Here is a 68,398-nt window from a genome sequence, read left to right as displayed (position 1 = left end):
AGGTAAGTGGTTCCTACCTTTCCCACTCCTTAGGTGTGGTAGGGGTGCATTCATTCTCTGCATGTGCCCCTGAGCTGCAGCTGATGAAGCAGCAGCCGGAGCAATGAAGCTATCACTCAGCAGGACTGGGAACACTAGGGGCTTGGGAAGGACCCCAGCCCTCTTGCTTCTTTGTTCCTTCAGAATAGGATCACCTTCACCTTCAGAAAATGAAGGTCATTCCTATTTAAATTGGTGCACAATTGGCCATGCTCATTAGGAAGGGAGGGGGCCTGAGAAGCATCTTTCCCGACAGCAGCAAGGAAAATAGTAGACTGGAGGAGGAAGTGGAAAGAGGGTAGAACATGTTTAAGGATTACATCTTGGCGTGCACAGCATGCAATTTCACAATTCATGTCACACTGGCTTGTGGTAAACCAGAAGCTATTAATCCCATGGGAAACAAAGGAAACCCGAGGGACTACCTCCCGCAAGCATTCTGTGAGAACACAGCAGGCAGCAGTGACGAGAGCGCAGATCTCTGCGGGCACGATCATACCTGGCTTGGAAAACACATGAAGATTTTCAAGTGCATGAATCGCAAAAGAAAAAAAAAAAATTTGCTCAATTAGCCTTAAGGGATCCAAGCTTTTTTTTTCAGCTCTGCATCTTTTGGGACTTCTTAAAGCAAAGAGCTCTGCTTTGTTGCCTATTTTATAGATGGATGGCTCTAGGAACACGTGTTTAGAGGAATTAATTGTAACTTTGTTCACTAGGAAGTTTCTTTCTACCAGCCAGCAAGAAACCCCTTGTTTTCATGACAACTAAAAGAAAAGCAAGTGACCATGCATTAGAGTGAAAAGAATCCGGTTTAGAATGTGAATAGGGATACAAATTACCAAGCATAAACACATACCCAAGTAACTGGCTGTTTGCAAACTAATTGGTTTTTCTAACTGTGGTTATACACAGGCAAAAAAGGAAAAAAAGAACAGAAGTGGGGAAAGGGGGAGCCCTGACTGTTTATTTCTCTTCAGCATAAATAGATCATCTGAGTTGTCTTAATAAAAGGTGCATTGTCTTCTTGAGCTGACTGTCAGTTTTATAGTTTCAACTCCACTTTCCTCTTTTTGTCCAATATGAAACTGCTCAGCAAAGGAGTTTTGAAGGATTTAGAGAATTGCCTGGTGGTACTGAGCCCATGACAGAGAGGACAAACTTGTCATCATTGGGCAACCTTTCCCTGGAGCCCCAAAGGTATCACTTGTAAAAAATGCAGCCTTGCAGGTACTGAAAAAGCATTCTATGCTCACATGTCTGTGTAGACTATATATAAACAAATTCAGAAACAGCAGAAGACTATGTTTAACATAAGCATTTGCAGTGTCATTTTCAAAAAGCTTGCAGAATTATTTTTGTGTATTGCCAGGCAACATCAGCAATAGACCAGGTACTTTTTGTACTCTCCCTTAGGATTCAGAATACTTTCAGTAGCGGGGAACTTCAGAATTGGTTTAGAAATGCAGGAGGAAATATCAACCCACCTACAGAATATGTGTAAAATGCAGAGTACCTAATGTTACTCAAAACGTTTTTTAGGAAATGCATACGGGTATGGCAAAACTAGCACCTCTGGATCCAGTTGTAGTAGCAACAGGTTTAACACTATGTACTCTAATCACAATACTTTGCATAAAGATGGGGAAAAACAAAAAGGTAAAACCACGCAAAGCATTTAAAAAGAAAAATCTCTCTTTCTTTTCTTTGTGGGGTTCAAAACATTCAGGTATTTCCGTATTCGAGTTGTTATTGAGAACATTGTCAAAGTTATTAATTACATACCCAAATTAAATAACTATATTAAGAATATTTTCAAAACACAAAATTACCAGAAGACTAAGCATTTAAACATTTTTAAAGGTAATGCTTTACAGATTTATTTTTTAATACAAGCCCATTTGTTAAAAATAAGGTCATTTAGAAGTGTCTCCCAATACCTGTTACTGCTTTCATGTAAATCATGGCTGCACGTTATAGTGAGGAAGGTGACAGGAATTCAGTGACAAAAGGCCTCATTACTGGTTTCAGTGCTAATTGCAGGCACAGGTAGAGGGACTGGTGAAGCTCTCTGTGCCAGCTTCTCCTGTGGGCTGCAGGGCCAAGGGCCGCAATCCAGCCAACAGCTCCTGTCAGAGTGAGGTACACTGCTCCAGCCATGGTGTTCAAACCAACTCGCTTCCAAGGCCCATTTCCGTGTAGTTTGACAAACTGCAAAGGCAGAACGAAGCCTGCCCTGCCGTGCTGGGAGGGCAGGGCAGACATCTGCCGCTGCAGGCACACTCACCCCAAAGCAAGAGCATTCCTCCTGCTAAAGGGGTGGCATTGACTGCAGGTAATAGCTGTTAAACATGACACAGGTGTTTGGGCTATTCTAACCTGCTTGTACCTCAATTTAAAAGCAAAGGTATTAAATTACTTTGAACTAGAAACTTTTCCAACCTAGTCTACTCTGTGAGGCTGTGGTTTTGCGGGGTGCAGCCTGCCAGGGCAGAGCTGCCATGCATTGCTGCCACCTTAGCGTCATCTGTCCTGTGGCTGCGATGCCACATCCACCGCAGCTTGTCAGGGCTGCCCACGTGTGGTGGGCGGCTTAGCAAGGCCCAGCTGTCACACCCAGAAAATGCCGGCATTTCCCTGGGCCGTGAAGGGGGCCATGGCAAGCAGCTCGCCTGTGAGCAGCAAAGTGGGGTGAGATGAATTCAGCCCACTTGCCAGCATTTTTCCCAGGCAGATGTAAACCTCACCTCAGCAACCTCTGTAAGAGGGTAAAAACCACCTCCAAGGCAGTTCTCAGTGGATGGGCCTTTGCAGCCACAGGGGCCTGTATCTGGCCACGCAAGCTCTGCACCCTGCGCTGGGCACCCACCACCAGTCTCCACACCTGCCGCTGCCCGGGCGGCGACCAAGGTATCCCCCACAAGCAGCGCCCCAGCGATGGAGGGTTGGGTTGGCAGTGCAGGCAGTGCAGTGCACAAGCACCTTTACCCCACTCAGCTGGTATGCTGGGGTGCTGAGGCAGCCAGGCCCAGGGGTCCTGTGGTGCAGGGCATCACAAGGCATGGTGTGGCATGGCATGAGGCTTGTAAGTAATCCCACCAAGTACTGGTGTGCTCCGGTACACCTCTGAGGTGCCAAGGATGCCAGCCAAAGCGGTGGGCATTTATTTATTCCCGGTATTGCCCCTCTTCACACAAAACTCAAATCCTCACAGCTATTTACCTAAATTGAGTCCTTTCCCTTCACGTTTTTGTTTATACCAACAGGAAGGCATGTCTAGATATGTGTTTGTGTACACATTCGTATGGGGGGTTGTTTTAGGTTTGGTTTGGTTTTGGTTTTTTGAGGTTGGTTGGTTGGTGGTTTTTTCTGTGGTTGGTTTTTTTTGGTGGTGTTTTTTTTTTTTTTTTTTTTTGCTAAGCCCTCATTAACTCCACTCACGCTGTCTTACTCTGTTTGCCAGTGCTTAAGCAGTGCTTTTTTAAAAAAGCAACCAATTAGCACCTCATCAGCTCCAATTAGAGGAGACAAAAGCAGTGTAAAGATAACTCAATGAGAGGGGGTGGCACAACATCATGTAATCACTTAAGACAGGGGTGAGCATTCACTGTGCTGGCTGTGCCGGGCCTATTCACCTTTTTTCCTTCTCTCTGGATGCATTTAAGACTTTTTTTTTTTTTTTCCTGGGAAGCCGGGCCTCCCAGGAGTCTCAGAGTCTCTCATTCAGGGCTACCTGTTTACAGCTCACCGAACAGAAGGACCTAAACAATCCTATATTGTACGCCTAGTGCTTCCTTAAACTTAGGCCTCCACAATGGCATGTTTTCAGAAGCTGGGCAGAATAAGTTAAAGGCTGGCTTTATACTCATTAAGTGTTCTGCTTGTACTGTCTTCTAATTACATGGCAGGGCAACAATGTATTTTTTTTTTCAATGGAGTTCTTTGGAGCAGTTAATTTGGTGCCTGTACTAAATGCCCCAAAACATTAATTAGTGTGGAAGGAACCCTAATTTCCTCGGCGGCTTTCCTCTCCATTTACTTCCCTTGTTTTCACATAGGCTTGGATGAGCCTCTATAATGAAATTACCTCATTAATGCCTTTATTCTTACAGAGTAACTCATTCAAGATCTACCATTTAGTTTTAATTTAATGCTGTCAAAAGCAAAAGGTGCATTCATGTCTTTGATTAGTGCATTTTTTTCTCTCTAAAGAGTGGACAGATTTAAATTATTAAGATGGCAAGTAGTGAGTTATAATTGGATACAAGCAGCACTTCAGTGAATATTAAATGCTTTCAAAGCCTGGCCTATGTGTTCTGCTGACTATTAACTGTGTCCAGTGAGTTATTCTGTGGGTTTTGAATTAACGGCACCTTAGCTACTGTGAAGCAAATTAAGTTTAATTTTGTTTATAAAAACCAGTGAAGTTGCATTTATCAACATGACATTTAGTTGTAGCAGAGTTCAGTTTTCCCCATTACCCTATACTGACCTCATTGCTTGGTTAGTATTGTTAACAAAGGGTCTTATCCTGTACTTCACAGTCATGCAAAGTCTAGCTGGAGACTTGCCTATGTATGGCCAGTAGGATAAGGCCTTTCATTTGCAAGAACTACCAAGTTCTAAATATTGTCAAACAGAAACCACTTTAGCCACGTGTGACCACACTGATTATTTGCTTGCAGAGTACAGTGGCACAAAGTATGTCTACTATTAATGGTGAATGCACAGTTACAAACTGTTTTGATGCCAGCAACTGAGCAGGCAGGATTTAACATCTGATCCTTGATTTTTCATTCTCTCTCTTCTCCCTCCTTTCATTTACAACTCATGTCACAAAATATCTGAGATGCATTGGAGAAACATGTACGTCAGAAGACTTAAGCAACCTCTAGTCTGCTTGGCATGTGCCTATTATAGTTTATTGTGTGGCTACAGTGCTACCAGAGGTCAAAAATCAGAGTCACATACATGGGGACAGGACCTCTGGAGGGCTCTAGTGTAACCCCTCTGCTCAAAGCAGGCAGTCACATCAGCTTGCTCACAGCCTTGTCCAGTTGTCCAGGGCCTTTAAGTTTTGAGCATCTCCAAGGATGGAGATCCCTCAACTTCTCTGGGCCCCGGTTCCAGTGTTTACCCACCTCAATAGTGACATTTTCCTTACATAATTATAAGGAAATTATTATATTTTCAATGCAAGCATTAAATATGATAACTTGTTATGACAATGTTTTATAAATAACATAAACTATAACTTTATTATAATGTATTACACATTATAGTTATTATATTTGATATATTTATTGCATATTATATGATAGTTGTACAATATTTATACAATTATCACGATTATTATATTATTTAAATAATAAAATATATTATATAAATTTATTATGAGAGTATGCAGGTTACCTTTCTCAGGTTACCTTTCCCTATAGAGTACATATATTCAGGTCTCACCTTGCATGGAGTGAGGACATGGCTGGGATGGCTGTTCATGGCTGAGGAAAGACAGAAGGGAGGTGACAAGTGTGACCCCTGCACTGCCATGCAAAAAATCCCTTCTGCTGCCACCCTTTGCAGCACTTTGGGACCAGCTTGTTTGGCCTTTTGGATCAGATGGTGCATCAGCTACATCTGTACTCCAAACGAAACAGTGCCAGGAACTGCTTTCTGCCACGAGTCCATGCAGTGCAGACCGGACATATCCCCATTATCTGACTCCTAACTCTGGGTTTCCACTGGGTTTCATGTGAGGACCATCTGGCCCTAAGACATGGAAGACATGGGGTTTTTTTTTGCATGTGTGCTTTTCCAGTTCAGAGTGCCTGAGACAGAGCAAGCGCTGTAAGCTTGAAAAGTGTGCATTGCCTGCTGCGCAGTGTGGTGTTAGGGTGTACAATGTGGTTTGAAGCATAAAACCTGCAGAAGGCAGCTGCAAAGGGAACCACTGTTCTGATACAGTCTCATCTGTCCTGTCCATTGTCAATGATCCCCAGCGTAGATCATTGACATGCTCTGTGGTGCACCAAAGCCCTCTCATAAATTAGCAGGGGCCAAAACTGTGCTAGCACCTGTGCTAGCAGTTATGCAGTGTGAGTGACTGGGGTCCAAAAGCTGAGCTAGCTGTCTGGCTTTGGCTTATTTTGCAGTGAGAACATGCCATAAAGTCTTGTTTCTGTTCTAGGTCAGCTAAGAACAGCGCGGGTGGCTTATGAAGAGCTAGCTTAAGTCCAATCATTATCCAGATACTAAGTGTTTCTCTATGTCACATGAAGGCCCTGGTCTAGGGAGTTTTCTCAGTGTAATGTATGCTGTCAAACCTGGGCTTCTCCTAATATCCAACAGCATTCTCTCCCAGGTCCCTATTAGTCCCATGACTGAAGCATATGCTCAAGAAGCGAGATAGCCAGTTCAATTCTCTCCTCATCTCCAAGAAGTATGCACATTTCAAATCATCACATCATGTCTTTCTAGGAGAAAGGGGAAGGAATGGTTCTTGCTATCCACTTCTTTCCCTCTGAAACATGGCATTATGCAGAAAAAGAGTCAGAGAGAGCAGACAAGACCCTCGGGATGGGAGCTAGAGCTGCTTTTGATCTCTGCTCCAAGAACTGTCCCCGTATTTTATGCTTGTATGATTATTTAATAAAATAATATAGTACTAGGAACAGAGACAAGGAACCTCTGTCCAAGGTGAGTGTCCTTGCTGCAGGATACCATGATCATAGGAGTCACCTAAAGAGCTTAGCTTCTGCTCCTTCTACTCTGGCAAGTATCATATATGGAGAGCAGCTAGGGAGCCTGTTCACCAAAAGAGCAAGTTGTACATGGTGAACCCAGGGGTAAAACTGAGTGGCTGCAGATAGCAGCTCAGTGAAAAACTGGGCTTAGTCTGAGTGCTGATCCCAAGCCTTATCTGCCACAGCCCGAAGACACTGCAGGACACACAGATGTAACCTCTGATGGGTGCCTGCACCTATGCTCAGGCAGAAGGCTTAGGCAGATGAAAGGAAGCACTAAGTATGAGCAGCAAGAATCACAACCAAAAAAACACCAGGATCAACTGAAGTGACAGTTCAAACACATTTTCGTTCCTCAGTGAGTGTGGAACAAAAAGAAACAGCAGAATCTGGGTATATGGGGCAGACATAAGGAGAGAAACGAGGGAAAGGTGTACGTAGGGTAAAAGGCCAGCAGAGCTCTCAGGCAATGGGCTGAGCACAGGGGTCTCAGGGAAAGCTTGTGCTGCCCAAGAGACATGAAAGCCCAGCAGGGTCGATCTGGGTCTGTCCTTGGTGGGCCACAGCACACGCTTTGAGGGAAGAGTGCAGGCAGTGCTTCACTGTGCAGACGTGCCGTGTTTGGCAGCAGTGGCGCACTCCTTGACAGCTGCCATTTGCTCCCACCTTTGTGGCATTAAACTGATTGTGGGACCAGGCAATGAGTTAGGTTAAAAATAGCGCCCCCCACTCTGCGCCTGGTTGACAGGTTAATTTTAAGTTCTCTGTTGAAGTTCATTGCACTGTCCCCCCCATCCATCTACTGGCACTGCTGGGCAGGACGAAGCAGAAAGAGCAGCAGAGAAGGATGAGACAGGCTGAACATGGCTTAGCCGTTGATGGAAATGCTAGTCTCTCCTTGAGTAGGAGACAGTTTAAAGCAACTTTAAGGAAGGACACACACCTGAGGAGCACATCTTTGCCATCCATTTATCAAGAAGGATTCTTAACATAGGCAGTCAGTTGCCTGCCAGAGAATTAACCATTAGCAGGCAGTTAAACCAGAGAATTAACTACCTGCTGATGAACGATTACCTGTCAGAGCTCTTATACTCCAGACTCAGTATTTGTTAAACTAACATGGCCTATACAGATCAGACCGCAGTGCGAGAGTGCCCCCTTTTGATATAATGAGACTCTGAGAGCTGTAAGGGAATCATACACAGAAGAAAGGCTTCACAGCATTGGAAGGTGACTTTTACAGTGGGAAAAGTGGCATGTAACAGGGGAGGCTGAAGAAGCCAGGAGGATGAGTTACAAAGCACTGATACGGGAAGAACAGCACAAGGAGAATCAAGAGACACGTACAACCATAGGGCAGAAGGGTGAGCAGGCAGAATCTCTTTCTGCATTACTCTGGCCAGCAAAACGGCCAAAGTATAATATCAGCAGGCTCTAGGGTAATGCATTGCTCAGGCATAGCAAAGAATCTGAGAAGAGATGAAAGATCTCTGTTGCATAGCATAAGAACACAAGAAATACCACCGGGTCTGATGAAGCTAGGCACTCTGTCTGATGGGACAACTGGCAGTTCTGCCTGTGGAAGCATATAGGTCTAGCTGCTCTCTACAGCCTGATCCCCTGTCCTCCCCATCTTCCCCATCCTCTAGATTAAGGTGTCAGGGAGTGGAGAGGGCTGGCTGCTCCCTGTGGAAAGGGAGCAAGGAGCTGTGAGGACAGTGAAGTGTAGGACAGTGAGGATTCCATCACCAAGATATCCCATCACTGAGGTGGCTAATGGGAGTTAAATACAACACCAAATTTCTCTACAGTCCTCAGGAAAGAGGACAAAAATCAAACATTCAGAATGAATGAGTAATGTGTCTGTGTGCAGTCTGCACTTCACTCTCTGGATCACAAGAATCATCTTATTTGGATACAGTGTTGTGGTTTAACCTCAGCTGGCAACTGAGCACCACACAGCCACTCGCTCACTCTCCCCCCCCCACACCCCCAGTGAGATGGGGGAGAGAATTGGAACAGTAAAAGTGAGAAAACTCATGGGTTGGGATAAGAACAGTTTAATAATGGAAATAAAATAACAACAACAACAACAACAATAATAATAATAATAAAAGAATATACAAAGCAAGTGATGCATGATGCAATTGCTTACCACCCACCAACCCATGCCTGGCCAGTCCCCGAGCAGCGGCCCCCTTGGCCAGCTTCCCCCAGTTTCTGTACTGAGCATGACGTCCCATGGTATGGAATGTCCCTTTGGCCAGTTTGGGTCAGCTGTCCTGGCTGTGCCCCCTCCCAGCTTCTTGTGCACCTCCAGCCTGCTCAGTCGGTAGAGCATGGGAAGCCGAAAAGTCCTTGACTAGTGTAAGCGCTACTTAGCAACAACTAAAACATCAGTGTGTCATCAACATTATTCTCATACTAAATCCAAAACACAACACTGTACCAGCTACTAAGAAGAAAATTAACTCTATCCCAGACGAAACCAGGACATACACTTATCTACCTGTCTCTGCCTTCCACTTAGATGATGCCCTTAAAGGCTTCTAAAGACAGATCAAGTCATGCCCTGGCAGAATCTTTCCTTCTGTCTGCTGGAACCCTGGACATGATCTACGCTGCATACTCCATGTGGTCCCTGCACTGGTGAATTCCTTTGTATGACCTGGGGCTATGCAGAATACCTGGTCAAGTCTTTTATTCAGTTTGATCAAAGGAGCCCTGACACAGCCAAGCATTTAGCTGAAGGAGCATTTCACTATGAATAGCACAAATATTTGAATTCAAGTATATGTCAACAGCAATCGACTGAAAACTTCATAATGAAGGCCTGTGGGAACTAAAGATAGATGAAAGAAGAGGGAAAGATTCTTTGTAGGGCTAAGTTAGGGTATTAAGACAACCCTGCTTCTTGTAAGCAGGTCAGCTGTGTTCTGCAGAGTCAGCAATGTGCAGACACTAGTATTCTGCTTAGCCCCCACACGACAATAACAGTAAGGTGGTTATGGTGAAAGCAGGCTGAAAATTCACATCACCTACTGGTAAAAGAATGTGGTCTAACTGCCCAGAACCAGTGGGCTGAGTGACTGCAGGAGAAGAAAGCTAGTGATTAATGCAATGCTTTGGTGGAAAGGGTTTACGTTCCACTCAGGTCTGTGGTTATGTATTTGCATGTGAAATACAAGGGGGTTAATAGAAACAGCAAGTAAAATCAGTCGTTTTCCTAAGAGACAGCAGCAGTGACACTAGGGGAAACTGGCAAGCTATAGGGTGATAGTTCCTGTTTTGAAAATACTCAATGCATATGTTTTTGAAGATCTTCATCAGGGAGCCAGAGCAACACCAATAAAGAAAAGAAAATGAGCAGAGAAAAGCTACCTGATTAAGCTGTCACATGGGCTTATCACTTTGTGGTAAAAGAACTAAGTGACTTAAAGGAACAGGGAATAAACAGTGTCAGAAAGGATCTTAACTGTAAAAGTAAAAAAGGTAAATATATATGTAGGAAAGACACCTCTCCCTCACACATGCATAAGTTAGGCTTCAGTGGTGGAAGAAGGCACATTTTTAAAAAATTGTCTGCATAAATGTATCTCTCACTTAAGATGCTGTTAGACAGCTGTCTGTTGGTGGTAGGAGAGGAAGTGTCTGTTGCACTTTTGTTCCTGATACTGTTATTTTAAACACTGAGAGACAGTGAAAAGAGCAAGATACAAGATCTAACTAATTTACAGCAGTTGCAGCCACCAAAGTTGTATTCAGCACTTTAACAGGAGGGTGGCCTTTGTGCCCCAGAGCACTGTGTTAAAGCAAAGCACAGTCAGCTATCCCTAACAGGGTAATGGACCCCCTCAACCAAAACCTATGGGCAAAGACCATTCAGAAATAGCAAGCGCTTATCTGCACATTTGGAAACCTAACCGTGTTCACATCTCTGTCCCTCGGGGACCAGGCCTACATTTCTGATTCCCAGCAATACTGACATCTTAGGACTGTAGCAAACACCCACAAGCATATATTTAAGTGGTTTAGCCAGCACAACCACCTCAAATTTCCTCTGCTCCTCTGGTCATTTAGCTTGGAAACACCACACATAAGTTTCCACCTGCCTGCTTTCACCAGCACAACATTGGGCAAAAAGTCTCTGGGCAAAATGATAATCCCAATGAGGTTAGTGCCTTTTGTGGCTTGAGGACTGTGGCCAGCAGCACAAATCTCTTTCCTGGTTAAAGGCCTGGCAGCCCTTTCTACCCCAGGCTATGGGGTGGGGTGCAAATGGCAAACCTTCTGGAGGGAGTCACAAACACCTAGGTTAATTCCCTGGTGTCAGGGAGCTGCTGAACTGCTGCAGCTCCATGCCTCTGGGTCCAGCTAGTAGTGGGGCTGGCCATGTGTTCCCAGGCACAAGCAAACACACAAATGCAACGTACATATGCCAGCCACACAGATCAACATGTGCAGCGACATTCAGCACTCATAAAAATGCAAGTAGCACTAATGGCCTCATCTTGTTCCCCTCCCTGGCTGATCAGGATGAAGGCCCTGATCAGGACCTTTCCCCCAGTTAGCGGGAAATATATAGCATACGTAGAAGGTGAGTCCCTCCAGTAGCTGGGCTTAGACACTCAGTCTGCCCTGTAGCTCGAGCCTGGGTCTCCGGTCCCCCCCTCATTCACACACACAAACACACTCTGTCAATCTGCCAGCAGCTGGCCTTAGACACAGTTTATCCAGTAGCTGGTCCCCAGATCCCAGGTCTCCCCAGCTGCTGGCACCTGGGCACATGAGCCCCTGAAGCTCACAGTCCCACTCCAGTTGCTGACACAGGTCTCCCTCTCACTGTGGATCCCTCAAGCAACAGTGCTTAGACACACAGTCTATCCAGCAGCTGGCACTGGATTCTTGCTCTCCCCGCTTTCTTCCTGCACAGAGATGCAAACCCATGCAAACAAGTGTCCTGGTCCCAGTGATAGCCAGCTCCTCCAGGTGCCTCACCCTTTTAGACATACATATGTACCTGGCTCCCAAGCCACTCGACCTACTCACTGGCTAATCTGGCTTGGTATTTGCTAGTGACCACACACTGACATACACACCCTCACTTGCTCCAGTTGTTGCCACCAGCTGGCAAAGGTCCTTATGACCTTATGGCTCTGACTGTAGTTGCTGGCACTTGATTTCCCTTATTTGGGTCTCTCCAGCTGCTGGCACCACAGACACGTGGGCCCCTATAACCTGTAATATGACTTAAGTTGCAGGCACTCAAACCTACACACACACACGCACACAAAAACAGAGAACCTTTCACTCACGAAAATACCTAGAGATGGAGCTTAATGAGAAGACAGGACAGACTATGCTGATCAGGCGCAGGGCACAGCCAGACAATCCTACTGACCAGCAACCTATTTGGATGCCACCAGCCCTTTTTATCCCCTTGTCCCTCTATTTTCCCATGCTTGTTCCTCCGCAAACTACTCTGATACTTCCCCTTCCCCACCTTTGGTTCCTCGAGTAAACATAACATAGTACATCCTGTGCAGTCCCCAAATGCTCTTCCCTTGCATCCCATAACAGGTCCCATATGCTTAGGCAGTAACCTTCCTCAGTCTGTATGGTGATCCAGAAAGCATCTCCCAGCTACTCATCATGGTGAGTGTCACCCCATACCACGGGGCTGATGGCTCTACAGGGACAGCTCTGGGAGGAGCCAGGACAGGAGGGGGCTCTGTTTCTCTGGCTGAGTCACTGGGGTGCCTTACCTGGCATAGTACCTGTGTGACTTTGAGTTTATGGAGACAAGCTTTTTATCACATAACCTAGCAGGGACCCACAGTTAAAGCTTTGGAAAAATGCTCTAAAACTAGAATTGTCCAATGACCTTAGTAGTTTGATTCATTTGTAGGATAATCCTCTCAGAGCCGTCAGCTTGAAGAGCAGCTGCTTGACCCATTTTGTTAATTTCAGTCATGTTGTTTTAAGGAAGAATGTACAGAAAGGGCCAAGGAGGTGTAACAACAAGAAAGGAAAGAGCAAGTAAGGTTTGAGAGGTGGGAAAAACCTAAGTGCTATGAGTGACTGAAGTTGCTAAGGGCTAAGAGATTTTTGGGTTAGGTATGCACATATGAAGGTCTGCGTGGGAATAGCACACAAACAATAGTAAAATACAATAATGGAACCCAAGATTACTCCCCATTCTGGGCCTGTGCATGCGCCCTTGCTCTTGCAGATGCAGATACTCTGGAGCTGCGGGGAGGCAGGCACACAAGTCTGCCTGGAAGCAGGCTTTGGGCACAGGGTCCCTAGGCTGAGTTGGTGCAAGTTAGTGGCAGGACAACCCTGTGTGTTGGGCAGGTGAGGGGTGAGTGAGGCCAGAGCGTGGCAAGGGCTGGTCTGGGCTGTCTGGTCTGGGGCAAGCATGGACAGAGGCAATAGCAAGGAGGATCTGAAGGAATATAGGTGGTGAGCTCTTAATTCCCAACAAGGTCACTGAGGCTGCCTCTTCCAGGGTCCCTGAAGGGGGCAACCACATACAGTACCCAAGATACTGGTGAAGGGCTGGGGCCAGCACAAGCGGTTCTGAGAGGGAGTTTCCATACGGTCTGGTGCTGGCTGCAGGCCACTTCCCATCAGCCACACTGCATGGCATGCTGCACAGCCCCTTTGGTGCGCACCAATTTGTATTTGGCTGTGCCCTGGAGCCCTCTGAACTTCTGAATTCATATTTTAGGTTCCCCCCAAGTCTTTCTGTGTGCCCCAAGGCCCCGTGTTTGTCATACAGTATGCCACAATACTTCTTGTTTAGCTTTTCTCCCATCCCAGAGTTTTCCCGGTGCTTTTTTGGTGGTCATCCATCTTCCTTTCTGTGTGGCCCAGGGCCCTCCCCTTTACCTTTCTGCAGCCCCAGAGTCCTATGTTTTCCTCCCCCCGCACCATTGCACTCCGGAGTTTTCCGTTTGTTCTCATCCCCTTTTCCCTTCCTGTGCAACCCAGGACTCTCCCTTTAGCTTTTGGGAAGCTGCCCTCAGGAGCTGGGGCACACCTCTGCTGTCCCAGCAGCCACAGCTGTCCCCAGTGGGGCTGATGGCAATAGCCCATGTTCTCTGTGGGATGCAGCTGTGGACCAAGGGGCTGGGGATGACAAGCCTCTGGGGCGGCCAGCAAGGCTGATGGCGATGATGCCTGTGTCCCATGGGCTGCAGCTGTGGGCTGGGGTCTGCTGAGCTACTGCCGTTAAGTGTGGCGTTCACATCACCGCATCAGGGTAGGTCCAGGACAACAAAGCCAGTGCTGAGCCTTACATTCTGGGACCAGGACTGAGGCTGCAACCGCAGAACAGGTGAATGGGGCTGGGGGGGGGTCTGTGTGACCCGGAACATCCCAGGGAAGATGACACAAAGGGGGAGGGGGGGCTGGGGCACACAGCGACCGGGTCCAGGAAGACCTGCACTAAGGCCAAGGAGGGGAGGGTGTGGCACTGGGGTCGTGGGTGGCCCAAAACCCAAGGGGATGGGGGAAAGCTGGTGCACCGGGACAGTGGGGAGGCCGCACATAGACATGCGGGGCTGCCTAAGCGCTGGGGTTCACCGTGGGGTAGGAGTAGTGCTGGGGAAGCACCTGGGTCAGGTCGGGACCCTGCAAAAGGGCGATCCCGAGCAAAGTCCCGACGAGGGTCCCGGGGTGTGTGTGTGAGGGGGTGGCTAGAGCGCTTCCAGGTCGTGCGGAGGAGCGGGCGGTGCCGGAGAGGTGGGGGGCAGCTGGGGAAGCATCGGACCTGAACCGGACCTGGTGGTGGTGCTGGGAATCCCGGCCCTGCGAGCCGGCCTCCACAGGACCAGCTGGGTCTCGCGGGTGCTGGTGGGGGGAGGGCGTACGGGACGCTGTCCCCGCAGTTTCTGTTAAGCCCCACAGAAAGCAGCAGCCCGCAGCATGCGGGCAGGTATAGTCTTCAGGTACCCAGTTTCTGGTCGGCCACGGTAGTCCGCAGGGCATGCCGGGAGATGTAGTCTTTCGACACAGAGCAGCCAGTTGGCCATGTCGGTCTGTGCAGCATGCCGGGATGCGTAGTCTCCTCATACTGGCCTCACGTACACGCTGGGACCTGTAGTTACCTGCCAGCGGGGAATAAGCCTGGCCACATCGCGCGGTGGGGCGCGCGACCGTGCTCACTGCTGCCGTCCGCCGATAACGGCGATGCGATGCTGCGGTGCCTGCGAGGCGATGCCGCCGCGTTCGTTGCTGCGGCGTTAAGGAAACGCCGCTGCTGCCCCACGTGCGCGGTGTCGGCGGGCGCTCGGCGCGCAAAGCGCGGGACTGCAGCACCGGTGCCGCCCGTGGGCACGCGCCGCCCGGCGGGTGCTCGCTGCTGCTGCCGCCTGCTGGCCGAAGCGCAGTACTGCGCAGCAGCGCCGCCGCTGCCTTCCCCCCTGCCGCCTCGTGGCCGATGCGTGGTACTGCAGCCCGGCGCTCGCGCGCCGGCTCTGACCCCTCCGGCGCGCCGTCGCTGACTGGCGCATGCGCGTTGCCCGGGAGCAGCATGGCGGCGCGCTGGACGCGGTTCCTGCCGCCGGCGGCGGGTAAGGGCCGGGGCCGCCGGTGAGGCGAGCGAGCCCCTTCGGCGGGTGCGGGGGTGTCTCCTGCCCGCTGGCCGCCCGGCGGTGGCGGGACGGGTAGCTTCAAGCCGCTCGCTGCGGTAGGCTCTCGGTCCGCTGCAGGTGAGCCGGGTCCGGGCAGCCCCAGGGACTTAACCGAGAGCTGATAGAAGGGAAGACGGGAAGGAGGCGGACACTCCCCCAGATGTAGATGCTGGGCACCTCCCCAACTCACCAGAGCTCCCCCTGAGCCTCCCCCGGCTCCGCTCGCCCTGTGAAGCTGCCCCCAGCTCCAGCACTTCCCCTGAAGCCTGTCCCGTAGCCCCAGACCTCCCCCAAGCCCTGTAGTGAAGGCTGCAAGCTGGCCCTCGAATGTGCTTGATTCTCCCTTAGCATGGGTGCTGTTAGCAGCAGCGCGGGAAAGAACAGCATCTCCAGAAGCCCCTGCAGAAGCAGGGGGTCTGGCCAGAGGCGATTTACAGTAATAATGGTTGCTGCTTCTTCTTTCCCTCTCACAGAGGCTGCGCTGAGGATGCAGTTTTCCATTCCTCCCGTGGGGATGCCATTGACTGCACCTGCCTCAGGCTTGCGTGGGTTGTCTCTGCCTGGCCTCACTGTCCTCGCAGTGTGGGGGTGAAAAGGGACAGGCGGAGCGCTTACTGGCTGTGGACAGGAGCTGCCGCGGCTGAAGCTGGAGAGGCCAGAGAAAGGTAAAGAAGAAGAAATCGAAGGCCATCCGGCTGGCAACTGCTTCCCGCTGCAGGCAAGAGAGAGTCTGCCTCTCTGGGTGAGGAAGGATCCTTCTTTGTAGTCCGCAGCAGGTCACGGCGCCAACATGCACCACAGGGTCTGTATGCGTAACCCAAAGCGCGGTACGGCTGTGTAGTGCGCGAGCAAACGAGGCTAAGTGTTTAGGAAGCCTCATCTTGTAAGAGCTATAAGACACCCATGTATTCTCTTAGGTGGAGGACAGCCAAGCGACTGTAGTTACAGAAGTGGAAGGGAGGAGAGAAGGGAAAAGAAGCGTCTGAACTGGCAAAGGCTCCTGCAGTGCAGAGAGCGAGAGCTGCGGTGAGTTCCAGGCCCTCGGGGCCCTGTCGCTCCTCTTGTGCATCCCAGGCCCTCCCTGCCTCTCTCCTGGCCCCCTCTCTTTCGCACCCTGCTGTGATTTTTTTTTTTTTTAACTTCCCTGTACCTCTCCTTTTCTCTCTATTCTTCTGTCCTGCTCCCTTTCTCTCTTTTTTTTTCATCTGTCTCTGTCCTGCACCCATTGCTGTTTTTTCCTTTTCCATCTCTTTGCCCTGATCTGCATTCGTCTCTTTTTCCCCACAATTTCTCTGGCCTGTTTCCTGGCGTTCTTTTCCTCTCTGCACCTGTATGTGCCTTCCTATCTCTCCCCTTCCTTCCTTCCTTCCTTCTCTTTCTCTCTCTAACCCTCTGTCTTGCTCACTGTCACTGTTTTTTTTCATTCTGTATCTCACTGTCCCCGTCCTTCTTCCTGTTCATCTCTTACTCTCTCTGACCCTTTGTGCTGCTCCCTGCCCCTTTTTTTTTTTCATTCTCCATTTCTCTGCAGGGCTCCTAATACCTCTCTTTCTTTCTCCAACCCCCTGTGCTTCTCACGGTCTCTGTCTTTCTCTCTCTCTCATCATTACTCTTGTCTGTCACTCTGTCTTGCTTCCTGTTCCATTGTTTCTCACTATACCCCTTTGTCCTGCTCCCTGCCCGTACTCGTATTCCTCTCTGTCCTGTTGACCATCCCAGGTTTTTTTCTCCATCTTCATCCTGCTGCTGCCCTGATTTTAATTTCTCTGCCCTGCTCTCTGTCACTCTTTGTCTCTTTTCCTCTGTCCCTGCTGCTTTTTTCCCCATCTCTGTCCAGATCCCTCTCCCTTTTTTTTCCTCTTGCTGTCCCTCTGCCCTGCTTCCTCTCGCTGTCTTTTCTATCTTTCTCTCTCTGTCCCATTCCTTCTCCCATCCTTTCTAACTGCATCCCCCTGTCCAGCTGACTGTCCCTTCTTTTCTTTCTCTCTTCCTCAGTATTTTTTCTTTCCCCATCTCTCTCTCTCTCCCACTGCCCATCACAGTTGGGTTCTTTCCTCCAATGCTGTCCTGCTCTCCATCCCTTTTTTCTGTTTCTGTCATTCTGTCCTGCTCCCCGTGTCTATTTTTTAATTCCTCCATCTCTGTCCTGGAGCCCATCACTATTTCTTTCCTCTTCCGTCCCTTTGTCCTGCTCCCTGTCCTTGTCTCTCTTTCCCTTCTTTCTGCCTCCCGTCCTTTTTTCCTTTCTTGCTCCATCTCTCTGTCCTGTTCCCTATCCCCCCCACCCCTCTCTTGTTTCCTCCATCCTTCTCCTTCCCTTCCCCCCATTTCTCTGCCCTCTTTGGGTTTTTTGTTCTCTGTCACTCTGTCCTGCTCCCTGTCACTGTTTTTTCTCACTCCCATCTTTGTCCTGCAGCCCAATGCTGGTTTTTTCCTTCTCCATCTATCTCTCCTGCCCATTCTAGGCTTTTTCCCCTCCATCTCTGTCCTGCTCCCTGTCTCTTATTTTTGCCTGGTTTTCACTTTGTCCTGCCTCCTGTCCCTTTTTTCTTTCTCTGTATCATGTTGTCTTGCTCCCTTGTCTCTCTCTGACAATGTGTCCTGTTCCTTGTCCTTCTTTTTCCCCCTCTCTATCATCCCCCATCCTTCTTCCTGTCTTTCTTTTTTCTCTTTCTATCCTTCTGCCCCAATGCTTCTTCCTCCAGCTCTGTCCTGCTCCCTGCCCCTTGTTTCCTCTCACTGTCCCTCTGTCCTGCTTCCTGTCCCCATTTTTTCTGTCTTTATTTCTCTGTCCCGCTGCCTGTCCAGTCGTTTCTTGCTATACCTCCCCATCCAGCCATCTCTCCCTTTTTTCCTTTCTCTCCTTCTCTGTCCTGCTCCCTGGCCCTTTTTTCTCTTCCTCTGTCTCTGTCCTCTGGCCCATTGCTGTTTCTTTTTTCCTTCTTGGTCTCTTTGTACAGATCTGACCTTTTCTTTCTTTCTCAATCCCTTTGTCCTGTTCCCTGTCCTTTTTCTCTCTCTGTGTCCTGCACCCTGTCACCATCTTTGTCCCTCTTTTCTTCTTCCTCTCCTTTCCCCCCATCTTTCTGTCCCTCTGTCCTGCTCAGTGACGCTACATTTTCTTGCTCCATCTCTCTGCAGGACTCCTCATCCCTATTTTTCTTTATTTCCCTACCTCTCTGACATTTTTATTGACCTTTCTTTCTCTCTCTGCTCCTCAGTCTTTTCCCCTGTCTTTATTTTTCTCTTTCTAGTCCTCTGTCCTGCTCCCCATCACTGTATTCTTTCTCCATGTCTCTGCCCCACTCTCCATCCCTCTCTTTCTTTCTCCATACCTCTGTGCTGCTCCCTGTTCCTCCTTCCCTCTCCCTCCCGCCCTCTCTCCCGTTATCCTTGCATCTCTCATTGTCTCTCTACCCCTCTGTCCTGCTCCCCATCCCTAATTTTCCTTTTCCATTTCTCTGTCCTACTTTCAGTCCCCGTTTTTCCTCTGGCTCTGTCTCCCTGTCATTCTCCCTGTTGCTCTCGCTCTCTATCCCAGTGTCCTGTTCCCCATCCCTCTCTTTTTCTTCGGATCCCATTTTCTTGCTCCATGTCCCTCGCTTGTTTTCTGTATCACTCTCTCCTTCCTCCTGTCCTTCCTTCCCCCTGCCTCTGGCCTGATGCTTGTCACTGGTTTTTCTTTCTCCCGCTCTCTGTACGTGTTCTGTCACCTCTTTCTCTCTCTGTCCTTCCTCCAACCTGTATTTCCCTCTCCCCGCCACTCTGTCCCTAATGCTTCTTCCTCCATCTCTTGGTCCTGCTCCCTGCCTCTTTTTTGGTCTCGCTGTCCATCTGTCCCCCTTCCTCTCCCTGGTTATTCTGCCTTTATCCCTCTGTCCCACTGCCTGTCTCATTGTTTCTAGTTATATCCCCCTGTCCAGCCAGCTGTCCCTTTTTTCCTTTCTCTCTTCCCTACTCTGGCCCTACCTTTTCTTCCTCCGTCTCTGTCCAGCAGCCTGTCATTGGTTTTTTCCGTTCTCCTCCTCTTTGTCTTAATATGCATCTGGTTCTGCGCTTCCCCCCCGCCCCAGTCCCTCTCTTCTGTTCCTTGTCCTGCTTTTTGTCTCTCCACGTCCCATGCTCTATCCCCGTCTTTCTCTCTCTCTCCATCCTTCCGTTTCCCTCCTTGTTTTCACCTGCATCCCTTTGTCCTGTTGCTCATCAGTATTTTTTCGACCCATTCCTCTGTCCTGCTCCCCGTCCCTTCTCTGTCAATCCCTCTGTCCTGTTACCTATCATTGTTTTTGCTGTCTGCATCCCACTGCCCTGCTTCCCATTCATCTCTTTCGGCTCTATGCTTCTGTCCTGCTCCCCAGCAGTACTTTTTCTTTCTCCAGCTCTCTCGCCTGCTCCCCGCCCCTCTCTTTTTCCCTCTGTCATTCTTTCCACTTCCCTGTACCTCTCTCTCGGCAATCTTGTGTCCCGCGCTCCCTGTCCCTCCCTGTTTATATCCCACTGGCCTGGTCCCCGTCCCTCTCTTTGCCTCTCTATCTCTCTGTCCCTGTCCTTGTCCCTGTTATTTCTTCCTCCATCTCTCTGTCCTGCTGCCATCTCTGTCCAGGTCCCTTTCTGGTTTTCTCGCTCTCTTGGTTACTCTGCTTTTCTTCCTGTACCTATTATTTTCCTCTCTTCATCCCTCTGTCCTGCTCTGTGTCCCCTCCCTCTCACTCCCCCAGTGTCCTGGTAACACACAGTCCTGCAGTGTGTTACCCATCCTTCTCCCTGTTGATTTTTTCCTCTTGCTCTATCCCTCTGTCCTGCTCCCCAGAACGAATTTTTTTAATTCTCTGTATTTCTGTTCTTCTGTCCATCACTGTTTTTTCATTCTCCATCTCTCTGTCCTGCTCCCCATGCTCCCCTTTCTTTCTCTCTCTGTCTTTCCTCTTCCCTGTACCTCTGTTTTTCTGTATCCTTGCCTCCCACTGCCTGCCTCCCTCCCTCTCACACTGTCTTGCTCCCCATCCCTCTCTTTTTCTTTCTACCCTTCTGATGTGTGTCCCCCCACCTCCCCCTTTTACGTGTCCTGGTCTTTCTCTCTACATCCCTCTGTCATTCTCCTTCTCTTGCTCTTCATGCTCTTTTTTTCTCTCTTTTCCTCTATCCTGCTGCCCATCACTATTTCTTCCTTCTCCTTCCCTTTGTCCTGCTCCCTGTCCTTGTCAATCTTTCCCTTTGCTCTGCCTCCAGTCTTTCTTTGTTTTCTCTATCCCTGTCCTTGTCAATCTTTCCCTTTGCTCTGCCTCCAGTCTTTCTTTGTTTTCTCTATCCCTGTCCTTTTCCCTGTACCTTTTCCTCTCTGCTCCTCAGTCCTTTTCCCTTGTCTTCTTTTTCTCTTTCTGCCATCCCTCTCTTTTCCTCTGTGACCCTCTGTGCTGTTCCCTTTCCTTTCTTTCTCCAATTCTCTGTTGTCTTACCTGTCCCTCTCTCTCTGTCTCTCTTCCTGTGTCCTGCTCCCTGGCCCTGTTATTTATTGCTTCACTTCTCTGTCCTGCTCTCTGTCCCTGTTTTCTCTCGTGCTCCACCTCTCTGTCATTCTCTCTGTTGCTCTCATTGGCTCTCTATCTCAGCATCCTGCTCCCTGTCCCTCTCTCTTTCGCAGTATCCCACTTTCTGACTCCCTGTCCCTCACCTGTTTTCTATATCGCTCTGTCCTTCCTCCTGTCTATCCTTGTCCCTCTGGCCTGCTACCCATTACTGTTTTTTTCTTTTTCTGTCCTGTCACTCTCTTCCTTCCTCTGTCTCTGATGTTTCTTTCTCCATCTCTGCCCCGCTCCCTGTGCCTTTTCCCTTATTCTCTCTGTCCTCCATCCTCCCTCTAACTTTTTGTCTGTATATCTCCATACCACTGCCTGTCCCATCGTTTCTTGCTATATCCCCCTGCCCGGCTTCACTGTCCCATTATTCCCCTCTGTCCTGCTCCCTGGCTTTTTTTCTCATCCTGCAGCCCAGCACTGGTTTTTCTTTCTCCATCTCTTTGTCCTGATCTGTCTGTCTCTCTTTTTTCCTCAATTCCTCTGGCTTGTTCCCTATTGTTTTCTCTCCCTCCCGCTTCTTTATTCCTCTCATTCAATTTCTCTCCCTATCCGTCTGTTCTGCTCCCTGCTCATTATTTTCTCTCTCTTTCTCCCTGTCCTACGTGTAGTGTGTAAGGCTACGTGTCTAGGAAGCTTCATCTCATAAGAGCTGTAAGATACCCACGTATTCTCTTAGGTGGAGGACAGCCAAGCGACCGGAGTTACAGAAGAGGAAGGGATGAGAGCAGGAGAAAGAAGCATCTGAACTGGCAAATTCTCCTGGCAGCGCCCAGAGCGAGAGCTGCGGTGAGTCCTGGGCCCTCAGGGCCCTGTCGCCCCTCTTCTGCATCCCGGTCCTTCCCTGCCCATCCCCTGGCCCCCTCTCTTTCCCACACTGCTGCGATTTTTTTTTTTTTTTTTTTGCTCCCCTGTACCTCCTTTCTCCATCTCGCTCTGAGCAGCTCCCTGTCCCCATGTTTTAGGTCCTCCCTCTCTCTCTGCCCTGTAGCCCATGGCTATTTTTTCCTTCTCAGTCTCTCTCTGTTCAGCTCCCGGCCACAATTTTTGCATTACTCCCTCTCTGTCCTGTAGCCCATCGGTATTTCTGCTGTCTCTGTCTCTCTCCGTCTGGCTCCTTTTCCCTGTTGTTCAAGGTCTTCCTTCTCAGCCCTGTAGCACATCGCGAGTCTATTTCTTTCTCCATCTCTTTTTATCCTGCTCCCTGCCCCTCATTTTGAATTCCTCCCTCTGTCCTGTCGCCCATCGCTATTTTGTCCTTTCTCCATGTCACTCTGTCTTGTTCCCTGTCCCGGTTTTCCTAAGTCTTCCCTGTGTGCCCCCTAGCCCGTTGCTATAGTAGTCTTTCCCTGTCTCGGTTTGTCTGGCTCCCTGTCCCACTTTCTTCATTCCTCCCTCTCTGCCATGTTGCCCATAGCGTCTTTCCTTTCTCCCTCCCTCTCCATCCATCTCACTGCTCCCATTTTTTAACTCTTCCTCTCCGCCCTGTACCCTGCCGCTATTTTTGCAATTCTCCATCTCTCTCTGTCCACCTCCCTGTCCCCAGTTTTTCATTCCTCCCTCTGCCCCCTGTAGCCTGTCTGGACTTTTCCCTTGGTCTCTCTGTCTGGCTCCTGCTCTCCATGTTTTAATTCCACGTTCTCTGTCCCATAGCCCCACGCTATTTGTTTGTCTTTCTCCATCTCTCTTTGTCCGTCTCCCTGCTGCTATTTTTTATTTCTCCCCTATCCATCTTGTAGTCCATCGCTGGTTTTTTTTTTTTTCTTTCTCCATGTCTCTCTGTCCAGCTCCCAGTCCATGTTCTTTAATTCCTCCCTCTTCCCTGTAGCCCACCATTATTTTTTTCTGTTCTCCATCGTGATTGTGCTCTGTCTGGTCCCCTGTCCCTATTTATCAATTCCTCCCTCTCTGCCCTGTGGCCCATCTCTTTTTCCCATTTTATTTCTGCCTCTGTCTCTGTCCGGCTCCCTGTCCCTGGTTTTCTAATTCCTCCCTCTCTGCCCTGTCGCCCGTGCGATCTTTTGCCTTTCTCTGTCTCTCTCTGGCCAGCTCTCTGTCCCTATTCGTTAATTCCTCCCTGTCCGCCCTGTAGCCTGTCGCTTTTGTCCTTTCTCCATCTCGCTGTCTCTGGCTCCCCCATGACCCTATTTTAGAATTCCCCTCTTCTTTCTGTACACATTGTTATTCCTTTTGCTCTCCAGCTCTCTTTTTTCCGGCTCCCTGTCTCTGTTTCTTAATTCTTCCCTCTCTGCCCTGTAGCGTGTAGCCATGTGGTTTGTTTTGTGTTGTTCCCCTCGCCCTACCCCTTCCCTCCGTCGTTCGCTGTCCTGGCTCCCTGCCCCTGTTCTTTTTTCCTCCTTCTCTGTCATGCTGCCCATCCCCATTTTTTTCTGCATCTCCATCCTGCTCCCCACCCTTCTTTATCGGTCTCTGTCCTGCTCCTTCTCCCTCTTTCTGCTGCCTCCCTTCCTCTCTCCCTGTTGCTTCTTTCTCCATCTCTGTCGGGCTCCTTGTCCCCATCTTTCTCTCACTGTCCCGTTCCCTGCCTCATGCTTTCTCGCTACACCCCCTCTGTCCAACAGGCTGCCACTTTTCTCTTCTAGTGTCCTGCGCCCTGCTCCTCATTTTTGGCGACTTCCACCTCTGCCCAGCAGCCTATCACTCCAGGAGGTGACCGACCGCCTGTCCATTCCCCGCTGGACTGACGAGCGTGGCTCCGGGAACAACTGCTGAGGTGTCCCCGGGCAGGGGGAGTGTCGGAGGCTCCAAGCCCTGGAGCAGACTCGCTCCCGGGACTTGTTATGTGTGTGACTGAATAAACATTCCTCGTCTTCTTTGCCCGCACGGCTGCGTTTGCACTTCCTTTGCACCGGGTGAGGGGCTGTGATGGAGCCCATGGGAGGAGGTGGCGCACTGTGGGGTTCGGGCGACGGCCCCCTGTTCCTGCTGGGCTCCAGCTGTGGGCTGGGGCCGGAGGAGCCCCAGGTGCGGGCAGCGAGGCTGATGGCGACGGCCCCTCCCTTTAAAGGGGCTGTGTCGCCAGAGTAGCTGCAGGCTGTGGGGATGGTGGTGGGGCTGCTGCGCCCCGGGTGGCTGCGGAAGGGCCCGTGTGAGCCAAGGGAGGGGCGGAGTGGGCGGCGACCGAGGGGGGGGCGGCGAGGCCGGCGGGGGGGCCGCGCCGTGTAGGAGCAGGGCGGCGCTGGCTGCCCGAGGCCGCGCGGGGCTCCGCTGGGGGCTCGGTGGAGCTTCCGGGTGCATCGGCGGGGGAGAACGGTGTCCCCGCAGGGGCAGAGAGGGGGGGACGGCTGCCTCCCGCGGCATGCCGGGAGCTGTAGTCCTAGGGCAGGGGGCTTCCGGTCAGCCATGTTGGCTCTCCGGAGCATGCCGGGAGGTGTAGTCTTCCGTCACTCGGCGGCCGGCCGGTCTCTGCCGGTGCATGCCGGGAGGTGTAGTTTTCGCGTACGTGGCTGCCGGGCAACCACATGGCTCTCAGGCGCGTGCGGCGCGGCGTAGTCCTTGCTACCGCCGCGGCCCCCGCGGCGCGGCACGAGGTGTAGTTTTGTTGCCGGTTTCGCGCGGTTTTCTGCGGGCTTCCCGCTGCGCCCTGTCCCCGATAAGCCGTGCGGCTGCATCTCGAGAGCGCGTGCCTCTAAGCTGGCTGCTGCCGCCCTGCGACCGAAATGCGGTACTGCCGCTCCAGCGCCGCGCATGCGCAGTTGAGCTTTACGCCGCGCTCGCTGCTGCCGCCGGGCGATCAAAAGCCGGTACTGCAGCACGGTCGCAGCCCATGGGTGGAGGGGTGTTACACGGCGCTCGCTGCTGCCGCCCGGCGATCAAATTCGGTACTGCAGAACGGTCGCAGCTCCTGAGTGGAGGGGAGTTACGCCGTACTCTCTGCTGCCGCCCGGCGATCAAAAGCTGGTACTACAGCTCAACCACCGCGCATGCGCATTTTAGCGCTACGCCGGGCTCGCTACTGCCGCCCAACGATCAAAATGCGGTATTGCAGGATGGACGTCGCTCATGCGCGGTGTGGTGTAAAGCGCCCTCGCTGCTGCCGCCCGGTGATCAAAACGCGGTACTGCAGCTCAGAAGCCGCGCATGGGAATTTGAGCGTTAAACCGCGCTCGCTGCTGCCGCCCGGCGACCAAAAGCCGGTACTGCAGCTCAGAAGCCGCGCATGCGCTGATTAGCGTTATGCCGCGCTCGCTGCTGCCGCCCGGCGACCAAAAGCCGGTACTGCAGCTCTGAAGCCGCGCATGCGCTGATTAGCCTTATGCCGCGCTCGCTGCTGCCGCCCGGCGACCAAAAGCCGGTACTGCAGCTCAGAAGCCGCGCATGCGCTGATTAGCCTTATGCCGCGCTCGCTGCTGCCGCCCGGCGACCAAAAGCCGGTACTGCAGCTCAGAAGCCGCGCATGCGCTGATTAGCCTTATGCCGCGCTCGCTGCTGCCGCCCGGCGACCAAAAGCCGGTACTGCAGCTCTGAAGCCGCGCATGCGCTGATTAGCCTTATGCCGCGCTCGCTGCTGCCGCCCGGCGACCAAAAGCCGGTACTGCAGCTCTGAAGCCGCGCATGCGCTGATTAGCCTTATGCCGCGCTCGCTGCTGCCGCCCGGCGACCAAAAGCCGGTACTGCAGCTCTGAAGCCGCGCATGCGAATTTGAGCGTTATGCCGCGCTCGCTGCTGCCGCCCGGCGACCAAAAGCCGGTACTGCAGCTCTGAAGCCGCGCATGCGCTGATTAGCCTTATGCCGCGCTCGCTGCTGCCGCCCGGCGACCAAAAGCCGGTACTGCAGCTCTGAAGCCGCGCATGCGCTGATTAGCCTTATGCCGCGCTCGCTGCTGCCGCCCGGCGACCAAAAGCCGGTACTGCAGCTCTGAAGCCGCGCATGCGCTGATTAGCCTTATGCCGCGCTCGCTGCTGCCGCCCGGCGACCAAAAGCCGGTACTGCAGGACGGACGCCGCGCATGCGCGGTGGGGTGTTACACCGCGCTCGCTGCTGCCGCCCGGCGACCAAAAGCCGGTACTGCAGCTCAGAAGCCGCGCATGCGCTGATTAGCGTTATGCCGCGCTCGCTGCTGCCGCCCGGCGACCAAAAGCCGGTACTGCAGCTCTGAAGCCGCGCATGCGAATTTGAGCGTTAAACCGCGCTCGCTGCTGCCGCCCGGCGACCAAAAGCCGGTACTGCAGCTCAGAAGCCGCGCATGCGAATTTGAGCGTTATGCCGCGCTCGCTGCTGCCGCCCGGCGACCAAAAGCCGGTACTGCAGGACGGACGCCGCGCATGCGCGGTGGGGTGTTACACCGCGCTCGCTGCTGCCGCCCGGCGACCAAAAGCCGGTACTGCAGCTCTGAAGCCGCGCATGCGCTGATTAGCCTTATGCCGCGCTCGCTGCTGCCGCCCGGCGACCAAAAGCCGGTACTGCAGGACGGACGCCGCGCATGCGCGGTGGGGTGTTACACCGCGCTCGCTGCTGCCGCCCGGCGACCAAAAGCCGGTACTGCAGCTCTGAAGCCGCGCATGCGAATTTGAGCGTTATGCCGCGCTCGCTGCTGCCGCCCGGCGACCAAAAGCCGGTACTGCAGCTCTGAAGCCGCGCATGCGCTGATTAGCCTTATGCCGCGCTCGCTGCTGCCGCCCGGCGACCAAAAGCCGGTACTGCAGCTCTGAAGCCGCGCATGCGCTGATTAGCCTTATGCCGCGCTCGCTGCTGCCGCCCGGCGACCAAAAGCCGGTACTGCAGCTCTGAAGCCGCGCATGCGCTGATTAGCCTTATGCCGCGCTCGCTGCTGCCGCCCGGCGACCAAAAGCCGGTACTGCAGGACGGACGCCGCGCATGCGCGGTGGGGTGTTACACCGCGCTCGCTGCTGCCGCCCGGCGACCAAAAGCCGGTACTGCAGCTCTGAAGCCGCGCATGCGCTGATTAGCCTTATGCCGCGCTCGCTGCTGCCGCCCGGCGACCAAAAGCCGGTACTGCAGCTCAGAAGCCGCGCATGCGCTGATTAGCCTTATGCCGCGCTCGCTGCTGCCGCCCGGCGACCAAAAGCCGGTACTGCAGCTCTGAAGCCGCGCATGCGCTGATTAGCCTTATGCCGCGCTCGCTGCTGCCGCCCGGCGACCAAAAGCCGGTACTGCAGGACGGACGCCGCGCATGCGCGGTGGGGTGTTACACCGCGCTCGCTGCTGCCGCCCGGCGACCAAAAGCCGGTACTGCAGCTCTGAAGCCGCGCATGCGCTGATTAGCCTTATGCCGCGCTCGCTGCTGCCGCCCGGCGACCAAAAGCCGGTACTGCAGCTCTGAAGCCGCGCATGCGCTGATTAGCCTTATGCCGCGCTCGCTGCTGCCGCCCGGCGACCAAAAGCCGGTACTGCAGGACGGACGCCGCGCATGCGCGGTGGGGTGTTACACCGCGCTCGCTGCTGCCGCCCGGCGACCAAAAGCCGGTACTGCAGCTCAGAAGCCGCGCATGCGAATTTGAGCGTTATGCCGCGCTCGCTGCTGCCGCCCGGCGACCAAAAGCCGGTACTGCAGCTCAGAAGCCGCGCATGCGAATTTGAGCGTTAAACCGCGCTCGCTGCTGCCGCCCGGCGACCAAAAGCCGGTACTGCAGCTCTGAAGCCGCGCATGCGAATTTGAGCGTTAAACCGCGCTCGCTGCTGCCGCCCGGCGACCAAAAGCCGGTACTGCAGCTCTGAAGCCGCGCATGCGCTGATTAGCCTTATGCCGCGCTCGCTGCTGCCGCCCGGCGACCAAAAGCCGGTACTGCAGCTCTGAAGCCGCGCATGCGCTGATTAGCCTTATGCCGCGCTCGCTGCTGCCGCCCGGCGACCAAAAGCCGGTACTGCAGGACGGACGCCGCGCATGCGCGGTGGGGTGTTACACCGCGCTCGCTGCTGCCGCCCGGCGACCAAAAGCCGGTACTGCAGCTCTGAAGCCGCGCATGCGAATTTGAGCGTTATGCCGCGCTCGCTGCTGCCGCCCGGCGACCAAAAGCCGGTACTGCAGCTCTGAAGCCGCGCATGCGCTGATTAGCCTTATGCCGCGCTCGCTGCTGCCGCCCGGCGACCAAAAGCCGGTACTGCAGCTCTGAAGCCGCGCATGCGCTGATTAGCCTTATGCCGCGCTCGCTGCTGCCGCCCGGCGACCAAAAGCCGGTACTGCAGCTCTGAAGCCGCGCATGCGCTGATTAGCCTTATGCCGCGCTCGCTGCTGCCGCCCGGCGACCAAAAGCCGGTACTGCAGGACGGACGCCGCGCATGCGCGGTGGGGTGTTACACCGCGCTCGCTGCTGCCGCCCGGCGACCAAAAGCCGGTACTGCAGCTCTGAAGCCGCGCATGCGAATTTGAGCGTTATGCCGCGCTCGCTGCTGCCGCCCGGCGACCAAAAGCCGGTACTGCAGCTCTGAAGCCGCGCATGCGCTGATTAGCCTTATGCCGCGCTCGCTGCTGCCGCCCGGCGACCAAAAGCCGGTACTGCAGCTCAGAAGCCGCGCATGCGCTGATTAGCCTTATGCCGCGCTCGCTGCTGCCGCCCGGCGACCAAAAGCCGGTACTGCAGCTCAGAAGCCGCGCATGCGCTGATTAGCCTTATGCCGCGCTCGCTGCTGCCGCCCGGCGACCAAAAGCCGGTACTGCAGGACGGACGCCGCGCATGCGCGGTGGGGTGTTACACCGCGCTCGCTGCTGCCGCCCGGCGACCAAAAGCCGGTACTGCAGCTCTGAAGCCGCGCATGCGCTGATTAGCCTTATGCCGCGCTCGCTGCTGCCGCCCGGCGACCAAAAGCCGGTACTGCAGCTCTGAAGCCGCGCATGCGCTGATTAGCCTTATGCCGCGCTCGCTGCTGCCGCCCGGCGACCAAAAGCCGGTACTGCAGCTCAGAAGCCGCGCATGCGAATTTGAGCGTTATGCCGCGCTCGCTGCTGCCGCCCGGCGACCAAAAGCCGGTACTGCAGCTCTGAAGCCGCGCATGCGCTGATTAGCCTTATGCCGCGCTCGCTGCTGCCGCCCGGCGACCAAAAGCCGGTACTGCAGCTCTGAAGCCGCGCATGCGCTGATTAGCCTTATGCCGCGCTCGCTGCTGCCGCCCGGCGACCAAAAGCCGGTACTGCAGCTCTGAAGCCGCGCATGCGCTGATTAGCCTTATGCCGCGCTCGCTGCTGCCGCCCGGCGACCAAAAGCCGGTACTGCAGCTCAGAAGCCGCGCATGCGCTGATTAGCCTTATGCCGCGCTCGCTGCTGCCGCCCGGCGACCAAAAGCCGGTACTGCAGCTCTGAAGCCGCGCATGCGCTGATTAGCCTTATGCCGCGCTCGCTGCTGCCGCCCGGCGACCAAAAGCCGGTACTGCAGCTCTGAAGCCGCGCATGCGCTGATTAGCCTTATGCCGCGCTCGCTGCTGCCGCCCGGCGACCAAAAGCCGGTACTGCAGGACGGACGCCGCGCATGCGCGGTGGGGTGTTACACCGCGCTCGCTGCTGCCGCCCGGCGACCAAAAGCCGGTACTGCAGCTCTGAAGCCGCGCATGCGCTGATTAGCCTTATGCCGCGCTCGCTGCTGCCGCCCGGCGACCAAAAGCCGGTACTGCAGCTCTGAAGCCGCGCATGCGCTGATTAGCCTTATGCCACGCTCGCTGCTGCCGCCCGGCGACCAAAAGCCGGTACTGCAGCTCTGAAGCCGCGCATGCGCTGATTAGCCTTATGCCGCGCTCGCTGCTGCCGCCCGACGACCAAAAGCCGGTACTGCAGCTCTGAAGCCGCGCATGCGCTGATTAGCCTTATGCCGCGCTCGCTGCTGCCGCCCGGCGACCAAAAGCCGGTACTGCAGCTCTGAAGCCGCGCATGCGCTGATTAGCCTTATGCCGCGCTCGCTGCTGCCGCCCGGCGACCAAAAGCCGGTACTGCAGCTCAGAAGCCGCGCATGCGCTGATTAGCCTTATGCCGCGCTCGCTGCTGCCGCCCGGCGACCAAAAGCCGGTACTGCAGCTCTGAAGCCGCGCATGCGAATTTGAGCGTTATGCCGCGCTCGCTGCTGCCGCCCGACGACCAAAAGCCGGTACTGCAGCTCTGAAGCCGCGCATGCGCTGATTAGCCTTATGCCGCGCTCGCTGCTGCCGCCCGGCGACCAAAAGCCGGTACTGCAGCTCAGAAGCCGCGCATGCGAATTTGAGCGTTATGCCGCGCTCGCTGCTGCCGCCCGGCGACCAAAAGCCGGTACTGCAGCTCTGAAGCCGCGCATGCGCTGATTAGCCTTATGCTGCGCTCGCTGCTGCCGCCCGGCGACCAAAAGCCGGTACTGCAGCTCTGAAGCCGCGCATGCGCTGATTAGCCTTATGCCGCGCTCGCTGCTGCCGCCCGGCGACCAAAAGCCGGTACTGCAGGACGGACGCCGCGCATGCGCGGTGGGGTGTTACACCGCGCTCGCTGCTGCCGCCCGGCGACCAAAAGCCGGTACTGCAGCTCTGAAGCCGCGCATGCGCTGATTAGCCTTATGCCGCGCTCGCTGCTGCCGCCCGGCGACCAAAAGCCGGTACTGCAGCTCTGAAGCCGCGCATGCGCTGATTAGCCTTATGCCACGCTCGCTGCTGCCGCCCGGCGACCAAAAGCCGGTACTGCAGCTCTGAAGCCGCGCATGCGCTGATTAGCCTTATGCCGCGCTCGCTGCTGCCGCCCGACGACCAAAAGCCGGTACTGCAGCTCAGAAGCCGCGCATGCGCTGATTAGCCTTATGCCGCGCTCGCTGCTGCCGCCCGGCGACCAAAAGCCGGTACTGCAGCTCAGAAGCCGCGCATGCGCTGATTAGCCTTATGCCGCGCTCGCTGCTGCCGCCCGGCGACCAAAAGCCGGTACTGCAGCTCAGAAGCCGCGCATGCGCTGATTAGCCTTATGCCGCGCTCGCTGCTGCCGCCCGGCGACCAAAAGCCGGTACTGCAGCTCAGAAGCCGCGCATGCGAATTTGAGCGTTATGCCGCGCTCGCTGCTGCCGCCCGACGACCAAAAGCCGGTACTGCAGCTCTGAAGCCGCGCATGCGCTGATTAGCCTTATGCCGCGCTCGCTGCTGCCGCCCGGCGACCAAAAGCCGGTACTGCAGCTCAGAAGCCGCGCATGCGAATTTGAGCGTTATGCCGCGCTCGCTGCTGCCGCCCGGCGACCAAAAGCCGGTACTGCAGCTCTGAAGCCGCGCATGCGCTGATTAGCCTTATGCTGCGCTCGCTGCTGCCGCCCGGCGACCAAAAGCCGGTACTGCAGCTCTGAAGCCGCGCATGCGCTGATTAGCCTTATGCCGCGCTCGCTGCTGCCGCCCGACGACCAAAAGCCGGTACTGCAGCTCAGAAGCCGCGCATGCGCTGATTAGCCTTATGCCGCGCTCGCTGCTGCCGCCCGGCGACCAAAAGCCGGTACTGCAGCTCTGAAGCCGCGCATGCGCTGATTAGCCTTATGCCGCGCTCGCTGCTGCCGCCCGGCGACCAAAAGCCGGTACTGCAGCTCAGAAGCCGCGCATGCGCTGATTAGCCTTATGCCGCGCTCGCTGCTGCCGCCCGGCGACCAAAAGCCGGTACTGCAGCTCAGAAGCCGCGCATGCGCTGATTAGCCTTATGCCGCGCTCGCTGCTGCCGCCCGGCGACCAAAAGCCGGTACTGCAGCTCAGAAGCCGCGCATGCGCTGATTAGCCTTATGCCGCGCTCGCTGCTGCCGCCCGGCGACCAAAAGCCGGTACTGCAGCTCAGAAGCCGCGCATGCGAATTTGAGCGTTATGCCGCGCTCGCTGCTGCCGCCCGGCGACCAAAAGCCGGTACTGCAGCTCAGAAGCCGCGCATGCGCTGATTAGCCTTATGCCGCGCTCGCTGCTGCCGCCCGGCGACCAAAAGCCGGTACTGCAGCTCAGAAGCCGCGCATGCGAATTTGAGCGTTATGCCGCGCTCGCTGCTGCCGCCCGGCGACCAAAAGCCGGTACTGCAGGACGGACGCCGCGCATGCGCGGTGGGGTGTTACACCGCGCTCGCTGCTGCCGCCCGGCGACCAAAAGCCGGTACTGCAGCTCAGAAGCCGTCGCTGACTGGCGCATGCGCGTTGCCCGGGAGCAGCATGGCGGCGCGCTGGACGCGGTTCCTGCCGCCGGCGGCGGGTAAGGGCCGGGGCCGCCGGTGAGGCGAGCGAGCCCCTTCGGCGGGTGCGGGGGTGTCTCCTGCCCGCTGGCCGCCCGGCGGTGGCGGGACGGGTAGCTTCAAGCCGCTCGCTGCGGTAGGCTCTCGGTCCGCTGCAGGTGAGCCGGGTCCGGGCAGCCCCAGGGACTTAACCGAGAGCTGATAGAAGGGAAGACGGGAAGGAGGCGGACACTCCCCCAGATGTAGATGCTGGGCACCTCCCCAACTCACCAGAGCTCCCCCTGAGCCTCCCCCGGCTCCGCTCGCCCTGTGAAGCTGCCCCCAGCTCCAGCACTTCCCCTGAAGCCTGTCCCGTAGCCCCAGACCTCCCCCAAGCCCTGTAGTGAAGGCTGCAAGCTGGCCCTCGAATGTGCTTGATTCTCCCTTAGCATGGGTGCTGTTAGCAGCAGCGCGGGAAAGAACAGCATCTCCAGAAGCCCCTGCAGAAGCAGGGGGTCTGGCCAGAGGCGATTTACAGTAATAATGGTTGCTGCTTCTTCTTTCCCTCTCACAGAGGCTGCGCTGAGGATGCAGTTTTCCATTCCTCCCGTGGGGATGCCATTGACTGCACCTGCCTCAGGCTTGCGTGGGTTGTCTCTGCCTGGCCTCACTGTCCTCGCAGTGTGGGGGTGAAAAGGGACAGGCGGAGCGCTTACTGGCTGTGGACAGGAGCTGCCGCGGCTGAAGCTGGAGAGGCCAGAGAAAGGTAAAGAAGAAGAAATCGAAGGCCATCCGGCTGGCAACTGCTTCCCGCTGCAGGCAAGAGAGAGTCTGCCTCTCTGGGTGAGGAAGGATCCTTCTTTGTAGTCCGCAGCAGGTCACGGCGCCAACATGCACCACAGGGTCTGTATGCGTAACCCAAAGCGCGGTACGGCTGTGTAGTGCGCGAGCAAACGAGGCTAAGTGTTTAGGAAGCCTCATCTTGTAAGAGCTATAAGACACCCATGTATTCTCTTAGGTGGAGGACAGCCAAGCGACTGTAGTTACAGAAGTGGAAGGGAGGAGAGAAGGGAAAAGAAGCGTCTGAACTGGCAAAGGCTCCTGCAGTGCAGAGAGCGAGAGCTGCGGTGAGTTCCAGGCCCTCGGGGCCCTGTCGCTCCTCTTGTGCATCCCAGGCCCTCCCTGCCTCTCTCCTGGCCCCCTCTCTTTCGCACCCTGCTGTGATTTTTTTTTTTTTTAACTTCCCTGTACCTCTCCTTTTCTCTCTATTCTTCTGTCCTGCTCCCTTTCTCTCTTTTTTTTTCATCTGTCTCTGTCCTGCACCCATTGCTGTTTTTTCCTTTTCCATCTCTTTGCCCTGATCTGCATTCGTCTCTTTTTCCCCACAATTTCTCTGGCCTGTTTCCTGGCGTTCTTTTCCTCTCTGCACCTGTATGTGCCTTCCTATCTCTCCCCTTCCTTCCTTCCTTCCTTCTCTTTCTCTCTCTAACCCTCTGTCTTGCTCACTGTCACTGTTTTTTTTCATTCTGTATCTCACTGTCCCCGTCCTTCTTCCTGTTCATCTCTTACTCTCTCTGACCCTTTGTGCTGCTCCCTGCCCCTTTTTTTTTTTCATTCTCCATTTCTCTGCAGGGCTCCTAATACCTCTCTTTCTTTCTCCAACCCCCTGTGCTTCTCACGGTCTCTGTCTTTCTCTCTCTCTCATCATTACTCTTGTCTGTCACTCTGTCTTGCTTCCTGTTCCATTGTTTCTCACTATACCCCTTTGTCCTGCTCCCTGCCCGTACTCGTATTCCTCTCTGTCCTGTTGACCATCCCAGGTTTTTTTCTCCATCTTCATCCTGCTGCTGCCCTGATTTTAATTTCTCTGCCCTGCTCTCTGTCACTCTTTGTCTCTTTTCCTCTGTCCCTGCTGCTTTTTTCCCCATCTCTGTCCAGATCCCTCTCCCTTTTTTTTCCTCTTGCTGTCCCTCTGCCCTGCTTCCTCTCGCTGTCTTTTCTATCTTTCTCTCTCTGTCCCATTCCTTCTCCCATCCTTTCTAACTGCATCCCCCTGTCCAGCTGACTGTCCCTTCTTTTCTTTCTCTCTTCCTCAGTATTTTTTCTTTCCCCATCTCTCTCTCTCTCCCACTGCCCATCACAGTTGGGTTCTTTCCTCCAATGCTGTCCTGCTCTCCATCCCTTTTTTCTGTTTCTGTCATTCTGTCCTGCTCCCCGTGTCTATTTTTTAATTCCTCCATCTCTGTCCTGGAGCCCATCACTATTTCTTTCCTCTTCCGTCCCTTTGTCCTGCTCCCTGTCCTTGTCTCTCTTTCCCTTCTTTCTGCCTCCCGTCCTTTTTTCCTTTCTTGCTCCATCTCTCTGTCCTGTTCCCTATCCCCCCCACCCCTCTCTTGTTTCCTCCATCCTTCTCCTTCCCTTCCCCCCATTTCTCTGCCCTCTTTGGGTTTTTTGTTCTCTGTCACTCTGTCCTGCTCCCTGTCACTGTTTTTTCTCACTCCCATCTTTGTCCTGCAGCCCAATGCTGGTTTTTTCCTTCTCCATCTATCTCTCCTGCCCATTCTAGGCTTTTTCCCCTCCATCTCTGTCCTGCTCCCTGTCTCTTATTTTTGCCTGGTTTTCACTTTGTCCTGCCTCCTGTCCCTTTTTTCTTTCTCTGTATCATGTTGTCTTGCTCCCTTGTCTCTCTCTGACAATGTGTCCTGTTCCTTGTCCTTCTTTTTCCCCCTCTCTATCATCCCCCATCCTTCTTCCTGTCTTTCTTTTTTCTCTTTCTATCCTTCTGCCCCAATGCTTCTTCCTCCAGCTCTGTCCTGCTCCCTGCCCCTTGTTTCCTCTCACTGTCCCTCTGTCCTGCTTCCTGTCCCCATTTTTTCTGTCTTTATTTCTCTGTCCCGCTGCCTGTCCAGTCGTTTCTTGCTATACCTCCCCATCCAGCCATCTCTCCCTTTTTTCCTTTCTCTCCTTCTCTGTCCTGCTCCCTGGCCCTTTTTTCTCTTCCTCTGTCTCTGTCCTCTGGCCCATTGCTGTTTCTTTTTTCCTTCTTGGTCTCTTTGTACAGATCTGACCTTTTCTTTCTTTCTCAATCCCTTTGTCCTGTTCCCTGTCCTTTTTCTCTCTCTGTGTCCTGCACCCTGTCACCATCTTTGTCCCTCTTTTCTTCTTCCTCTCCTTTCCCCCCATCTTTCTGTCCCTCTGTCCTGCTCAGTGACGCTACATTTTCTTGCTCCATCTCTCTGCAGGACTCCTCATCCCTATTTTTCTTTATTTCCCTACCTCTCTGACATTTTTATTGACCTTTCTTTCTCTCTCTGCTCCTCAGTCTTTTCCCCTGTCTTTATTTTTCTCTTTCTAGTCCTCTGTCCTGCTCCCCATCACTGTATTCTTTCTCCATGTCTCTGCCCCACTCTCCATCCCTCTCTTTCTTTCTCCATACCTCTGTGCTGCTCCCTGTTCCTCCTTCCCTCTCCCTCCCGCCCTCTCTCCCGTTATCCTTGCATCTCTCATTGTCTCTCTACCCCTCTGTCCTGCTCCCCATCCCTAATTTTCCTTTTCCATTTCTCTGTCCTACTTTCAGTCCCCGTTTTTCCTCTGGCTCTGTCTCCCTGTCATTCTCCCTGTTGCTCTCGCTCTCTATCCCAGTGTCCTGTTCCCCATCCCTCTCTTTTTCTTCGGATCCCATTTTCTTGCTCCATGTCCCTCGCTTGTTTTCTGTATCACTCTCTCCTTCCTCCTGTCCTTCCTTCCCCCTGCCTCTGGCCTGATGCTTGTCACTGGTTTTTCTTTCTCCCGCTCTCTGTACGTGTTCTGTCACCTCTTTCTCTCTCTGTCCTTCCTCCAACCTGTATTTCCCTCTCCCCGCCACTCTGTCCCTAATGCTTCTTCCTCCATCTCTTGGTCCTGCTCCCTGCCTCTTTTTTGGTCTCGCTGTCCATCTGTCCCCCTTCCTCTCCCTGGTTATTCTGCCTTTATCCCTCTGTCCCACTGCCTGTCTCATTGTTTCTAGTTATATCCCCCTGTCCAGCCAGCTGTCCCTTTTTTCCTTTCTCTCTTCCCTACTCTGGCCCTACCTTTTCTTCCTCCGTCTCTGTCCAGCAGCCTGTCATTGGTTTTTTCCGTTCTCCTCCTCTTTGTCTTAATATGCATCTGGTTCTGCGCTTCCCCCCCGCCCCAGTCCCTCTCTTCTGTTCCTTGTCCTGCTTTTTGTCTCTCCACGTCCCATGCTCTATCCCCGTCTTTCTCTCTCTCTCCATCCTTCCGTTTCCCTCCTTGTTTTCACCTGCATCCCTTTGTCCTGTTGCTCATCAGTATTTTTTCGACCCATTCCTCTGTCCTGCTCCCCGTCCCTTCTCTGTCAATCCCTCTGTCCTGTTACCTATCATTGTTTTTGCTGTCTGCATCCCACTGCCCTGCTTCCCATTCATCTCTTTCGGCTCTATGCTTCTGTCCTGCTCCCCAGCAGTACTTTTTCTTTCTCCAGCTCTCTCGCCTGCTCCCCGCCCCTCTCTTTTTCCCTCTGTCATTCTTTCCACTTCCCTGTACCTCTCTCTCGGCAATCTTGTGTCCCGCGCTCCCTGTCCCTCCCTGTTTATATCCCACTGGCCTGGTCCCCGTCCCTCTCTTTGCCTCTCTATCTCTCTGTCCCTGTCCTTGTCCCTGTTATTTCTTCCTCCATCTCTCTGTCCTGCTGCCATCTCTGTCCAGGTCCCTTTCTGGTTTTCTCGCTCTCTTGGTTACTCTGCTTTTCTTCCTGTACCTATTATTTTCCTCTCTTCATCCCTCTGTCCTGCTCTGTGTCCCCTCCCTCTCACTCCCCCAGTGTCCTGGTAACACACAGTCCTGCAGTGTGTTACCCATCCTTCTCCCTGTTGATTTTTTCCTCTTGCTCTATCCCTCTGTCCTGCTCCCCAGAACGAATTTTTTTAATTCTCTGTATTTCTGTTCTTCTGTCCATCACTGTTTTTTCATTCTCCATCTCTCTGTCCTGCTCCCCATGCTCCCCTTTCTTTCTCTCTCTGTCTTTCCTCTTCCCTGTACCTCTGTTTTTCTGTATCCTTGCCTCCCACTGCCTGCCTCCCTCCCTCTCACACTGTCTTGCTCCCCATCCCTCTCTTTTTCTTTCTACCCTTCTGATGTGTGTCCCCCCACCTCCCCCTTTTACGTGTCCTGGTCTTTCTCTCTACATCCCTCTGTCATTCTCCTTCTCTTGCTCTTCATGCTCTTTTTTTCTCTCTTTTCCTCTATCCTGCTGCCCATCACTATTTCTTCCTTCTCCTTCCCTTTGTCCTGCTCCCTGTCCTTGTCAATCTTTCCCTTTGCTCTGCCTCCAGTCTTTCTTTGTTTTCTCTATCCCTGTCCTTGTCAATCTTTCCCTTTGCTCTGCCTCCAGTCTTTCTTTGTTTTCTCTATCCCTGTCCTTTTCCCTGTACCTTTTCCTCTCTGCTCCTCAGTCCTTTTCCCTTGTCTTCTTTTTCTCTTTCTGCCATCCCTCTCTTTTCCTCTGTGACCCTCTGTGCTGTTCCCTTTCCTTTCTTTCTCCAATTCTCTGTTGTCTTACCTGTCCCTCTCTCTCTGTCTCTCTTCCTGTGTCCTGCTCCCTGGCCCTGTTATTTATTGCTTCACTTCTCTGTCCTGCTCTCTGTCCCTGTTTTCTCTCGTGCTCCACCTCTCTGTCATTCTCTCTGTTGCTCTCATTGGCTCTCTATCTCAGCATCCTGCTCCCTGTCCCTCTCTCTTTCGCAGTATCCCACTTTCTGACTCCCTGTCCCTCACCTGTTTTCTATATCGCTCTGTCCTTCCTCCTGTCTATCCTTGTCCCTCTGGCCTGCTACCCATTACTGTTTTTTTCTTTTTCTGTCCTGTCACTCTCTTCCTTCCTCTGTCTCTGATGTTTCTTTCTCCATCTCTGCCCCGCTCCCTGTGCCTTTTCCCTTATTCTCTCTGTCCTCCATCCTCCCTCTAACTTTTTGTCTGTATATCTCCATACCACTGCCTGTCCCATCGTTTCTTGCTATATCCCCCTGCCCGGCTTCACTGTCCCATTATTCCCCTCTGTCCTGCTCCCTGGCTTTTTTTCTCATCCTGCAGCCCAGCACTGGTTTTTCTTTCTCCATCTCTTTGTCCTGATCTGTCTGTCTCTCTTTTTTCCTCAATTCCTCTGGCTTGTTCCCTATTGTTTTCTCTCCCTCCCGCTTCTTTATTCCTCTCATTCAATTTCTCTCCCTATCCGTCTGTTCTGCTCCCTGCTCATTATTTTCTCTCTCTTTCTCCCTGTCCTACGTGTAGTGTGTAAGGCTACGTGTCTAGGAAGCTTCATCTCATAAGAGCTGTAAGATACCCACGTATTCTCTTAGGTGGAGGACAGCCAAGCGACCGGAGTTACAGAAGAGGAAGGGATGAGAGCAGGAGAAAGAAGCATCTGAACTGGCAAATTCTCCTGGCAGCGCCCAGAGCGAGAGCTGCGGTGAGTCCTGGGCCCTCAGGGCCCTGTCGCCCCTCTTCTGCATCCCGGTCCTTCCCTGCCCATCCCCTGGCCCCCTCTCTTTCCCACACTGCTGCGATTTTTTTTTTTTTTTTTTTGCTCCCCTGTACCTCCTTTCTCCATCTCGCTCTGAGCAGCTCCCTGTCCCCATGTTTTAGGTCCTCCCTCTCTCTCTGCCCTGTAGCCCATGGCTATTTTTTCCTTCTCAGTCTCTCTCTGTTCAGCTCCCGGCCACAATTTTTGCATTACTCCCTCTCTGTCCTGTAGCCCATCGGTATTTCTGCTGTCTCTGTCTCTCTCCGTCTGGCTCCTTTTCCCTGTTGTTCAAGGTCTTCCTTCTCAGCCCTGTAGCACATCGCGAGTCTATTTCTTTCTCCATCTCTTTTTATCCTGCTCCCTGCCCCTCATTTTGAATTCCTCCCTCTGTCCTGTCGCCCATCGCTATTTTGTCCTTTCTCCATGTCACTCTGTCTTGTTCCCTGTCCCGGTTTTCCTAAGTCTTCCCTGTGTGCCCCCTAGCCCGTTGCTATAGTAGTCTTTCCCTGTCTCGGTTTGTCTGGCTCCCTGTCCCACTTTCTTCATTCCTCCCTCTCTGCCATGTTGCCCATAGCGTCTTTCCTTTCTCCCTCCCTCTCCATCCATCTCACTGCTCCCATTTTTTAACTCTTCCTCTCCGCCCTGTACCCTGCCGCTATTTTTGCAATTCTCCATCTCTCTCTGTCCACCTCCCTGTCCCCAGTTTTTCATTCCTCCCTCTGCCCCCTGTAGCCTGTCTGGACTTTTCCCTTGGTCTCTCTGTCTGGCTCCTGCTCTCCATGTTTTAATTCCACGTTCTCTGTCCCATAGCCCCACGCTATTTGTTTGTCTTTCTCCATCTCTCTTTGTCCGTCTCCCTGCTGCTATTTTTTATTTCTCCCCTATCCATCTTGTAGTCCATCGCTGGTTTTTTTTTTTTTCTTTCTCCATGTCTCTCTGTCCAGCTCCCAGTCCATGTTCTTTAATTCCTCCCTCTTCCCTGTAGCCCACCATTATTTTTTTCTGTTCTCCATCGTGATTGTGCTCTGTCTGGTCCCCTGTCCCTATTTATCAATTCCTCCCTCTCTGCCCTGTGGCCCATCTCTTTTTCCCATTTTATTTCTGCCTCTGTCTCTGTCCGGCTCCCTGTCCCTGGTTTTCTAATTCCTCCCTCTCTGCCCTGTCGCCCGTGCGATCTTTTGCCTTTCTCTGTCTCTCTCTGGCCAGCTCTCTGTCCCTATTCGTTAATTCCTCCCTGTCCGCCCTGTAGCCTGTCGCTTTTGTCCTTTCTCCATCTCGCTGTCTCTGGCTCCCCCATGACCCTATTTTAGAATTCCCCTCTTCTTTCTGTACACATTGTTATTCCTTTTGCTCTCCAGCTCTCTTTTTTCCGGCTCCCTGTCTCTGTTTCTTAATTCTTCCCTCTCTGCCCTGTAGCGTGTAGCCATGTGGTTTGTTTTGTGTTGTTCCCCTCGCCCTACCCCTTCCCTCCGTCGTTCGCTGTCCTGGCTCCCTGCCCCTGTTCTTTTTTCCTCCTTCTCTGTCATGCTGCCCATCCCCATTTTTTTCTGCATCTCCATCCTGCTCCCCACCCTTCTTTATCGGTCTCTGTCCTGCTCCTTCTCCCTCTTTCTGCTGCCTCCCTTCCTCTCTCCCTGTTGCTTCTTTCTCCATCTCTGTCGGGCTCCTTGTCCCCATCTTTCTCTCACTGTCCCGTTCCCTGCCTCATGCTTTCTCGCTACACCCCCTCTGTCCAACAGGCTGCCACTTTTCTCTTCTAGTGTCCTGCGCCCTGCTCCTCATTTTTGGCGACTTCCACCTCTGCCCAGCAGCCTATCACTCCAGGAGGTGACCGACCGCCTGTCCATTCCCCGCTGGACTGACGAGCGTGGCTCCGGGAACAACTGCTGAGGTGTCCCCGGGCAGGGGGAGTGTCGGAGGCTCCAAGCCCTGGAGCAGACTCGCTCCCGGGACTTGTTATGTGTGTGACTGAATAAACATTCCTCGTCTTCTTTGCCCGCACGGCTGCGTTTGCACTTCCTTTGCACCGGGTGAGGGGCTGTGATGGAGCCCATGGGAGGAGGTGGCGCACTGTGGGGTTCGGGCGACGGCCCCCTGTTCCTGCTGGGCTCCAGCTGTGGGCTGGGGCCGGAGGAGCCCCAGGTGCGGGCAGCGAGGCTGATGGCGACGGCCCCTCCCTTTAAAGGGGCTGTGTCGCCAGAGTAGCTGCAGGCTGTGGGGATGGTGGTGGGGCTGCTGCGCCCCGGGTGGCTGCGGAAGGGCCCGTGTGAGCCAAGGGAGGGGCGGAGTGGGCGGCGACCGAGGGGGGGGCGGCGAGGCCGGCGGGGGGGCCGCGCCGTGTAGGAGCAGGGCGGCGCTGGCTGCCCGGGGCCGCGCGGGGCTCCGCTGGGGGCTCGGTGGAGCTTCCGGGTGCATCGGCGGGGGAGAACGGTGTCCCCGCAGGGGCAGAGAGGGGGGGACGGCTGCCTCCCGCGGCATGCCGGGAGCTGTAGTCCTAGGGCAGGGGGCTTCCGGTCAGCCATGTTGGCTCTCCGGAGCATGCCGGGAGGTGTAGTCTTCCGTCACTCGGCGGCCGGCCGGTCTCTGCCGGTGCATGCCGGGAGGTGTAGTTTTCGCGTACGTGGCTGCCGGGCAACCACATGGCTCTCAGGCGCGTGCGGCGCGGCGTAGTCCTTGCTACCGCCGCGGCCCCCGCGGCGCGGCACGAGGTGTAGTTTTGTTGCCGGTTTCGCGCGGTTTTCTGCGGGCTTCCCGCTGCGCCCTGTCCCCGATAAGCCGTGCGGCTGCATCTCGAGAGCGCGTGCCTCTAAGCTGGCTGCTGCCGCCCTGCGACCGAAATGCGGTACTGCCGCTCCAGCGCCGCGCATGCGCAGTTGAGCTTTACGCCGCGCTCGCTGCTGCCGCCGGGCGATCAAAAGCCGGTACTGCAGCACGGTCGCAGCCCATGGGTGGAGGGGTGTTACACGGCGCTCGCTGCTGCCGCCCGGCGATCAAATTCGGTACTGCAGAACGGTCGCAGCTCCTGAGTGGAGGGGAGTTACGCCGTACTCTCTGCTGCCGCCCGGCGATCAAAAGCTGGTACTACAGCTCAACCACCGCGCATGCGCATTTTAGCGCTACGCCGGGCTCGCTACTGCCGCCCAACGATCAAAATGCGGTATTGCAGGATGGACGTCGCTCATGCGCGGTGTGGTGTAAAGCGCCCTCGCTGCTGCCGCCCGGTGATCAAAACGCGGTACTGCAGCTCAGAAGCCGCGCATGGGAATTTGAGCGTTAAACCGCGCTCGCTGCTGCCGCCCGGCGACCAAAAGCCGGTACTGCAGCTCAGAAGCCGCGCATGCGCTGATTAGCGTTATGCCGCGCTCGCTGCTGCCGCCCGGCGACCAAAAGCCGGTACTGCAGCTCAGAAGCCGCGCATGCGCTGATTAGCGTTATGCCGCGCTCGCTGCTGCCGCCCGGCGACCAAAAGCCGGTACTGCAGCTCTGAAGCCGCGCATGCGCTGATTAGCCTTATGCCGCGCTCGCTGCTGCCGCCCGGCGACCAAAAGCCGGTACTGCAGCTCTGAAGCCGCGCATGCGAATTTGAGCGTTATGCCGCGCTCGCTGCTGCCGCCCGGCGACCAAAAGCCGGTACTGCAGCTCAGAAGCCGCGCATGCGCTGATTAGCCTTATGCCGCGCTCGCTGCTGCCGCCCGGCGACCAAAAGCCGGTACTGCAGCTCAGAAGCCGCGCATGCGCTGATTAGCCTTATGCCGCGCTCGCTGCTGCCGCCCGGCGACCAAAAGCCGGTACTGCAGCTCAGAAGCCGCGCATGCGAATTTGAGCGTTATGCCGCGCTCGCTGCTGCCGCCCGGCGACCAAAAGCCGGTACTGCAGCTCAGAAGCCGCGCATGCGCTGATTAGCCTTAAACCGCGCTCGCTGCTGCCGCCCGACGACCAAAAGCCGGTACTGCAGCTCTGAAGCCGCGCATGCGAATTTGAGCGTTATGCCGCGCTCGCTGCTGCCGCCCGGCGACCAAAAGCCGGTACTGCAGCTCAGAAGCCGCGCATGCGAATTTGAGCGTTAAACCGCGCTCGCTGCTGCCGCCCGGCGACCAAAAGCCGGTACTGCAGCTCTGAAGCCGCGCATGCGCTGATTAGCCTTATGCCGCGCTCGCTGCTGCCGCCCGGCGACCAAAAGCCGGTACTGCAGCTCAGAAGCCGCGCATGCGCTGATTAGCCTTATGCCGCGCTCGCTGCTGCCGCCCGGCGACCAAAAGCCGGTACTGCAGCTCAGAAGCCGCGCATGCGAATTTGAGCGTTATGCCGCGCTCGCTGCTGCCGCCCGGCGACCAAAAGCCGGTACTGCAGGACGGACGCCGCGCATGCGCGGTGGGGTGTTACACCGCGCTCGCTGCTGCCGCCCGGCGACCAAAAGCCGGTACTGCAGCTCAGAAGCCGTCGCTGACTGGCGCATGCGCGTTGCCCGGGAGCAGCATGGCGGCGCGCTGGACGCGGTTCCTGCCGCCGGCGGCGGGTAAGGGCCGGGGCCGCCGGTGAGGCGAGCGAGCCCCTTCGGCGGGTGCGGGGGTGTCTCCTGCCCGCTGGCCGCCCGGCGGTGGCGGGACGGGTAGCTTCAAGCCGCTCGCTGCGGTAGGCTCTCGGTCCGCTGCAGGTGAGCCGGGTCCGGGCAGCCCCAGGGACTTAACCGAGAGCTGATAGAAGGGAAGACGGGAAGGAGGCGGACACTCCCCCAGATGTAGATGCTGGGCACCTCCCCAACTCACCAGAGCTCCCCCTGAGCCTCCCCCGGCTCCGCTCGCCCTGTGAAGCTGCCCCCAGCTCCAGCACTTCCCCCAAGCCCTGTAGTGAAGGCTGCAAGCTGGCCCTCGAATGTGCTTGATTCTCCCTTAGCATGGGTGCTGTTAGCAGCAGCGCGGGGAAAGAACAGCATCTCCAGAAGCCCCTGCAGAAGCAGGGGGTCTGGCCAGAGGCGATTTACAGTAATAATGGTTGCTGCTTCTTCTTTCCCTCTCACAGAGGCTGCGCTGAGGATGCAGTTTTCCATTCCTCCCGTGGGGATGCCATTGACTGCACCTGCCTCAGGCTTGCGTGGGTTGTCTCTGCCTGGCCTCACTGTCCTCGCAGTGTGGGGGTGAAAAGGGACAGGCGGAGCGCTTACTGGCTGTGGACAGGAGCTGCCGCGGCTGAAGCTGGAGAGGCCAGAGAAAGGTAAAGAAGAAGAAATCGAAGGCCATCCGGCTGGCAACTGCTTCCCGCTGCAGGCAAGAGAGAGTCTGCCTCTCTGGGTGAGGAAGGATCCTTCTTTGTAGTCCGCAGCAGGTCACGGCGCCAACATGCACCACAGGGTCTGTATGCGTAACCCAAAGCGCGGTACGGCTGTGTAGTGCGCGAGCAAACGAGGCTAAGTGTTTAGGAAGCCTCATCTTGTAAGAGCTATAAGACACCCATGTATTCTCTTAGGTGGAGGACAGCCAAGCGACTGTAGTTACAGAAGTGGAAGGGAGGAGAGAAGGGAAAAGAAGCGTCTGAACTGGCAAAGGCTCCTGCAGTGCAGAGAGCGAGAGCTGCGGTGAGTTCCAGGCCCTCGGGGCCCTGTCGCTCCTCTTGTGCATCCCAGGCCCTCCCTGCCTCTCTCCTGGCCCCCTCTCTTTCGCACCCTGCTGTGATTTTTTTTTTTTTTAACTTCCCTGTACCTCTCCTTTTCTCTCTATTCTTCTGTCCTGCTCCCTTTCTCTCTTTTTTTTTCATCTGTCTCTGTCCTGCACCCATTGCTGTTTTTTCCTTTTCCATCTCTTTGCCCTGATCTGCATTCGTCTCTTTTTCCCCACAATTTCTCTGGCCTGTTTCCTGGCGTTCTTTTCCTCTCTGCACCTGTATGTGCCTTCCTATCTCTCCCCTTCCTTCCTTCCTTCCTTCTCTTTCTCTCTCTAACCCTCTGTCTTGCTCACTGTCACTGTTTTTTTTCATTCTGTATCTCACTGTCCCCGTCCTTCTTCCTGTTCATCTCTTACTCTCTCTGACCCTTTGTGCTGCTCCCTGCCCCTTTTTTTTTTTCATTCTCCATTTCTCTGCAGGGCTCCTAATACCTCTCTTTCTTTCTCCAACCCCCTGTGCTTCTCACGGTCTCTGTCTTTCTCTCTCTCTCATCATTACTCTTGTCTGTCACTCTGTCTTGCTTCCTGTTCCATTGTTTCTCACTATACCCCTTTGTCCTGCTCCCTGCCCGTACTCGTATTCCTCTCTGTCCTGTTGACCATCCCAGGTTTTTTTCTCCATCTTCATCCTGCTGCTGCCCTGATTTTAATTTCTCTGCCCTGCTCTCTGTCACTCTTTGTCTCTTTTCCTCTGTCCCTGCTGCTTTTTTCCCCATCTCTGTCCAGATCCCTCTCCCTTTTTTTTCCTCTTGCTGTCCCTCTGCCCTGCTTCCTCTCGCTGTCTTTTCTATCTTTCTCTCTCTGTCCCATTCCTTCTCCCATCCTTTCTAACTGCATCCCCCTGTCCAGCTGACTGTCCCTTCTTTTCTTTCTCTCTTCCTCAGTATTTTTTCTTTCCCCATCTCTCTCTCTCTCCCACTGCCCATCACAGTTGGGTTCTTTCCTCCAATGCTGTCCTGCTCTCCATCCCTTTTTTCTGTTTCTGTCATTCTGTCCTGCTCCCCGTGTCTATTTTTTAATTCCTCCATCTCTGTCCTGGAGCCCATCACTATTTCTTTCCTCTTCCGTCCCTTTGTCCTGCTCCCTGTCCTTGTCTCTCTTTCCCTTCTTTCTGCCTCCCGTCCTTTTTTCCTTTCTTGCTCCATCTCTCTGTCCTGTTCCCTATCCCCCCCACCCCTCTCTTGTTTCCTCCATCCTTCTCCTTCCCTTCCCCCCATTTCTCTGCCCTCTTTGGGTTTTTTGTTCTCTGTCACTCTGTCCTGCTCCCTGTCACTGTTTTTTCTCACTCCCATCTTTGTCCTGCAGCCCAATGCTGGTTTTTTCCTTCTCCATCTATCTCTCCTGCCCATTCTAGGCTTTTTCCCCTCCATCTCTGTCCTGCTCCCTGTCTCTTATTTTTGCCTGGTTTTCACTTTGTCCTGCCTCCTGTCCCTTTTTTCTTTCTCTGTATCATGTTGTCTTGCTCCCTTGTCTCTCTCTGACAATGTGTCCTGTTCCTTGTCCTTCTTTTTCCCCCTCTCTATCATCCCCCATCCTTCTTCCTGTCTTTCTTTTTTCTCTTTCTATCCTTCTGCCCCAATGCTTCTTCCTCCAGCTCTGTCCTGCTCCCTGCCCCTTGTTTCCTCTCACTGTCCCTCTGTCCTGCTTCCTGTCCCCATTTTTTCTGTCTTTATTTCTCTGTCCCGCTGCCTGTCCAGTCGTTTCTTGCTATACCTCCCCATCCAGCCATCTCTCCCTTTTTTCCTTTCTCTCCTTCTCTGTCCTGCTCCCTGGCCCTTTTTTCTCTTCCTCTGTCTCTGTCCTCTGGCCCATTGCTGTTTCTTTTTTCCTTCTTGGTCTCTTTGTACAGATCTGACCTTTTCTTTCTTTCTCAATCCCTTTGTCCTGTTCCCTGTCCTTTTTCTCTCTCTGTGTCCTGCACCCTGTCACCATCTTTGTCCCTCTTTTCTTCTTCCTCTCCTTTCCCCCCATCTTTCTGTCCCTCTGTCCTGCTCAGTGACGCTACATTTTCTTGCTCCATCTCTCTGCAGGACTCCTCATCCCTATTTTTCTTTATTTCCCTACCTCTCTGACATTTTTATTGACCTTTCTTTCTCTCTCTGCTCCTCAGTCTTTTCCCCTGTCTTTATTTTTCTCTTTCTAGTCCTCTGTCCTGCTCCCCATCACTGTATTCTTTCTCCATGTCTCTGCCCCACTCTCCATCCCTCTCTTTCTTTCTCCATACCTCTGTGCTGCTCCCTGTTCCTCCTTCCCTCTCCCTCCCGCCCTCTCTCCCGTTATCCTTGCATCTCTCATTGTCTCTCTACCCCTCTGTCCTGCTCCCCATCCCTAATTTTCCTTTTCCATTTCTCTGTCCTACTTTCAGTCCCCGTTTTTCCTCTGGCTCTGTCTCCCTGTCATTCTCCCTGTTGCTCTCGCTCTCTATCCCAGTGTCCTGTTCCCCATCCCTCTCTTTTTCTTCGGATCCCATTTTCTTGCTCCATGTCCCTCGCTTGTTTTCTGTATCACTCTCTCCTTCCTCCTGTCCTTCCTTCCCCCTGCCTCTGGCCTGATGCTTGTCACTGGTTTTTCTTTCTCCCGCTCTCTGTACGTGTTCTGTCACCTCTTTCTCTCTCTGTCCTTCCTCCAACCTGTATTTCCCTCTCCCCGCCACTCTGTCCCTAATGCTTCTTCCTCCATCTCTTGGTCCTGCTCCCTGCCTCTTTTTTGGTCTCGCTGTCCATCTGTCCCCCTTCCTCTCCCTGGTTATTCTGCCTTTATCCCTCTGTCCCACTGCCTGTCTCATTGTTTCTAGTTATATCCCCCTGTCCAGCCAGCTGTCCCTTTTTTCCTTTCTCTCTTCCCTACTCTGGCCCTACCTTTTCTTCCTCCGTCTCTGTCCAGCAGCCTGTCATTGGTTTTTTCCGTTCTCCTCCTCTTTGTCTTAATATGCATCTGGTTCTGCGCTTCCCCCCCGCCCCAGTCCCTCTCTTCTGTTCCTTGTCCTGCTTTTTGTCTCTCCACGTCCCATGCTCTATCCCCGTCTTTCTCTCTCTCTCCATCCTTCCGTTTCCCTCCTTGTTTTCACCTGCATCCCTTTGTCCTGTTGCTCATCAGTATTTTTTCGACCCATTCCTCTGTCCTGCTCCCCGTCCCTTCTCTGTCAATCCCTCTGTCCTGTTACCTATCATTGTTTTTGCTGTCTGCATCCCACTGCCCTGCTTCCCATTCATCTCTTTCGGCTCTATGCTTCTGTCCTGCTCCCCAGCAGTACTTTTTCTTTCTCCAGCTCTCTCGCCTGCTCCCCGCCCCTCTCTTTTTCCCTCTGTCATTCTTTCCACTTCCCTGTACCTCTCTCTCGGCAATCTTGTGTCCCGCGCTCCCTGTCCCTCCCTGTTTATATCCCACTGGCCTGGTCCCCGTCCCTCTCTTTGCCTCTCTATCTCTCTGTCCCTGTCCTTGTCCCTGTTATTTCTTCCTCCATCTCTCTGTCCTGCTGCCATCTCTGTCCAGGTCCCTTTCTGGTTTTCTCGCTCTCTTGGTTACTCTGCTTTTCTTCCTGTACCTATTATTTTCCTCTCTTCATCCCTCTGTCCTGCTCTGTGTCCCCTCCCTCTCACTCCCCCAGTGTCCTGGTAACACACAGTCCTGCAGTGTGTTACCCATCCTTCTCCCTGTTGATTTTTTCCTCTTGCTCTATCCCTCTGTCCTGCTCCCCAGAACGAATTTTTTTAATTCTCTGTATTTCTGTTCTTCTGTCCATCACTGTTTTTTCATTCTCCATCTCTCTGTCCTGCTCCCCATCCTCCCCTTTCTTTCTCTCTCTGTCTTTCCTCTTCCCTGTACCTCTGTTTTTCTGTATCCTTGCCTCCCACTGCCTGCCTCCCTCCCTCTCACACTGTCTTGCTCCCCATCCCTCTCTTTTTCTTTCTACCCTTCTGATGTGTGTCCCCCCACCTCCCCCTTTTACGTGTCCTGGTCTTTCTCTCTACATCCCTCTGTCATTCTCCTTCTCTTGCTCTTCATGCTCTTTTTTTCTCTCTTTTCCTCTATCCTGCTGCCCATCACTATTTCTTCCTTCTCCTTCCCTTTGTCCTGCTCCCTGTCCTTGTCAATCTTTCCCTTTGCTCTGCCTCCAGTCTTTCTTTGTTTTCTCCATCCCTGTCCTTTTCCCTGTACCTTTTCCTCTCTGCTCCTCAGTCCTTCTCCCTTGTCTTCTTTTTCTCTTTCTGCCATCCCTCTCTTTTCCTCTGTGACCCTCTGTGCTGTTCCCTTTCCTTTCTTTCTCCAATTATCTGTTCTCTTACCTGTCCCTCCTTCTCTGTCTCGAATGTTTCTTTCTCCATCTCTGCCCCGCTCCCTGTCCCTTTTCCCTTATTCTCTCTGTCCTCCATCCTCCCCCTAACTTTTTGTCCGTGTACCTCCATACCACTGCCTGTCCCATCATTTCTCGCTATATCCCCCTGCCCGGCTCGCTGTCCCATTATTCCCCTCTGTCCTGCTCCCTGGCTTTTTTTCTCATCCTGCAGCCCAGCACTGGTTTTTCTTTCTCCATCTCTTTGTCCTGATCTGTCTCTCTCTTCCCCTGCACCCCCCATCAATCCCTCTGTGGCTTGTCTCCTGCCTCTTTCTCTCCCTCCCTCCTTCCTTATTCCTCTCGTTCAATTTCTCCCTTGATCCGTCTGTTCTGCTCCTCGCTCATCGTTTTCTCTCTCTTTCCCTCTGTCCTGCTCCCTGACCCTGTTTTTCTTCCACCATGTCGCTGCAGGGCTCCTCATCTCTTTTTTTCGTTTTCTTAAATTGATTTCTCCATCTCGCTGTCCTTTTCCCTGTACCTTTCTTTCTCTGCTCTTCAGTCCTTCTCCCTCATTTTGTCTTTCTCTTTCTGTTCCTCTGTCCTGCTCCCCATCGCTGTACTCTCGTTCTCTGTATCTGTCGCTCCAGTAACGACTGCCGAGTTGTCCCAGGGGAAGGGTGAGTGTACAGGCACCGAGCCCTGGAGTAGACTCACTCCTGGGACTTATACACATTAACGAATAAACACTTGCTGTCGTCTTTGCACTCGTGGCCGTATTTGTAGTCCTTTGTACTTGGTGAGTGGCTGCCAGAGAGTCCAGGGGAGCAGGTTATGCAGTGGGTGTCAGGGGCCGTGGCTGCACCTGTGGGCTGGGGCTGGAGGAGCCCCAGGTGGGGCCAGGGAGGCTGATGGCGATGGCCCCTCTGTGTAAAAGGGCTGCAGCCCCAGGAGGTGGTGCTGCTGGGCCATGCCTGTCTGAGAATGCTGACGAGCTGCAAGGATGTTTCCAGCTGAGAGGTTCATGGTCAGTTGGAGCCAGGCCCCATCAGGGCAGCTCCCAGGGATTTTCTGAGAGCTGGTGGAGAGGAAGCGGGAAGAGGGGCAGGAGATGGCTGCCCCCACCCCTCTGGGTACTTGGAGGCCTTCCCACCCCCTGGAAAAGGCAGTGGGTGCCTCCCCAACTCAACAAAACTCTTCCAGCCCAGCTCACCCTACGCAGCTCCCCTCCCCGGCTCCAGCACCTCCCCTGAAGCCTGTCCCATAGCCACAGGCTGCCCCCAAACCCTGTCTCCAGCAGCTCCTGCAGAAGGAGGGGTTCCTGCCTGACGAGAGCTACCGTCATCACTGTGGATAACAGTTGCTTGTTCTCTGCCTCTCCCAGAGGCAGCACCGAGGGCTCAGTTGTCGGTTCCTCTCTGGGGATGCTGTTGACTGCAGCTGGCTCAGGTTTGTGTGTGTTGCCTTTGGCCTCATTCTCCTAGCGGCATGGGCGGAAAGGGACAAGTGGAGCACTTCCTGGCTGTGGACGGGAGCTGCCGCGGCTGAAGCCGGAGAGGCCAGAGAAAGGTAAAGCAGCTGAAGAATAAAATAAAAAGGATCCAGCCGGCAGCCGCCTCCCGCTGCAGGCAAGAGAAAGCCTGCCTCTCTGGGTGAGGAAGGATCCCTCTTAGTGCAGTCCTCAGCAGATCCGATCACCAACACGCGCTGCAGGGTCTGTATGTGTCACCAGCAGCGTGGTACGGCCGCGTAGTGCACGAGCGAGCGAGGCTACGTCTAGGAAGCCTCGTATCGTAAAGAGCTGTAAGACACCCACGTATTCTCTCAGGTGGAGGACAGCCCAAGCGACCGGAGTTAAGGAAGAGGAAGGGAGGAGAGATGGAGAAAAAAACATCTGAACTGGCAAAGTCTCCTGGCAGCACCGAGAGCAAAAGCTGCAGTGAGTCCCGGGCCCTCCCTGCCCTGCCCCTGGCCCCGCCTCTCTTTTTTTTTGGTTTGTTTGGGGTTTTTGCTTCCTTGTGCCTCTCCCTATTCTTCTGTCCTGCTCCCTCTTCCTCTCTCCCTCTCTTTCTCCTGTTCTGCAGCTCCCTTTTCTTTTTCTCTCTGCGCTTTTGTTCTGCTCCCTCTCCCTCCTTTTTTTTCCATTTCATCCTCTGCCTCTGTCCTGTAGCCCATCGCTGTTTTTTCCTTTTCCAGCTCTTTGTCCTGCTCCCTGCCCTTGTCTCTCTTTCCCTTTTTTCTGCCTCCTGTACTTTTTTTCCTTTCTTGCTCCATCTCTCTGTCCTGCTCCCTGTCCCGCCCCCGCCTCCCTCTCTGCTTCTCTGTCCTCCTTGCCTTTCCCCTTGTTTCTCTGTCGTCTTCCCTCTTTGGTTTTTGGGTTCTCTGTCACTGTGTCCTGCTCCCTGTCGCTGTTTTTTCTCACTCCATCTCTGTCCTGCTCCCTGTCTCTTATTTCTGCCTGTCTTTCACTTTGTCCTGCCTCCCTGTCCCTTTTTTCGCTCTCTATATCACCTTGTCTTGCTCCCTGTCCCTGTCTTTCTCTTACAGTCTGTGTCCTGCTCCTTGTCCTTCTTTTCCCCCTATCATCCCCCATCCTTCTTTCTGCCTTTTTTTTCCTCTTTCTGTCCTTCTGCCCCAATGCTTCTTTCTCCACCTCTGTCTTGATCCCTGCCCCTTGTTTCCTCACACCGTCCTGCTCCCTGCCCCTTGTTTCCTCTCACTGTCCCTCTGTCCTGCTTCCTGTTGTTGTTTTTTCTCTTTATTTCTCTGTCCTGCTGCCTGTCCAATTGTTTCTTGATATACCTTCCTGTTCAGCCGGCTCTCCCATTTTTCCTTTCTCTCCTCCTCTGCCCTGCTTGGCCCTTTTTTCTCTTCCTCTGTCTCTGTCCTCTAGCCCACTGCTGTTTTTTTTCTTCTTTTCCTTCTTGGTCTCTTTGTACAGATCTGACCCTTTTTTTTATTTCTCAATCCCTTTGTCCTGTTCCCTGTCCTTTTTCTCTCTGTGTCCTGCGCCCTGTCACCGTCTTTGACCCTTCTTTCTTCTTCCTCTCCTTCCCCCCCAATCTCCCGCCCCCCTCTGTCCTACTCACCGACCTGACATTTTCTTGCTCGCTCTCTCTGCAGGGCTCCTCGTCCCTATTTTTCTTGATTTCTCTACCTCTCTGACCTTTTATTTTGACCTTTCTTTTCTCTCTGCTCCTCGGTCTTCTCCCTTGTCTTATTTTTCTCTTTCTAGTCCTTTGTCCTGCTCCCCATCACTGTACTTTCTTTCTTCATTTCTCTGCCCCGCTCCCCATCCCTCTCTTTCTTTCTCCACACCTCTGTGCTGCTCCCTATCCTTCCCTCCCTCCCTCCCTGTCATTATCCTTGCATCCCTTGTTGTCTCTCCATCCCTCTGTCCTGCTCCCCATCCCTAATTTTCCTTTTCCATTTCTCTGTCCTGCTTTCAGTCCCTGTTTTTCCTCTGGCTTCATCTCCCTGTCATTCTCCCTGTTGCTCTCGCTCTCTATCCCAGTGTCCTGCTCCCCATCCCTCTCTTTTTCTGTATCCTATTTTCTCACGCTCTGTCCCTCACTTGTTTTCTGTATCCCTCTCTTTTTTCTTTTTACCCTTCTGATGTGTGTCCCACCATGCCCCCCCTTTTACATGTCCTGGTCTTTCTCTCTACATCCTTCTGTCATTCTCCATCTCTTGCTCTTCTTGCTCTTCTTCTCTCTCTTCCTCTGTCCTATTCACTGCCCCATCACTATTTTTTTCCTCCTCCATCCCATACAGAAATAGCCCCACACTATTTGTTGGTCTTTCTCCATCTCTCTCTGTCCGGCTCCCTGCTGCTATTTTTTATTTCCTCCCTATCCATCTTGTAGCCCATCACTGGTTGTTTTTTTTTTTTCTTTTTCCATGTCTCCCTGTCCAGCTCCCTGTCCCTGTTCTTTAATTCCTCCCTCTTCCCTGTAGCCCACCGCTATTTTTTCCTGTTCTCCATCGTGCTCTCTCTAGTCCCCTGTCCCTATTGATCAATGCCTCCCTCTCTGCCCTGTGGCCTGTCTCTTTTCCCCATCTTATTTCTGCCTCTATCTCTGTCCGGCTCCTGTCCCTGGTTTTCTAATTCCTCCCTCTCTGCCCTGTCGCCCGTGTGATCTTTTGCCTTTCTCTGTCTCTCTCTGGCCAGCTCTGTGTCCTTATTTGTTAATTCCTCCCTCTCCGCCCTGTAGCCTGTCACTTTTGTCCTTTTTCCATCTCACTGTCTCTGGCTCCCCAATGACCCTATTTTAGAATTACCCCCCTCTTCTTTCTGTACACATTGCTGTTCTTTTTGCTCTCCAGGTCTTTTTTTTCTGGCTCCCTGTCCCTGTTTCTTAATTCTTCCCTCTCTGCCCTGTAGCGTGTAGCTATGTGGTTTGTTTTGTGTTGTTCCCCTCACCCTGCCCCTTCCCTCCATCCTTTGCTGTCCTGGCTCCCTGCCCATATTTTTTTTTTCTCCCTCTCTGTCATGCTGCCCATCCCTGGTTTTTTCCTGCATCTCTATCCTGCTCCCCACCCTTCTTTATCGGTCTCTGTCCTGCTCCTTCTCCCTCTTTCTGCTGACTCCCTTCCTCTCTCCCTGTTGCTTCTTTCTCCATCTCTGTCAGGCTCCTTGTCCCTATCTTTCTTTGGCTGTCCTGTTCCCTGCCTCATGCTTTCTCACTACACCCCCGCTGTCCAACAGGCTGCCACTTTTCTTTTCTAGTGGCCTCTGCCTCTGCCCAGCGTTCCATCGCTCCAGGAGCTGACCGACCGACTGTCTGTTCCCCGCCGGACTGACGAGCACGGCTCCAGGAATGACTGCTGAGGTGTCCCAGGGGCAGGGGGAGCATTGGAGGCTCCAAGCCCCGGAGCAGACTTGCTCCTGGGACTTGTTACGTGCATGACTGAATAAACACTCGCCGCCTCCTTTGCCCTCACGGCTGCGTTTGCGCTTCCTTTGCACCGGGCAAGGGGCTGTGATGGAGCCCAGGGGAGGGGGTGACGCACGGTGGGGGCTGGGTGATGGCTCCCTGTTCCTGCTGGGCTCCAGCTCTGGGCTTGGGCCAGAGGAGCCCCAGGTGCGGGCAGTGAGGCTGATGGCGACGGCCCCTCCTTGTAAAGGGGCTGTGTTGCCAGAGTAGCTGCAGGCTGTGGGGCTGGTGCTGGGGCTGCTGTGCCCCGGGTGGCCGTGGAGGGGCCGGTGTGAGCCAAGGGAGGAGCGGAGTGGTCGCTGAGCGAGGGGGGCGGCGAGGCCGGCAGGAGGGTCGCGCCGCCTCGGAGCCGGGCGGCAGTGGCCGTCCGGAGCCACGCTGGGGAACGTGGGGCTGCGCTGGGGGCTGGGCGGGGCTTCCGGGTGCGTTGGCGGGGGGAGAACGGTGTCCCCGCAGGGTCAGAGAGCGGGGACGGCTGCCTCCCGCGGCATGCCGGGAGCTGTAGTCCTGGGGCATGGACTTCCGGTCGGCCATGTTTGTTCCCCGGAGCATGCCGGGAGGTGTAGTCTTCCGTCACTCGGGGACCGGGCGGCCGTGCTGTGTCTGCCGGTGCTTGCCAGGAGGTGTAGTTTTCGCGGACGCGGCTGCCGGGCAGTCGCATGGCTCTCGGGCGCGTGCGGCGCGGCGTAGCCCTTGCTACCGCCGCGGCTCCCGCGGTGGGGCACGAGGTGTAGTTTTGTTGCTGGTTTCGTGTGGTTTTGCGGCCTTTCCGCTGCGCCCGGTCCCCGACAAGCCGTGCGGCCGCGCCTTGCGAGCGCATGCCCCTGCCCTTGCTGCTGCTGCCCAGCGACCAAAATGTGGTACTTCAGCTCCACCGCTGCGAATGCGCTGTCGCGAGGCCACCCCGCTCGCAATGCCGCCCGGCGACAGAAACGCAGCACTGCAGCAGGGGCGCCGCTCACGCGGAGTTGAGTGCTACACCGCGTTCGCTCCTGCTGCCCGGCGATCAAAAGCCGGTACTGCAGAACGAGCGCCGCGACGCCCGGCTCGCTGCTGCCGCCGGGCGACAATAATGCGGTACTGCAGGTGGGGAACCGTGCATGCCCGATGGCGCGCGACCCCCCCGTGCTCGCTGCTGCCCCCTGATGAGCAACTTGCGGCACTGCAGGTGCGGCGCTGTATATGCGGGGTGGCGCATGCCCTCGTGCTCGCTGCTGCCGCCGGGCGGCCAAAATCCGGTACTGCAGGTGGAACGGCACGCATGCGCGGTGGGGGTGTCACGCCACGCTCGCTACTGCCTCCCAGCGACCAAAGGTCGGTACTGCAGCTCAGGTGCCGCGCATGCGCGGTGGCTCGTTCCCGTGCTCGCTGCTGCCTCCCGGTGACAGGAATGTGGTACTGCAGGTGGAACGGCGCGCATGCGCGGTGGGGGTGTCACGCCGCGCTCGCTACTGCCTCCCAGCGACCAAAGGTCGGTACTGCAGCTCAGGTGCCGCGCATGCGCGGTGGCTTGTTCCCGTGCTCGCTGCTGTCTCCCGGTGACAGGAATGTGGTACTGCAGGTGGAACGGCGCGCATGCGCGGTGGGGGTGTCACGCCGCGCTCGCTACTGCCTCCCAGCGACCACAGGTCGGTACTGCAGCACAGGTGCCGCGCATGCGCGGTGGCTCGTTCCCGTGCTCGCTGCTGCCTCCCAGTGACGGGAACGTGGTACTGCAGGTGGAACGGCGCGCATGCGTGGTGGGGGTGTCACGCCGCGCTCGCTACTGCCTCCCAGCGACCAAAGGTCGGTACTGCAGCTCAGGTGCCGCGCATGCGCGGTGGCACGTTCCCGTGCTCGCTGCTGCCTCCCAGTGACGGGAACGTGGTACTGCAGGTGGAACGGCGCGCATGCGTGGTGGGGGTGTCACGCCGCGCTCGCTACTGCCTCCCAGCGACCACAGGTCGGTACTGCAGCTCAGGTGCCGCGCATGCGCGGTGGCACGTTCCCGTGCTCGCTGCTGCCTCCCAGTGACGGGAACGTGGTACTGCAGGTGGAACGGCGCGCATGCGCGGTGGGTGTGTCACGCCGCGCTCGCTACTGCCTCCCAGCGACCAAAGGTCGGTACTGCAGCTCAGGTGCCGCGCATGCGCGGTGGCTCGTTCCCGTGCTCGCTGCTGCCTCCCGGTGACAGGAATGTGGTACTGCAGGTGGAACGGTGCGCATGCGCGGTGGGGGTGTCATGCTGCGCTCGCTACTGCCTCCCAGCGACCACAGGTCGGTACTGCAGCTCAGGTGCCGCGCATGCGCGGTGGCTCGTTCCCGTGCTCGCTGCTGCCTCCCGGTGACAGGAATGTGGTACTGCAGGTGAAACGGCGCGCATGCGCGGTGGGGGTGTCACGCCGCGCTCGCTACTGCCTCCCAGCGACCAAGGATTGGTACTGCAGCTCAGGTGCCGCGCATGCGCGGCGGCACGTTCCCGTGCTCGCTGCTGCCTCCCAGTGACGGGAACGTGGTACTGCAGGTGGAACGGCGCGCGTGCGCGGTGGGGGTGTCACGCCGCGCTCGCTACTGCCTCCCAGCGACCACAGGTCAGTACTGCAGCTCAGGTGCCGCGCATGCGCGGTGGCTCGTTCCCGTGCTCGCTGCTGCCTCCCGGTGACAGGAACGTGGTACTGCAGGTGGAAAGGCGCGCATGCGCGGTGCGGGTGTCACGCCACGCTCGCTACTGCCTCCCAGCGACCACAGGTCGGTACTGCAGCACAGGTGCCGCGCATGCGCGGTGGCTCGTTCCCCGTGCTCGCTGCTGCCTCCCGGTGACAGGAACGTGGTACTGCAGGTAGAGCGCCGGGCATGCTGCCGCCACCTGGTGACCAAAAGTCGGTACTGCAGAACGAGTGCCACGCATGTGCGCTTGAGCACGCTGCCGCGCTGGCTGCTGCCGCCGGGCAACCGAAGCGCGGTAGTGCAGCCCGGGTGCTACGCATGCGCAGTGGCGCGCGGTGGGTGGGTCGCTAAACTGCGCTCTCGCTGCTGCCGCCCAGAGACCAAGATGCGGTACTGCAGCACGGGTGCCGCACATGGGCGGTGGTGCGCGCCCCCGCTGCGTTCGCTGTTGCTGCCCGACAACCAAGGAGCGGTACTGCGGGTAGGCGCTGCGCATGGGCGGCGGCGCCACCGCGCTCCACGTTGCCGTCCGCCGGTAACGGCGATGCGACGCTGCGGTGCTCGCGAGGCGATGCCGCCGCGCTCGTTGCTGCCTCCCGGTAAGGAAACGCCGCTGCCGCCCCACGTGCGCAGCGTCGGCGGCCGCTCGGCGCGCAAAGCGCGGGACTGCGGCGCCGGTGCCGGCCCCGGGCACGCGCCACCCGGCGGGCTCTCCCTGCTGCTGCCGCCTGGTGGCCGCAGCCCGGTACTGCAGCGCCGCCACTGCCCAGGTACGCAGCAGCGCCGCCGCCACCTTCCCTGCTGCCCCTGGTGGCCGAAAATGCGGTACTGCAGCCCGGCGATCGCACGCCGGCTCTGATCCCTCCGGCGCGCCGTCGGCGTCCTGCGCATGCGCACTGCCCGGCAGCAGCATGGCGGCGCGCTGGCAACCGGTGAGGTGAGTGAGCCCCTTCGGCGCGTCTCTTGCCCGATGGCTGCCTGAGGGTGGCGGGACGGGAAGCTTCAAACCGCCTGCTGCGGCAGGCTCCCGATCCACTGCAGGCGAGCCGGGTCAGATCAGCCCCAGGGACTTAGCCGAGAGCTGACAGAAGGGAAGAGGGGAAGGAGGTGGACACCCTCCCAGGCGCAGGGCACCTGCCCAACTCACCAGAGCTCCCTCTGAGCCTCCCCCGGCCCCGCTCGCTCTGTGTAGCTGCCCCCAGCTCCAGCACTTCCCCTGAAGCCTGTCCCATAGCCCCAGGCTGCCTCCAAGCCCTGTAGTGAAGGCCGCAAGCTGGCCCTCGAATGTGCGTGATTCTCCCTTAACGCGGGTGCCATTACCAGCGCGAGGAAAGAGCGGCATCTCCAGAAGCCCCTGCGGAAGCAGGGGGTCTGGCCAGGGGCCATCTACGGTAATAACGGGTGCTCCTTCTTCTTTCCCTCTCCCAGAGGCGTGCTGAGGACGCAGTTTTCCATTCCTCCCTTGGGGATGCCGTTGACTGCACCTGCCTCAGGCTTGCGTGGGTTGTCTGCCCGGCCTCGCTTTCCTCGCGGCGTGGGGGCGAAAAGGGACAGGCGGAGCGCTTACTGGCTGTGGACAGGAGCTGCCGCAGCTGAAGCTGGAGAGGCCAGAGAAAGGTAAGAAGAAGAAACTGAAGGCCATCCAGGTGGCAGCTGCCTCCCGCTGCAGGCAAGAGACAGCCTGCCTCTCCGGGTGAGGAAGGATCCTTCTTTGTAGTCCGCAGCAGGTCAGGCTGCCCACATGCACCGCAGGGTCTGTATGTGTCACCAGCAGCATGGTACGGCCACGTAGTGCGTGAGCGAGCGAGGCTACATGTCTAGGAAGCCTCATCTTGTGAGAGCTGTAAGACACCCACGTATTCTCTTAGGTGGAGGACAGCCAAGCAACCAGAGTTACAGAAGAGGAAGGGAGGAGGGAAGGAGAAAGAAGCGTCCGAACTGGCAAATTCTCCTGGCAGCGCCGAGAGCGAGCGCTGCGGTGAGTCCCGGGCCCTCCCTGCCCCTCCCCTGGCCCCCCCTCTTTCCCACGCTGCTGTGATTTTTATTTCTTTATTTCTTCATTTCTCAATTTTCCCTTTGTCCTGGTCCCTGTCCTTTTTCTCTCTCTGTCTGTGTCCTGTGCCCTGTTACCGTCTTTAACCCTTCTTTCTTCTTCCTCTCCTGACCCTGCAATCTGTCTATCCCTCTGTCCCTCTCACCGACCCGACGTTTTCTTGCTCGCTCTCTCTGCAGGGCTCCTCGTCCCTATTTTTCTTGATTTCTCTACCTCTCTGACCTTTTCTTTCGACCTTTCTTTCTCTCTCTGCTCCTCTGTCTTCTCCCTTGTCTTATTTTTCTCTTTCTAGTCTTCTGTCCTGCTCCTCATCACTGTATTTTCTTTCTTCATTTCTCTGCCCTGCTCCCCATTCTTCTCTTTCTTTCTCCATACACCTTTATGCAGATCCCCATCCCTCCCTCCCTCCCTCCCTCCCTCCCTCTCTGTCGTTATCCTTGCGTCCCTCGTTGTCTCTCCATTCCTCTGTCCTGCTCCCCATCCCTAATTTTCCTTTTCCATTTCTCTGTCCTACTTTCAGTCCCCGTTTTTCCTCTGGCTCTGTCTCCCTGTCATTCTCCCTGTTGCTCTCGCTTGCTCTCTATCCCGATGTCCTGCTCCCCATCCCTGTTTTTCTCTGTATCCCATTTCTGTCCCTCACTTGTTTTCTGTATCCCTCTCTCCTTCCTCCTGTCCTTCCTTCCCCCTGCCCCCCTGCCTCTGGCCTGCTTCTTGTCACTGTTTTTTCTTGCTCCTGCTCTCTGTCCAAGTTCTGTCACTCTCTTTCTCTCTCTGTCCCTCTGTCCTTCCTCCAACCTGTATTTCCCTCTCTCTATCCCTCTGCCCCTAATGCTGCTTCCTCCACCTCTCGGTCCCGTTCCCTGCCCCTTTTTTCCTCTCGCTGTCCATCTGTCCTCCTTCCTCTCCCTAGTTATTCTGCCTTTATCGCTCTGTCCCACTGCCTGTCTCATTGTTTCTGGTTATATCCCCCTGTCCAGCCAGCTGTCCCTTTTTTCCTTTCTCTCTTCCCTACTCTGGCCCTGCTTTTTCTTCCTTCGTCTCTGTCCAGCAGCCCCTCAGCGGTTTCTTTTTTCCCCCTTCTCCATCTCTTTGTTTTAATCTGCATCTGTCCCTGCCCCCGATCCCCAGTCCCTCTGTCCTGTTCCTTGCCCTGCTTTTGGTCTCTTCGTGTCCCGCGCTCTATCCCCATCTTTCCCTCTGTCTCCCTCCTTCCTTTTCCCTCCTTCTTTTTCTTTGCATCCCTTTGTCTTGTTGTTCACCAGTATTTTTTCCTCCCACTCCTCTGTCCTGCTCCCTGTCCCTTACTTCTCTGTCAGTCCCTCTGTCCTGTTGCCTGTCGTTGTTTTTGCTGTCTGCATCATCTCTTTCGGCTCTATCCTCCTGTCCTGCTCCCCAGCAGGACTTTTTCTTTCTCCAGCTCTCTCACCTGCTCCCCACCCCTCTCTTGTTCCCTCTGGCATTCTTTCCACTTCCCTGTACCTTTCTCTCTGCAATCCTGTGTCCCGCGCTCTCTGTCCCTCCCTGTTTATATCCCACTGTCCTGGTCCCCGTCCGTCTCTTTGCCTCTCTCTTTCTCTCTCTCTCTCTCTCTGTTCCTGACCTTGTCGCTGTTTTTTCTTTCTCCGTCTCTCTGTCCTGCTGCTCATCTCTCTCCAGTTCCCTTTCTGTTTTTTTTCCTCTCTTGGTTACTCTGCTTTTTGTCCTGTCCCTATTTTTTGTCTCTCTTCATCCCTCTGTCCTGCTCTGTGTCCCCTCCCTCTCGCTCCCTGTGTGTGTCCTTCTGTGTGTTACCCGTCCTTCTCCCTGTTGATTTTTTCCTCTTGCTGTATCCCTCTGTCCTGCTCCCTAGAAGTATTTTTTGAATTCTCTGTATTTCTGTTCTTCTGCCCATTGCATTTTTTGTTCTCTGTCTCTCTCTCTCCTGCTCCCCATCCTCCCCTTTCTCGCTCTGTCGTTCTTTCCTCTTCCTTGTAGGTCTGTTTTTCTCTATCCTTGCGTCCCCCCCCCCTCCCTCCGTCTCTCTCTATCACACTGTCTTGCTCTCCACCCCTCTCCTTTTTTTCTTTCTACCCTTCCGGTGTGTGTCCCCCTCCCCGCCCCCTTTTCCGTGTCCTGGTCTTTCTCTACATCCTTCTGTCATTCTCCGTCTCTTGCTCTTCTTGCTCTTTCTCTCTCTCTTCCTGTGTCCTATTCGCTGCCCGTCACTATTTTTTCCCTCCTCCGTCCCTTTGTCCTGCTCCCTGTCCTTGTCAGTCTTTCTCTTTGTTCTGCCTCCAGTCTTTCTTTGTTTTCTCCATCTCTGCCCTTTTCCCTGTACCTTTTTCTCTCTGCTCCTCAGTCCTTTTCCCTTGTCTTCTTTTTCTCTTTCTGCCATCCCTCTCTTTTTGTCTCTGACCTTCTGTGCTGTTCCCTTTCCTTTCTTTCTCCCGTTATCTGTTGTCTTACCTGTCCCTCTTTCTCTGCCTCGAATGTTTCTTTCTCCATCTCTGCTCCGCTCCCTGTCCCTTTTCTTTTATTCTGTCCTCCATTCTCCCTCTAACATTTTTGTCTGTATATCTCCGTACCACTGCCTGTCTCGCTATATCCCCCTGCCCAGTTCACTGCCCCGTTATTCCCCTCTGTCCTGCTCCCTGGCCCTTTTTCTCATCCTGCAGTCCATCACTGTTTTTTTTCTCCGTCTCTTTATCCTGATCTGTCTCCCTCTTCTTTTCCCTCAGTTCCTCTGGCTTGTTCCCTATCTTTTTCTCTCCCTCCCTCCTTCCTTATTCCTCTCATTCAGTTTCTCTCCCTATCCATCTGTTCTGCTCCCTGCTCATTATTTTCTCTCTCTTTCCCTCTGTCCTGCTCCCTGACCCTGTTTTTCTTCCGCCATGTCACTGCAGGGCTCCTCATCTCTTTTTTTATTGATTTCTCCATCTCACTGTCCTTTTCCCTGTACCTTTCTTTCTCTGCTCCTCAGTCCTTCTCCCTCATTTTATTTTTCTCTTTCTGTTCCTCTGTCCTGCTCCCCATTGCTGTATTTTTGTTCTCTGTATTTGCTGCTCCAGTAACGACAGCCGAGTTGTCCCAGGGGAAGGGTGAGTGTACAGGCACTGAGCTCTGGAGCAGACTCACTCCTAGGAATTATACATTATACATTAATGAATAAAACACTTGCTGTCTCCTTTGCACTCATGGCTGCGTTTGTAGTCCTTTGTACTTGGTGAGGGGCTGTCAGAGAGTCCAGCGGAGCAGGTTACATATTGGGTGTAAGGGGCCATGGCTGCAGCTGGAGGAGCCCCAGGTGGGGCCAGTGAGGCTGATGGTGATGGCCCCTCTGTGTAAAAGGGCTGCAGCCCCAGGAGGTGGTGCTGCTGGGCCATGCCTGTCTGAGAATGCTGACGAGCTGCAAGGATGTTTCCAGCTGAGAGGTTCATGGTCAGTTGCAGTCAGGCCCCATCAGGGCAGCTCCCAGGGATTTTCTGAGAGCTGGTGGAGAGGAAGGAGGAAGAGGGGCAGGAGATGGCTGCCCACCCCAACCCTGGGTACCTGGAGGTACCATCTCTCTGTCTGGTTCCCTGTCCCTTCCTCCTCTCTGGCCTATAGCTCGTTGCTATTTTTTTTCCCCTCTTCCTCTCTCCCCGTGGCTCCCTTTCCCTATTTTTCAATCCCCCCTCTCTGCCCTGTAGCCGGTCGCTGTTGTATTGGGTTTACGTGGCAAGGTTTTGTTAGCTGGGGTGGGGGGGCAGGGGCTGCAGGGGTGGGTTCTGTGAGAAGACACCAGGAGTTACCCCCATGTCAGGCACAGCTGGCTCCAGGTCCAAGATGGATCTGCTGCTGGTCAAAGCTGAGCCCATCAGTAACGCTAGTAGTGCATCTGTGATGGGACACTTAAGAAAGGCTAAAAAGTGCTGTGCAGAAGCTGTGATAGAGAAAATGTGAGTGTGAAACAGCCCTGCAGATACCAAGGTCAGTGAAGAAGGAGGGCGAGGAGGTGCTCCAGGCACCAGAGCAGAGATTCCCCTGCAGCCCGTGGTGAAGACCATGGTGACGCAGGTTGTCCTCCTGCAGCCCATGGAGGTCCACGGTGGAGCAGACGTGCACCTGCAGCCTGTGGAGGACCCCATGCCAGAGCAGGTGGATGTGCCTGAAGGAAGCTGTGACCCCCATGGAGAGCCTGCACTGGAGCAGGCTCCTATCAGCACCTGTGGCCCCATGGGGGGGACCCCACACTGGAGCAGAAAAAGAGCGTGAGGAAGAAGGAGCAGCAGAGACAATGTGTGATGAACTGACTGCAACCCCTGCTCCCTGTCCCCCTGCACTGCTCAGGGGTAGGATGTAGAGAAGTCAGGAATGCAGATGAGCCCAGAATAAAAGAGCAGGGAGGGGGGGAAGCTGTTTTTTAGATTTGTTCTTATATCTCATTATCGTACTCTGATTTTGAATGACAAGAAATTAAATTAATTTCCCCAAGTCGAGTCTCTTTTGCCTGTGACAGGAACTGGTGAGTGATCTCTTTGTCCTTATCTCGACGCACAAGCTTTTTTGTTGTATTTTCTCCCCCTGTCTTGTTGAGGAGGGGCAGTGACAGAGTGGCTCGGTGAGCACCTGGCAGCCAGCCAAGGTCAACCCACCACAGTTTCCTTCCATCAGGCTCCCTGTCCCTATTTTTTAATTCTTGCCTATATTTCTTGTACCCCGTTTCTTTTGAAACTTCCTTTCTACCACTCCATCCCTATCTTTTTAATTCTCACATATGTTTCTTGGACCCAGTCACTTGTTAAATTTTCATGCTACCTTTCCCTCTCTCTCTCTGCCTGACCTGATTTTAATTTCTTGCCGGTGTTTCTTGTACCCCGTCACTTTTCAAATTTTCTTCTTACGCCTCCCTCCATGCGGCTCCATGTACCTATCTTTTAATTCTTGTGGAAGATTCTTGTATCCTGTCGCTTGCAAAATTTTCTGTCTCCCTCTATCCATCTCCCTGTCTGTAATTAATTCTTCCCTCTCTGTTCTGTACCCTGTCACTTTTTAGACTTACTTTCTACATCTCCCTCTTTCTATCTCCCTGTCCCTATTTGCTAGTTCTTGCCTACGTTTCTTGTACCCTGTTGCTTTTTGAAATTTTCTTTCTATGTCTACCTCTATCTGGCTCCCTGTTTCTATTTTTTATTTCTTGTCTATGTTTCTTTTCCCCTATCACTTTAGAATTTTTCCCCATCCCTTGTCTTGTCTCTATCTTGTTGTCTTGCTGGTCCCTTCCGCCTCTTTCTCCTGCTCCCTGTCTCTCTTATTTATTCCTCCGTCTCTTTCTCCCTGTGTTTTTCCCGCAGTCTCTCTGCTCTCCCCTCTCTACACCGTTGTCCTGCTCCCTGTCCCTTTCTTGTTCACACAGTCCTGCTTTCTGGCTCCCTGTCCCACACCTCTTATCTATGTCACTCCGTCCTTCCTCCTGTTTTTCTCTTCCCTTGTCTCCCTCTGTCCTGCTGCATTTGGGCACTGAGCCTTGTAGCCAACTTACTGCCAGGATTTATTATGCACATTAATGAATAAACTTTTCCTGCTTCCCCTGTGCCCCTGGATGTGTTTGCAGCCCCTGGGTGCAGAGTTTGTGCCTGTGGACTGGTGCAGGGGAGGGGGTGATGGCCCCCTGTTCCCAGTGGGCTCTAGCTGTGGGCTGGGGCAGCCCAGGTGAGACCCATGAGGTGAGGATGGGGCTGGGCCAAGGGTTTGAAAAGGCTGCAGGTGGGGATGGGCCAGGGCAGCACCAGGTGCAGCTGGTGAGGATGGGGCTGGACCTGCTGTGCCAAGGGGCTCTATCTGCTGAGGGGGCTGCCTGGGCATGCCTGCTTGCAGGAGTTGGTTGAGGAGTGAAACCAAGGGGCTTCTACAGGCAGCTGCCTCCAGCAGGGAACAGCTGGTCCCCACAGCGAGGAAGGATCCCTCCCAGCCATTCCCGACAGAGCACGCTTCCGGCACATGGCACTGGGAGCCCAGTGCCTCTGTTGGCTGCAAGTGTAAGCCACCTTGCATCCGGAAAGCCTTGTGGGAGAGGGGCGTCAAGGCACCTGCTGCCTCCTCCTGGGTGGGTGAGGGTCTGGCAGCCGGCACTGCAGAGGAGGCAGAGAGAGAAGCCTCAGGGTGGTATTGGTCTCCTGCTGGTGCCAGGAACTGTGGTGAGTCGTGCGTCCCCTCGCGTGTGTCCCGGCCCGTCTCTGCCACACTTCTCCAGACTTCTGCCTGCCTCCTTGCCTGTCCCTGCCTCCGTCTCCCTTTCGGGCTGTCCGGTTCCCGAAAGCTTTTTGCTCTTCTGCTAGCACTGCCCTGTACACCGTTACCTTCCTCGTTTCCTTCCTCTGCCTCTCCCTTTCCGGCTCCCCACCCACTATCGTTTCATTCTTCCCATGCTGCCTTCTTCCCCATTGCTTGTGAAGATTGCATTTCCAGGTCTCCCTCTACCCGGCCGCCTGTCTCTGCTTTCAGTGACTCCCTCTGCTCTGCACCCTGTCACTCTTCCCATGTCCTTTCCCTGTGGCTGTGTATCCGGCTCCCTTTCCCGATATTTAACTTCTTAGCCCTGTGGCCATTACCCCATCGCTTTCTAAATTTTCTCCCTCTGTCTCCATTTCTCCAGTTCCTTGTCTGTGTTTTTTATTTTTTCCTGCCTGTCCTCCACTTCATCACTTTTTAAATTTTGTTTTCATGCCTTCATTTCTTTAGTTTGCTGACCCTATATTTTATGTTATTTCTCTCTGTTCTTAATCCCTTTGCTTTTTAAATTTTCTTTCTACGTCTGTTTTAGTTTGCTGTTGCTACATTTTAGGGTTTTTTAATTTCCTTAATCCCCATCACCTTTAAAATTTTCTGTCTGCTTTCATTCCATTCACTGTCTTTATTTTTTAGTTATTTCTTGTCTTTCCTTGGTGCAGCCCTTTTAAAATTTTCTTTCTATGTCTCTGTTCTAGTTTGCTGTCCCTATTTCATATTTTTTCCTTTATCTCCCTAATGCCTATTGCTTTTTAAATGTTCGTTCTGTGCCTACTTTTATTCCATTTGCTGTTTTCTTAAAATTATTTCTTGTCTTTCCTCAGTGCTGTCGCTTTTTAAGTTTTTTTTCTATGACTCTGTTTTAGTTTGCCATCGCTACTTTTTAACTTTTTCCTATTTCCTTAATCCTATTTGCTTCTAAAATTTTCTGTCTGCTTTTATTCCATTCACTGTATTTTTTAATTACTTCTTGTCTTTCCTTAGTGCCCTCACTTTTTGAATTTTATTTCTACATCTGTGTTTTAGTTCGCTGTCCCTATTTTCAATGTTTTCCATTTATTTCCCTAATCCCTGTTGCTTTTTCATATTTTCTACCTTTATGCCGTTGGCTTTATTTAGTTCTCTCTCTTTTCTTTTAATTTTTTCTCTTCTTTCCTTAGTGCTGTCGCTTTTTAGATTTTCTTTCTACATCTCTGTTGTAGTTTGCTGTTGCTATCTTTAAATTTTTTCCTTATTTCCTTAATCTTTCTTTCTTTCTTCCTTTATCCTGTTTGCTGTTTTTATTTCTTCATCATTTCTTGTCTTGCCTTAGTGCTCACATTTTAAAATTTTGTTTCCATGGCTGTGTTTTCATTTGCTATCGTTATTGTTTAATTGTTTCCTCTCTTAATCCCTTGGCTTTTAAGATGTTGCTTCTCTGTCTTTTTTTATCTAGTTTGCTGTCTTTATTTTTAGCTCTTTCCTGCCTGTCCTGTACCTCATCCCTTTTTATGTTTTCCTTCTATGCCTACTTTTGTCAAGCTCCCTATCAGGATTTTTTATTTCCTGCCTGTCATGTATCCCATCACTTTAAAAATTTACTTTGTATGTCTCCATTTATTTAGTTTGTTGTCCCTATTCTTTAATTTTTTTCTTCACTTCTCCTAGTTCTTGTTGCTTTTACAATGTTCTGTGTCTACTTTTACCCCCTTTGATGTCTTAAGTTTTGAATTATTTCTTGTCTTTCCTTAGTGCCACCTTTTTAAATGTTTTCTGTCTTAGTCTCCATTCTAGTTTGCTGTCCCTATTTTTTACTATTTTCCTCTCTTATTCCCATTGCTTTTAAAATTTTTTACATCTATTCTTATTTAGTTTTCTGCCTCTATTTTTTATCTTTTCCTCTCTTAATCGCCATCACTTTTAAAATTTACTTTCTATGTTTCTGTTTAGTTAGCTGTCCTTATTTTTTAAATTTTTTGCCTTTATTTCCCTAATACCAGTTGCTTTTAATATTGTCTGTGTCTCCGCTTATCCAGTTCACTGTCTGTATTTTAATTTTTTTCTTGTCTGTCCTTTACACCTTTGCTTTTTAAATTTTCTTTCTATGTCTGCGTTTTAGTTAGTTGTCCTTCTTTTTAAATTTTTTCCTTTATTTTCTTAATCCTTTTTTAAAATGCCCTCTCTTTGTCTACTTTTATCCCATTCACTGTCTTTATTTTTAATTGTTTCTTGTCTTTCTTTACTGCTGTCACTTTTAAAATTTTTTTCTATGTCTACTTTTATCCAACTCCCTGTTTTTTAATTCTTTCTTGTCTGTTGTGTACCCTGTTCATTTTTAAATTTACTTTATATGTCTCCATTTTAGTTCGCTGTCCCTATTTTTTAATTTTTCCCTTTATTTCCTTAATCTTGTTGGGTTTTAAATTTTTTTTTTCTACATCTGCTTTTATTTAGTTCCCATCCCTATTTTTTAAATCTTTCTTGTCTGTTGGGTACTCTCTCAATTTTTCAATTTTCCTTCTATGTCTCTGTTTATTTAGTTTGCTGTCCCTGTATTTTAAATTTTTCCTCCTTTGTTGCCTTCGTTTTCCAATTTTTTTCTATGTATACTTTTGTCTAGTTTTCTGTCCCTCTTTTTAAATTTTTTTTTCTCCTCTACTTTGTGCCCTTTCACTTTTTAAATTTTCTTTCTACATCTTCTATCCAGCTGTCTATCCCTATTTTTTAGTTCTTTCTTGTTTGTCACATACCGTGTCAGTTTTGATATTTTCTGTGTCTCATTTTTTTTCTCTTCTCTCAGTTCATTCTGAGGCTTTAGAGGGTCTCCTTGGCACACTTTTATCTCTGGAGTGTAATTTGTACCCCTCTCATTTTGTCAAAACATCTCCTCAGAGCAGTCTTTTTGTCCTCTCCTCCATCTCGCTCGCCTCCAATGGGTCAGCGTCTCCCTTGCGACATCTTTACTCTGTTCAAATCCCCTCCCGAGTACCTTTGTGCCCTCGAGCCCCCTTCTATCTCTCCAGCCACCTCAGCACCCCTCTATTTCTGTCACAATGCTTCCTGCGAGCGTCCTTGTGTTCCATAGCCATCCTTTAGTTCTGCAGCAGCATTTTTATCTTCCATATTCAGAGACAACTTTTCCTCAAGATTTCATTTTGCCTGAGAGCACTCTTACCTTCCCTCCGCCATGTCGGATGCCTCTGTTCGGTCCTTGGCCTCCTGAGGACATCTGTACTCTGTTCAGATCCCCTCCAGACTTCCTCCTTGTGTCCCTGAGCCTTCTTTGGTCTCTCTGGCACATTCAGGAGCCCTCTAATGGTGTCACGATGCCTTTGACGTTGCCCTTAGCACGCTTTTAGCTTTGTAGGAGACCTCGCACCCCTCTCATTCCCTCAGAAGACTTCTTGAGTCCATATCCGTGAGCCAGCCCAGTTATTTGGTCCTCTCTTGCCTCTAGTCGTTCCCTGGCCTTCTGATGACATGTTTTCTCGGTTCACGTCCCCTCTGGATTTCATCATGTCCCCAGTCCTTTTTGGGTCTCTCTGGCTCCCTCAGGGCATTTTTTTCTCCTAGTCATGATGCCTCCCGAGACCCTCCTCATTCTCCACAGCACCTTGTAGCTCTTTATCTCCCTTTCCATCTCTCTTGTTCCATCAGGGCCTGCCATCTTTCTTTGGTACGTAGCGCTCATTTATCTTTCTCTCTGTCATCGAGGGTGTCTCTGTTTGGTTCCTCAGTTAGTCATCTGTAGTTTGCCTAGATGCCCCCCCAAGACTCCAAGGCCCTCGCTGTATCTCCAAGCCTTCTTTTCTTACCCTGACCCCCCCCAATTCCTCTGCTCTCTATAACAACGTCATCTGAGTCCTTTCTTATACTCCACAGCACTCTTGTAGGTCCGTTTAGACTTTTTTTTTTTGTGTGCTTCAGAGCACTGTCTTACTCTTTGCCATTTAGGATGCCTTCGTTCGCCCCCCAGCCCCGTGACGACATCTGTACTTTGTTGAAATCCCTGCA

The 68,398-nt window shown here is 53.7% G+C and overlaps 3 long non-coding RNA genes across 9 annotated transcripts; all 3 read left to right on the top strand.

Annotated features, from left to right (window-relative positions):
• The first annotated feature begins 15,317 nt into the window (after window positions 1-15,317).
• Window positions 15,318-23,835, top strand: LOC143171951 (uncharacterized). 3 transcript variants are annotated; one of them, XR_012997249.1, is made up of 5 exons: window positions 15,318-15,358; window positions 15,892-16,220; window positions 16,336-16,444; window positions 21,671-21,780; window positions 23,595-23,835. It is a non-coding gene; the product is annotated as an uncharacterized LOC143171951 (long non-coding RNA). The 3 variants fall into 3 exon arrangements; XR_012997247.1 differs by having other exon boundaries at window positions 21,603-21,780; XR_012997248.1 differs by lacking the exon at window positions 15,318-15,358 and adding an exon at window positions 15,379-15,496 and having other exon boundaries at window positions 21,603-21,780.
• Window positions 23,836-32,076: 8,241 nt separating this feature from the next.
• LOC143172035 (uncharacterized) lies at window positions 32,077-40,594 on the top strand. Of its 3 annotated transcripts, none has more exons than XR_012997274.1 (5): window positions 32,077-32,117; window positions 32,651-32,979; window positions 33,095-33,203; window positions 38,430-38,539; window positions 40,354-40,594. It is a non-coding gene; the product is annotated as an uncharacterized LOC143172035 (long non-coding RNA). The 3 variants fall into 3 exon arrangements; XR_012997272.1 differs by having other exon boundaries at window positions 38,362-38,539; XR_012997273.1 differs by lacking the exon at window positions 32,077-32,117 and adding an exon at window positions 32,138-32,255 and having other exon boundaries at window positions 38,362-38,539.
• Window positions 40,595-43,068: 2,474 nt separating this feature from the next.
• LOC143172067 (uncharacterized) lies at window positions 43,069-53,466 on the top strand. 3 transcript variants are annotated; one of them, XR_012997289.1, is made up of 5 exons: window positions 43,069-43,109; window positions 43,613-43,941; window positions 44,057-44,165; window positions 50,352-50,462; window positions 53,253-53,466. It is a non-coding gene; the product is annotated as an uncharacterized LOC143172067 (long non-coding RNA). The 3 variants fall into 3 exon arrangements; XR_012997288.1 differs by lacking the exons at window positions 50,352-50,462; window positions 53,253-53,466 and adding an exon at window positions 49,174-49,556; XR_012997290.1 differs by lacking the exons at window positions 43,069-43,109; window positions 50,352-50,462; window positions 53,253-53,466 and adding exons at window positions 43,130-43,247; window positions 49,174-49,556.
• The last annotated feature ends 14,932 nt before the right edge of the window (window positions 53,467-68,398 follow it).

This window comes from Aptenodytes patagonicus, chromosome W (assembly GCF_965638725.1).
Source record: "Aptenodytes patagonicus chromosome W, bAptPat1.pri.cur, whole genome shotgun sequence".
Lineage (NCBI taxonomy): Eukaryota > Metazoa > Chordata > Aves > Sphenisciformes > Spheniscidae > Aptenodytes > Aptenodytes patagonicus.
The sequence above is the reverse complement of the archived record's forward strand: the minus strand, read 5'-3'. Positions and strand labels throughout refer to the sequence as shown.